Raw genomic sequence first — 72,089 nt, forward strand, 5'->3', positions numbered from 1 at the left:
ATCTAATGTTTTGCTTTCGCTGTAAAGCCTTTTTGAAATCGGACAACGTGGTTGGATTCAGGAGAGGATTATCTTCAAATGGTGTAAAATAGTCGTATATCTGAGAAAATTGAATTGTGGTATTTTGGTATTTTTTGTATTTCGCGCCATGCGATCCCATTGGCTGTTGGCTAGGGGTTCTGCTGGCAGAACCTTTGATGATCTTCAACAGATGGCACTCCCAGGACTTCATGTTACACAATACATGTATGTTTTGCTCGATAAAGTTCATATTTATATTGAAAAACCCCATTTTACATTGGCGCGTAATGTTCAGAAATGTTTTGCCTCCCAAAACCTCCGGTGACTGAGCACATCAATTTACAGAAATACTCATCATAAACGTTGATAAAATATTAAACTGTAATTTAAAGAATTATAGATACACTTCTCCTTAATGCAACCGCTATGTCAGATTTCAAAAAACTTTACAGCGAAAGCACACTTTGCAATAATCTGAGTACAGCGTTCAGACACGAAACCAAACCCGCCATTTTGTGGAGTCAATAGAACTCTGAAATAATATTAAAAATATTCACTTACCTTTCATGATCTTCATCAGAATGCACTCCCAGGAATCCCAGGTTCACAATAAATGTTTGTTTTGTTCGATAAAGTATTTTATGTCCAAATACCTCCTTTTTGTTCGCGCGTTCAGTCCACTACTCCAAATGCAGGAAGCGCGCCAAAATGTCACAAAGAAAAGTAAAAAAAAGTTATATTTACATTCGTAGAAATATGTCAAACGATGTATAGCATCAATCTTTAGGATGTTTTTATCATCTAGAGGACCCCTTCCCGCTCTGATCCCGCTAACGGGATTTATTGACAAGATACCATGGCGGGAAATTCAAAACTGCAAGGATCTAATAATTTCAAGTTCTCAAACAATCAACTATTTTTCATCATTTGAAAGATAAACATCTCCTAAATCCAACCACATTGTCTGATTTCAACGGCGAAAGCATAAAGTTAGGTTATGTTAGGAGAGTACATTGAAAATAGCTGTGAGTAATGTTTTGTCAGTTCAAAGACAGGTGTCACCAAATGCAGAAACCCAGCTAAAATTATGCACTAACCTTTGATGATCTTCATCAGATGACAACCCTAGGACATTATGTTATACAATACATGCATTTTTTGTTCCATCAAGTTCATATTTATATCCAAAAACAGCATTTTACAGTGGCGGTGAAATTCACAATTTCTTTTCCCTCAAATGTTTCCGGTGAATCAGCGTTACAATTTACAAAATTACTATGCGAAAACATTGGTAAGTTATAATATTGTCATTCAAAGAATTATAGATTAACATTTCGTAAATGCTACCGCATTGCCAGATTTCAAAATAACTTTACTGGGAAATCACACTTTACAATAAACGGGGTGCTATGCTAAGAACAATAGGCTAGGATATACAGGTTAGCACCATCTTGTAACCCTCTAATATCAATAATACTATTGTAAATAATCCCTTACCTTTGATTATCTTCATCAGAAGGCACTTCTAGGAATCCCAGGTCCACAACAAATGTGGTTTCTTTCGACAAAGTTCCCAATTTATGTCCAAATAACTCCAAGTTGTTCCATGATGTTAGCGCGTTCAGTAGGCTCTTCAAAATGTAGGGCGGGGAGGGGGAGTCACGACGAAAAGTTTAAAAAAAATCGATTTATGTTCGTTCAAACATGTCAAACGTTGTTTAGCATCAATCTTTAGGGCCATTTTTAACGTGAAACATCAGTAATATTTCAACCCGACCTCTCCTGTGTCTTGAAGAATGTTTTGAAAAATGTCTCGCCTCACATGACCACGCAGGTGCGCGCAATAATGAAGTGACGACATCCCAGGGACGTCAACTTATCTTCCTTCTCATTCGTTCTCTGTTCATCATAGACGCTTCAAACAACTTTATAAAGATCGTTGACATCTAGTGGAAGCCGTAGGAAGTGCGAAATGAATCCTTTGTCATTGTGTGATCTATTAGCAATGACTCGAAAATAGTACAGCCACAAAATTCTCATTTCCTGCTTGTATTTTTCTCAGGTTTTTGCCTGCTATATGAGTTTTGTTATACTTACAGACACCATTCAAACAGTTTTAGAAAATTCAAAGTGTTTTCTATCCAAATCTGTTAATAATATGCATATCCTAGCTTCTGAGTTGGTGTAGGAGGCAGTTAAAAATGGAAACATATTTTTTTCAAAATTCTCAATACTGCCCCCTAGCCCCAACAGGCTAGGGGGCAGTATTATTCCAACCGGACAATTCCAATGTCTTCAGAAAAGAAAAGGAACACAGCTCACACTCACGTGAGGGCGTGCCTCTGAGCTCATGTCATTTCCTCACTTATCTGACTCCAGGCCCTCTTGTTCGCTTCAAATTCACAGTAGAAGAATGAAACAATGTTCTAAAGACTGTTGACATCTAGTGGAAGCCTTATGAAGTGCAAAATGAACCCTAAGACACTGTAGTTTGAATAGGGAATCAATTGAAAAAACTACTAGCCTCAGATTTTCAACTTCCTGGTTGGATTTTCTCAGGGTTTTGCCTGCCATATGAGTTCTGTTATGCTCACAGACATCATTCAAACAGTTTTAGAAACTTTAGAGTGTTTTCTATCCAAATCTACTAATTATATGCATATTCTCGTTTCTGGGCAAGAGTAGTAACCAGTTTAAATTGGGTTTTGTTTTTTATCCGGCCGTGCAAATACTGCCCTCTAGCCCCAACAGGTTAAGCCTGCAAGACGTGATGGTCATATTCATTGTCTGTTCGTTTTGTTTGTAGTGTTCTGAGGTAAATAAATACAAGGATGAACACTTACCACGCTGCACCTTGGTCTACTCCTTTTGACGATCGTGACAAACAACTTCTTATCATAATCCTTGGAGGCAAACTGACCACAAATGGTGGCTTGTTTTTCAAATTCATTGTTTTGTAAAGTATGTAATGGTACACGGGACATCTTATTGACCCCTAAACCTGCCCCTCCTTATGATCAACATACTATATTTGTGTCTACTTTTCCCCCTCTCTCTTGCTGTTAAATCTTCCACTAAAAAGCATGAGCATGTTCTGTCTACGTACGCCTCTGTGGGCGGGGCTTTTTCTTATAAGTGTCCGGGTTAGAGTCCCGCTCCTTGAATGCGGCAGCTCTACCCTTTAGCTCAGTGTGGATGTTGCCTGTAATCCATGGCTTCTGGTTGGGGAATGTACATATGGTCAGTGTAGGGATGATGTCATCAATGCACTTATTGATGAAGCCAGTGACTGATGTGGTGGACTCCTCAATGCCATCGGAAGAATCCCGGAACATATTCCAGTCTGTGCTAACAAAACAGTCCTGTAGCTTAGCATCTGCATCATCTGACCACTTCTTTATTGAACAAGTCACTGGCGCTTCCTGCTTTAGTCTTTGCTTGTAAGCAGGAATCAGGAGGATACAATTATGGTCAAATGGAGGGTGAGGGAGAGCTTTGTACGCGTCTCTGTGTGTGGAGTAAAGGTGGTCTAGTTTTCTTTCCTCTGGTTGCACATTTAACCTCTTGGGGCTAGGTGGGACGCTAGCGTGCCACCCGTGGTGCACTCCATCAACAGCAGGTGCATTTCAAGAGCGGCAAATTTGAATCCAAATAAATGTCAAAATTCAAATTTTGCAAAAATACAACTATGTTACACCATTTGAAAGATAAACATCTCCTTAATCTAACCACGTTTTACGATTTCAAAAAGGTTTTACGGCGAAAGCATAAATTTAGAGTATGTTAGGACAGTACATTTACAAGAGTTGTGTGTAATGTTTTGTCAAGTCAAAGACAGGGTCACCAAAACCATAAAACCAGCTAAAATGATGCACTAACCTTTTACAATCTCCATCAGATGACACTCCTAGGACATTATGTTAGACAATGCATGCATTTTTAGTTCTATCAAGTTCATATTTATATCCAAAAACAGCGTTTTACTATGGCATTGATGTTGAGGAAATCGTTTCCCTCCAATAACCGGCAGTCAAGTCAGCGTAACAAATTAAATAATTAAAATTAGAAAACATTGGTTAAATATTATATTGTCATTTAAAGAATTATAGATTTACATCTCTTGAACGCAATCAACTTGCCAGATTTAAAAATAACCTTACTGGGAAATCACACTTTGCAATAATCTGAGCACTGCGCCCAGAAAAATACGCGTTGCGATACAGACTAGACGTCATGTTGGGGAGATCTAAAATCGAAAATACTATGTAAATAATCCATTACCTTTGATTCTCTTCATCAGATGTCACTTCCAGGTATCACAGGTCCATAACGAATGTAGTTTTGTTCAAAAAAGCTCATCATTTATGTCCAAAAATCTCCGTCTCGTTAGCACATGATGTAAGCCAGCCGGACTTCTCGTCATGAACGAGGGGAAAAAATATATTTCCGTTCGTTCAAACATGTCAAACGTTGTATAGCATAAATCATTAGGGCCTTTTTTAACCAGAACATGAATAATATTCAAGGTGGACGAATGCATACTCTTTTATAACGTATTGGAACGAGGGTACCCAACATGAACTCGCACGCCAGGTGTCTAATGGGACATCATCGTTCCATGGCTCTTGTTCGGTCAGATCTCCCTCCAGAAGACTCAAAACACTTTGTAAAGGCTGGTGACATCTAGTGGAAGCAATAGGAAGTGCCAAAATATTCCTAAACCCCTGTGTTTTTCAATGGGATAGGTTTAAAGTCAATACAACACATCAGGTATCCACTTCCTGTCAGAAAATGTCTCAGGGTTTTGCCTGCCAAATGAGTTCTGTTATACTCACAGACACCATTCAAACAGTTTTGGAAACTTTAGAGTGTTTTCTATCCATATATAATAAGTATATGCATATTCTAGTTACTGGGTAGGATTAGTAACCAGATTAAATCGGGTACAGTCCGAACCTGTGAGGGTGCTGAGATTATGTTGTGCGTTGTTGTGTTCTGGTGCCATTCAGGTTTTGCGGGGTCCAGAGTGCCAGTCAACCTGCATCCCAATCAAAAGGATGTTTGGGGACAGGCGTCCTTGTGGTTGGTGGACCGCGAGGAGCTGGATGGAGGGCTGGGCATCTCAGGTTCTGATGTATGCCACGTACCTTTTTTCTTACATCTGTCATGGACGTATTTCTTATACGTCCATGACAGAGAGTCGGATACCTGATGTTTGTGCATTGATTTATTTTGCATAGGTCATGGCCAAACAGTAACCTTTGGGAGTTCAGGTTAATAAAACGTTCAATTCAAGAACTCAATCTTCTGTGAAGGACATTCTTTTATTTATGATCTAGTGAGGTCATTACAGCATGCTATTGGCCAGAATAGATATCTCCACTTATACACCAGGGTCGCCACACAATGTACTGTATGTGTGATTATGTTTTACATCTGTTTGAACGCAGGATAAAAGAAGACTTTTATGGCCATTTTAAATCGGAATCAGTGTAAAGAATTTCATCTGTGGCAATCAATTGTGGTGATTTTGAAAACATGTGTATGGTGATTACTTCTATCAACTCCTTTCACTTTTTCACATTCGTTGTATTCCGATATTACATGATTGGAGCCAAAATTATATACTTCATTGATGATCACTTTTCACAACTCATAACACTTCTGGCTTTTGTAGGGTAACCAACACTGTAGGCTATATGGCTGACACTGACACCGCTGTTATGATATTCAATATTTCTATTGAAAATCAATTTTAAAAAATGATGGCACTCCTGTTTTTGCAGGAGCTCAGACGCCGGTAGATATCCAAGGTTTGCCATGTTCGTGGTATCCACCAATAGAGAGAGGATGGAGTGGAGCACAAGTGTCTCCATGACAGTCTTTCAGAGGACCAACAGAGGAGGAAGAGTTGGCTGAAAAAAGACTCACCAGCTTACAAGGTTCTGCCATCATGTTGGACAAAGACCTAATGAGAGCATTATTTCATCTCTAACACAAAATTATACTGTACTGCTAATGTTGTGCATTCATAAATCAAAAGGGAAAACATAAGGGGTTCTTATCATACAAGGTTATGTTTGATCCAATTTTTTTGTTTACTAACACACCACCTCTCTGCACTGAGGAGCAAACACAGGAGATCCAGAGCAATCATATTCAACTATATAGTCGTATCTACAGTGCCTTCTACAGAAAGTATACATACCCCTTGACTGATTCCACATGTTGTTGTGTGATGGCCTCAATTCAAAATGAATTAAATCGTTTTTTTCTCACCCAACTACACACAATACCCCATGTCGTGATGTGACTATCATTAATGTGATGACTGCTATTCATCAAATAATGAACTTCTACATGTAATTATTACTTGATTAAAATAACAATGTAACAATTAACTCATCAGGAATTTGGGGAACCACGGGAAAGTTTATTTTTATGAGTTACCGTTTCGCCAATTAACTCAAGAATATATTGATATCATACTAGTCATTAATCAATCATTTATTAATTATTTCCTCATATCAGTCTCATTCTGAACGACATTGACTCCGTAAGTCAGCTCGAACCCTGAACTAAGTGATGAATCAGGGATGCAAAAATTGGCTTAATTATTTATTTACTAACTAAATAATCACACATAAATACATAAACACACACCCAAGGTATATGTTATTGATTACTAACAAAAGGCAATGAGAAGTCCCAAGTGGACTAACAAAAACATGACCATTTGGTTACACAATGGAAAGGGCTGAGGAAAGATAAAGAGCAGGAGAGACAAAGGGAGTGGACTTACCGTACATACGTTTGGAAACTATGCTCACCGTAAACATGAATATTTAGCACCCTAACAATCACTCATTTGGATTTAGAACTACTTTACACATAGAAGTCTTTCTCTGTCGTCTCTCTGTTGAAACCACTCATCCGTCTATGGCTGTCCACCAAGTCTCTGGTTGTCCACCAGAGGTTACAATGTCCTTTTTAGTTGTAGGCATCTTTTGATCTGGAGTGTTCTTAAAATGGATACATCAGAGGTGTACCACACTGTGGTGAGAGGGAAATGTTCTTCACGTTCGTCTTGGTCAATTGTCCTAGACTACTATACAATACCCAGCTGAAGACTGTGAATGTTTGGTCTAATCTTCACCTTCTTCACTTGTCAAGAGTTTCAGAGGGTCTTACCATTTTCTGGTCTTGTAGTTTTAACTATTTCATCAGCCGTGTAGGAATATTTTGGCACTTCCAATTGCTTCCACTAGATGTCACCAGCCTTTACAAAGTGTTTTGAGTCTTCTGGAGGGAGATCTGACCGAACAAGAGCCATGGAACGATGATGTCCCATTAGACACCTGGCGCGCTAGTTCATGTTGGGTACCCTCGTTCCAATACGTTATAAAAGAGTATGCATTCGTCCACCTTGAATATTATTCATGTTCTGGTTAAAAAAGGCCCTAATGATTTATGCTATACAACGTTTGACATGTTTGAACGAACGGAAATATATTTTTTCCCCTCGTTCATGACGAGAAGTCCGGCTGGCTTACATCATGTGCTAACGAGACGGAGATTTTTGGACATAAATGATGAGCTTTTTTGAACAAAACTACATTCGTTATGGACCTGTGATACCTGGAAGTGACATCTGATGAAGAGAATCAAAGGTAATGGATTATTTACATAGTATTTTCGATTTTAGATCTCCCCAACATGACGTCTAGTCTGTATCGCAACGCGTATTTTTCTGGGCGCAGTGCTCAGATTATTGCAAAGTGTGATTTCCCAGTAAGGTTATTTTTAAATCTGGCAAGTTGATTGCGTTCAAGAGATGTAAATCTATAATTCTTTAAATGACAATATAATATTTTACCAATGTTTTCTAATTTTAATTATTTAATTTGTTACGCTGACTTGACTGCCGGTTATTGGAGGGAAACGATTTCCTCAACATCAATGCCATAGTAAAACGCTGTTTTTGGATATAAATATGAACTTGATAGAACTAAAAATGCATGCATTGTCTAACATAATGTCCTAGGAGTGTCATCTGATGGAGATTGTAAAAGGTTAGTGCATCATTTTAGCTGGTTTTATGGTTTTGGTGACCCTGTCTTTGACTTGACAAAACATTACACACAACTCTTGTAAATGTACTGTCCTAACATACTCTAAATTTATGCTTTCGCCGTAAAACCTTTTTGAAATCGTAAAACGTGGTTAGATTAAGGAGATGTTTATCTTTCAAATGGTGTAAAATAGTTGTATTTTTGAAAAATTTGAATTTTGACATTTATTTGGATTCAAATTTGCCGCTCTTGAAATGCACCTGCTGTTGATGGAGTGCACCACGGGTGGCACGCTAGCGTCCCACCTAGCCCCAAGAGGTTAAGCATTAGCCCCTTTTTTTCAAATTTCGCCAAAAATGACATACCCAAATCGAACTGCCTGTAGCAAGGATATACATATTCATGATATCATTTGAAAGGAAACAGTTTGAAGTTTGTGGAAATGTGTAAGGAATGTAGTAAAATGCAAATCAATTCATAACATTTTTGACATGCGTTTTTCTGGATTTTTTTGTTGTTATTCTGTCTCTCACTGTTCAAATAAACCTACCATTAAAATTATAGACTGATCATTTCTTTGTCAGTGGGCAAACGTACAAAATCAGCAGGGGATGAAATACTTTTTTCCCTCACTGTATCCCAGTCTGTGTGATCAAAACAATCTTGAAGCATGGATTCCGATTGGTCAGACCAGCGTTGACTAGACTTTAGCACGGACACTTGCTGTTTAAATTCTTTCATATAGGAAGAGACGAGCAGAATGAAGTTGTGATCTGATATTCCGAAGGGAGGGCTGGTGAGGGCCTTATAGCCATCCTGGAAGGGAGAGTAACAATGTTCAAGAGTTTTTAAGCGCTAGTACTAAAGGCAATGTGTTGATAGAACTTTGGTAGCGTTTTCCTCAGATTTGCTTTGTTAAAGTCCCCAGCTACAATAAATTCAACATCAAGATATGCGGTTTCCAGTTTGCACAAAGTCCAGTGTGGTTCCTTGAGAGCTGTCGTAGCATTGGCTTGAGGGGGAATTTACACGAATGTAACGATAACCAAAGAGAATTATCTTGGGAAGTAATGCGGTCGGCATTTGATTGGGATGTATTCTAGATCGAGTGAACAAAAGGACTTGAGTTTATGTACGTTACCACAATCACACCATGCTTAGTTAATCATGAAAAGTACACCCTTGCCTTTCTTCCTTCCAGAGAGGTCTTTGTTTCTATCTGCACAATGTACTGAGAACCCAGCTGGCTATATGGACAGTGACAGTATGTCCGGAGAGAGCCATGATTCCATGAAACAGAGTATGTTACAGTCCCTGATGGCTCTCTGGAAGGAGATCCTCACCCTGAGCTTGTCTACTTTTTTGTCCAGGGACTGAACATTAGCGAGTAATATACTCAGAAGCAGTGGATGGTGTGCACGCCTCTTGAGTCAGACTAAATGCCCACTCCGAATACCTTTTCTCCACCGCCGGCGTCTTGAAGCAGCCTCTGTGATAAGTTAAATCGCCTTGGAGGGTACGAACAAAGGATCCACTTCAGGTAAGTAGTGTTTCTGGTTGCAATGCTGTTGAGTTACTGCCGCTCTGAAATCCTAAAATTCATTCCGTCCGTATGTAATAACGCAAAAAACGTTCTGGGCTAATAATGTGAGAAATACCAAAAATATTTACTTAGGCAGCTTAGGAGCTATAAACAGAGCTACCTTGTTAATCGGCTGTCTTCTACTCACCTGTCCATGTCTCTAGTAGTTCCTCTCTCTCTCTTTTGTTTTCTCTCTTTCTTTCTCACAGGAACAGAGGCACAATGAGGTGAGAGAGATGGAGAGAGAAAATGCACAGAGGTGTAACAGAGATACTGGGTAAGAGAGGGCAAAGAAATGGAGAGAAAGACAATGACCTTTCTGATTGATAATCAATGGCCTCTTGCTCCCATGTCTCGTGTTTCTGTTCTAGGGTTATGTTTTAATGTCACTCCCTGCTTTACTGTCGTCATTAAAAGATCGTGTTTCTCTCAAACAGCTTTTTAATTTAGCCTAATGATTTTTGCATAATATATCAGATACGTAGTAAGCTCCTGGGAACAGGCCATCCCTTCAAGGTGCCTTTATAGTGAATAGAGCGGAGGTTTGGGTGATTATTGTTTTTGTGTTGTTTTGTGTGTTTTCTTGAGAATTAGGTATTTTCCTTTTTTTAAAGATTTTTTTAAGAAAGCCCCCCCCACACACACACACACACACACACACATCCTTCAATCTCAATTTGACATAAATGTCTTGAGAGATGTGTTCTGTTGGTGGTGAGTAAAATGCAGCCTATTGCTTTTACCCACACGCAAACAAAAAACTCAGTTTTATTGAACTGTCTTGAAATGGGTCCATATGTTCTATCTGAGCTGAGTGAAGTGTAATATGCACCCATAAACTCAGGCAGTATCAAAGCACATGAACACACACAAACAAACACACAGGCACACATGCATGCACGCACACACAAATACACACAACCCTCCAGTGAGAGTGAGTGCAACAGACAGGTCCTATTCCCTGATCAACAGTCATCCAGTCGTCCTCATCCCAACATGATCTCTGCCTGTCATTAGTGTGTTACCAAGTTAATTATTTAACCGTGCACATGTAAGGAGTCGACTAACCACAACAGACTCCACGCCAGGCAAAGCACTTTAATGTGCCGAGCAACGCACTGACACAGACAGAAATGGTGAAACGGACTCTTGGAATGAATGAATAAGTAAATTGATCAGATAAATAAATAAACAATACAAACAAAAAACAAGCGGGTGGGAATGACAACGTCATTTAGTGCTCTGCTTCAATCCCAATCATATTAAAAGAGAATCTTAATGTGTGTGTCTACCACAGCATTGATGTGTTCTTGTTCTCTCTCTGATAGGACTGTGACATGGTGGAGGCAATGTCTGACAATCTCTGTATTCCCAGTCTAGCCTAGCTGCCACTCAAACTGAGCCTAGTTTCCACTGGATCTATTAGAGAAGCTCTTTGTGGGAACTGATAGCTTTGTATGGAGAAGATTGTATCAGGGCTTTGTGTGTGCGTGCGTGTGTGTGTTTGCCTGTGTGTGCTCGCGTGCATGAACATGCATGCATGCATGTGTGCTCGCGTGCGTGCGTGCATGTGTGTGTGCATGTGTGCATGTATGTGTGTGTGCATGTGTGTACTGTATGCATGTCAGAACTCAAAAGCCTTGCAATCACCAGTGAGTGAATGCTCAACAAGGCTATTCCCCACCACTGAGCATTGTGAAGCTGCGGCAGCTGCTACTTAAGACAACATCACACACAAAGTGGGTAAACACAGTTTGACATGTTTTCAATATGATTACATTAGAACAAGTGGCGTTTGATAGAAAAGCTCAAATTTAAGCCATGCAAATCATCAATCACGGGGAAAGGGCCTATTAATTATTCAATAAAACAGTCTAATTCAAGAATCAATGTTGGGGAGCGGGCGAAGCGAGGGATGAGGGGGCTTCCAGCAGAGAACAAGTGCGGGTAATATAAAGGAATAAGGAATTACCCCTTCTCACTGAGCTGTGGCTGGCCTCGTCCCGAGCTGTCAAAAACAACTGCTGCTCCATCGTTTCATCTTGCCAAGTTTAAAAGATGATTTTGGGAACAGTTCATTTTCCTTCGCCAAACTCATTAGCTCTTTGTTGCTCATTAGTTCATGGGTTCATCTATTTCTCGGTGTCTCTCTCCTCCCGTTTGTCCCCATCTTCCTTCTTTCTTGTTCTTCGAAGTTGTCGTTATGGTGCTTACAGCCGCCTCGCTCTTATGCCAGTTTCAAGTTTGGAATTGTGGCTTCTGATCTTCAGCAATTACCAACTGGGCCAAATCTCTTTCTTGGGAATTCATTATTTACGTTCAATTAAACAAATTCATCAATGGATGCCTAGTACAGCAGCCTAGTACAGCATGTTGTTTCTCTCTCTGCCGTAGCAAAGCCGGAGAGCAGAGACAAAACATTGTCTCTCTCAATCAGACCTAATACAAAGACTCCAACTGTTCTCTTGTACCAGCCAGCACACCTCAAAGCTGCTCCTTACTAGTCTCCATTATACTTAGGGAACTTTACAGGTCCGAAACCAGCTTCGAAGCTCATTAATATCCATGATTAATGTCTTTAATGGGGTGTAGGTCAGTGTTCAAAGTTTATAGTCCTGTGTAACTTCATTTGGAACTAAGTGACAGGGAGCTCATTGTGTCTTCAGTCAATCCTGGCACTGGCCCATAGTGTGAAAGTGATAGACTTAAGACAGTGGGTTAAAGCTCTTCCTGCCAGTGCTTTACGATGTGTTTCCATTGATTAATGCCAGTATGGCCTGGTCTTTAAGGCCTGTTTCCTGGACACAGATTAAGCCAAGTCTAAAAAGCATTCTCAATGGAGACTCTTTTGTAGCTTTTTAGTCCAGGACTAGGCTTAATCTGTGTCTGGCAAACTGTCCCTAAGTGTTTAAACCTCCTCAACCCCAGGGACCACAGTTATCTGATATCAAGTTTATGCAACCACACTACCGTAGCAGTGGTTAACCTGAAGAGAGATGGAAGTCTGTGGTTTCACTTCCTCAAAGCTGTTTATTTTCATTTTTAAGGAGCTTTCGATAATGTTTACAATGTACACTCTTCCTGTCATAAAAGCAGGTGATGTCTTTTTCTAGGTTGTGTGTGTGACATCTTACAAAGCCCCATGCAGCCACACACTGTGCCTGGCCATAATGTCAACATAGACTTTGTAAGGACATACGACAGGTCAGACAGGTGAAAGATAAATTACCAAAGAGAGGACCTTGAAAGAGACACGAGGTATAGAAAAACAGAAGCAAAAGAGCTGCCTTGTTCGTTAACCGCCAGGGTCAGAGAAAAAGAGAGAGAGAGATGGAGAGAGAATGCCCATAACTTGTCTACTGTCACACATACACACATGCACATGTACAACACATGCATGCATGCACAAACACGCGCACATACACACACAAACACCCGGCACGCAGGCACATGCAGAAGATATTGTAGCACAACACAAAGGGCCTTCTCTGTGCATGTTAAACAATACTCTGACTGTCAACAATCAGGCATAAATTAACAGCCGCGGCCTCCTCTGTATTTATTCTTATAATGACCTCCCAGGAGGGCTCCACACACAGCATGGAATGCCACACACTCAGCACACAGGCCCCGTCGCCTCGTAGTGTGTGTGTGTTTGTGCGTTCACACGTGTGTAAGTGTGTAAGTGCGTGTGGCTCAGTTGGTAGAGCATGGTGTTTGCAATGCCAGGGTTGTGGGTTCGATTCCCACGGGGGACCAATACGGGGGGAAAAAAATAAAAAATGTATGAAATGTATGCATTTACTACTGTAAATCGCTCTGGATAAGGACGTCTGCTAAATGACTAAAATGTAAAGGTAAAATGAATTACTAGTTAATTAAACAATTATTTAGAGAATGGTGGGATTATGAGAGGACAGTAAATAAAATGATATAGATAGATATCTAGATAGATAGATAGATACCACCACAGACAGACAGATTAGAGTGACATCTTGGCACTGAACTTGACCCTGGCACACCACCAATACTGAAATTACATACAGTGTGGTGTATATCACTGACAAATAATTCACTGATTCTCACTATGTTTCGAGCTACAGTACAATACTCCATTCCAGTACAATACACTCAGGTGAGAGCGAGAGAGGGGGGGAATAGAGAGAGAAATAGAGGGAGGGATGAGATACAGTGCCGAATTTGTGCCAGATCCTGCCGGAACAGGATACGGCACCTCTCTTTTTTGGACCTGTTTCGTTCCAGGACCTATTTGGCTGAATCCGGTACGTCTCGTGGCATGAGCGCATCGGCCATCACCAGCGAGTGAGCTGCGCGTCATTGGGTGAGTCAGTGAAGCTGCAAAAATGTTTAGGACTATAATTTCCTTCTCATATTGTAGCCTACAATATGTGTCTGCACACACCTAGGCCTAGGCTATTGATGGATTCAAGACAAGGTTGTTTTTATTGATCTCAGATTCTCAGTTTGTCAGTGTCAAAGTAGCCTGTAATTTCGATCATTTGTGTGGTAATATGGTGCTTTCATGACAACTGGGAACTCTGACAAAAACGAAGTTGAATCTTAACATCAGTGATCTTCAGGTGGGAAAGTCGGAGCTCTAGAAAGAGGCCTGAGTTCCTGACTTGGAATTCCGAGTTGGATGACCTTCCAAAACGAATTGTCCCAGTCAGAGTTAGTTTCTTACTGAGTTCCCAGGTTTCTTGAATGCACTGAAGACGGAAGTCAGAGATTTCCCAGTTCTGAGTTCCCATTTTTTAACCCGGCATTAAAAAATATTATGCCAAAGTCTGCAGTCATGTAAAATGATGGAGATTTGCATGAAATGCATTTATAAAAAGTCAAATTTTTCTCAGACCCAGGCCACAAAATCATCGCCACGCGTGTATCTTCAGTAAGTGCCTTTACTTTACTGCTCTATGCCACTACGCAAATGCAATGATATGCATGCTATGCTTTACTATAAAGGTGATTTATTTTCTTCTCATGCGTTCCGGTACCTCACCAACAAACTATCATGGTCCAAACACACCAAGACAGTTATGAAGAGGGCATGACAACGCCAGTTCTGAAAAGATGGGTAGAGAGGGTAGTGCGTACGGCCCATTACATCACTGGGGCCAAGCTTCCTGTCATCCAGGACCTCTATACCAGGCGGTGTCAGAGGAAGGCCCAAAAAATTGCCAAATACTCTAGCCACCCTAGTCATAGACTGTTCTCTCTGCTACCGTACAGCAAGTGGTACCTGAGTGCCAAGTCTAGGTCCAAAAGTCTTCTTCACAGCTTCTATCCCCAAGCCATAACAGCCTGAACAGCTAATCAAATGGCTACCCGGACTATTGGCATTGGCCCCACCCAAACCCCAATTTTTATGCTGCTGCTACTCTCTGTTTATTATCCATGCGCAGTCACTTTACCTCTACCTACATTGAGGTACATATTACCTCAATTACCTCGACTAACCAGTGCCTCCGCACATTGACTCTGTACCGGTACCCCCTGTATATAGCTTTGCTACTGTTATTTTAGTTGTTGCTCCTTAATTATTATTATTTTTCTATTTTTTTTATTTATTTTTTACTTCAGTTTATTGTAGTAAAAACTTTCTTAACACTTTTTCTTAAAACTGAGGGGGAGTGAAGACAGGGAGAGGAGGGACAGAAAGAGGGAGGAGACAAAAAACGGAGAGACAGATAAAAGAGAGACAGGGACACGCAGGCAATGACAGCCACGTGAAATCTCATCTCTGTTTTGGGGGAAATATCTGAAGAGCGAAGAACAGAGGGAGGAATTTAACTGCTTTCATCTTGTCATAATTACCTCCAAGAAGAGACATGACAGGAACAATCTCTGTTTTTTATTTATAAATTAGAGAACAAGGACATTTTCGGTGACAACTTTGATGGCATTCTTTGTCTGTGCATCACAGAAGAGTTCTGGACTAGTGATCTCATCTTTTCTTTTAGACCTGGTACTGCCTTAATAAGGAAAATAGCTAAAAAATAACACCAAATAAAATGTAAAAAATGAACGAGGAGCAGAAATGTCACTTTGATTTACGAAACATGATCTGAAGCTACAATTAGGCTCATTGTGGAGTCTAATTTAATTCCAAGCCCTGTGCATCTCCATCCAACAACTACAATTTAAACTCTCATCCAGCCGTGTAATCAAATGGAAGTCTACCAATTGATCCAGCATTTTTGCTTTTGTGACTCCTCAGATCCAAAAAGGAATTTTTCATGATCAATGCAATCTTGACTTCTAACAAATAGAAAATAAAAACAAAGCCAGCATTGATCAATATTTTCCCTCTGAAAAGGACCAGAACAGTCTCTGTATTCATCAATCTTGAGGATTTCGACAGGAAATTAACCACAGGAAGTGAGCCACAGTGTCACATGCGTCGAAAGGATTGGACCAAGACGCAGCGTGTTGAGTGCTCATCTTCCTTTTATTATGAGAGAACACTTAAACAAAATAAACAAACGCCAAACAACAGGTCCGTAAGGACAACGACTATACGAAAAACAACCACCCACAAAACCCAAAGGAAAACAGGCTGCCTATGTATGGCTTCCAATCAGAGACAACGAAAGACACCTGCCTCTGATTGGAAACCAAACTCGGCCAAACCTGGAAAACGAAACATAGAAAATGAAAACTAGAACACATTCCCCAGGAAAAAAACAAACCCCAAAACACACAAAACAACCCCCCTGCCACGCCCTGACCATTCTACTATGGCAAATGACCCTTTTCACTGGTCAGGACGTGACACACAGACTCAAAGTAATGTCTTACCATTTCCTCTACAGCAAGGCCCATGCAGCCCAGTCTAGCCTGTCTGTGGTAGGCTGTTCAAGTGAAGCCTCTGGCACACAGTGTGGATGAGGTGTGGTAATGGGCAGGAGTTGTTGGGAATGATTACAGCTAATAGTCTTATACTATAACTTTGAGTTAACCTCTATGGGCTAGGTGGGACGCTTGCGTCCCACCTACGTAACAGCCACTGGCAGCCTGTGGCGCGATTTTCAAAACCTTAAAAATCCTATTACTTCAATTTCTCAAACATATGACTATTTTACAGCTATTTAAAGACAAGACTCTCGTTAATCTAACCACACTGTCCGATTTCAAAAAGGCTTTACAACGAAAGCAAAACATTAGATTATGTCAGCAGAGTACCCAGCCAGAAATAATCAGACACCCATTTTTCAAGCGAGCATATAATGTCACATAAACCCAAACCACAGCTAAATGTAGCACTAACCTTTGATGATCTTCATCAGATGACAACCCTAGGACATTATGTTATACAATACATGCATGTTTTGTTCAATCAAATTCATATTTATATCAAAAAACAGCTTTTTACATTAGCATGTGACTAGCATGTGACTAGCATTCCCACCGAACACTGCCGGTGAATTTACTAAATTACTCACGATAAACGTTCACAAAAAGCATAAGAATTATTTTAAAACCTCTTTCATCTAGACGTTCCGCTAGCGGAACACCTGCTCCAATATCCAATGATAGGCGTGGCGCGAATTACAAATTCCTCAAAAATACAAAAACTTCAATTTTTCAAACATATGACTATTTCACAGCATTTTAAAGACAAGACTCTCCTTTATCTAACCACACTGTCCAATTTCAAAAAGGCTTTACAGCGAAAGCAAAACATTAGATTATGTCAGCAGAGTACCAAGCCAGAAATAATCAGACACCCATTTTTCAAGCTAGCATATAATGTCACAAAAACCCAGAAGACAGCTAAATGCAGCACTAACCTTTGATGATCTTCATCAGTTGACACACCTAGGACATTATGTTATACAATACATGCATGTTTTGTTCAATCAAGTTCATATTTATATCAAAAACAGCTTTTTACATTAGCATGTGACGTTCAGAACTAGCATACCCCCCGCAAACTTCCGGAGGAATTTGCTAATAATTTACTAAATTACTCACGATAAACGTTCACAAAAAGCATAACAATTATTTTACGAATTATAGATACAGAACTCCTCTATGCACTCGATATGTCCGATTTTAAAATAGCTTTTTGGTGCAAGCACATTTTGCAATATTCTAAGTACATAGCCCAGGCATCACGGGCTAGCTATTTAGACACCCGGCAGGTTTAGCCTTCACCAAAATCAGATTTACTATTATAAAAGTTTGATTACCTTTTGTTGTCTTCGTCAGAATGCACTCCCAGGACTGCTACTTCAATAACAAATGTTGGTTTGGTCCAAAATAATCCATCGTTATATCCAAATTGCGGCGTTTTGTTCGTGCGTTCCAGACACTATCTGAAAGGGCAAATAAGGGTCGTGCGCATGGCGCAATTCGTGACAAAAAAAATCGAAATATTCCATTACCGTACTTCGAAGCATGTCAACCGCTGTTTAAAATCCATTTTTATGCCATTTTTCTTGTAAAAAAGCGATAATATTCCGACCAGGAATGTCCATTTAGCTAAACAGAGGAAAGTAAACAAAGCTTTCGGTCGACGCGGGCACGAGCCTGAGTCTCACAGTACTGTAACCAGCCACTACCCAAACGCGCTACTTTTTTTCAGCCAGAGCCTGCAAAGCCACGATTCAGCTTTTTACCGCCTTCTGAGACCCTATGGCAGCCGTAGGAAGTGTCACGGGACAGCTAAGATCCTCACTCTTCAATAAACAGAGACAAGAAGAACGACACCTTGTCAGACAGGCCACTTCCTGCATGAAACCTTCTCAGGTTTTTGCCTGCCAAATGAGTTCTGTTATACTCACAGACACCATTCAAACAGTTTTAGAAACTTTAGGGTGTTTTCTATCCATATGTAATAAGTATATGCATATTCTAGTTACTGGGTAGGAGTGGTAACCAGATTAAATCGGGTACGTTTTTTATCCAGCCGTGAAAATACTGCCCCCTAGCCATAACAGGTTAAAATGGTGTAAAATAGTCATATGTTTGAAAAATGGAAGTTTTGGGTTTTTTGAGGAATTTGTAATTTGCGCCATGACTATCATTGGATATTGGAGCAGGTGTTCCGCTAGTGGAACGTCTAGATGTAAGAGGTTAATTACAGTTACATGATTAATCAGTTTAATCGCGTAATTATAATTACAGATAGTTATCTGATAGATAGGTCTTGAGTTTTAATGATGCCAAAGACACGACACTGACCACAGGAATGTCCACCAGAGCTGTTTCCAGATAATGTAATGTTATTTTCTCTACCATAAGCCGCCTCCAACGTTGTTTCAGAGAATTTGGCAGTACGTCCAACCGACCTCACAACCGCAGACCACGTGTAAACACACCTGCCCAGGATCTCCACACCAGGAGCTCCACATCCGGTTTCTTCACCTGCGGGATTGGCTGAGACCAGCCACCCGGACAGCTGACTGTAGTAAAGCCCTTTCGGATTGGCTGGGCCTGGCTCCCAAGCGGGTGGGGCCCACCCATGGCTGCACACCTGCCCAGTTATGTGAAATCCATAGATTAGGGACTAATGAATTTAATACAACTGACTGATTTACTAATACATATATTATATTGTTGCATGTTGCATTTATATTTTTGTTGAGTATATATACACTATATAAACTCAGCAAAAAAAGAAACATCCTCTCACTATCAACTGCGTTTATTTACAGCAAACTTAACATGTGTAAAAAGGTGTATGAACATAACAAGATTCAACAACTGAGACATAAACTGAACAAGTTCCACAGACGTGATTAACAGAAATGGAATAATGTGTCCCTGAACAAATGGGGGGTCAAAATCAAAAGTAACAGTCAGTATCTGGACAAAAAAATATGCACAAACGCTTGTCTCTACATTAACTAACATATTCCTCTCAATTGTAAATTTGACGTTATGACGTTATACCAACTTACATCTGGTTCCACCAAAATGTTTTGTCAGCTGCCAGCTGAATTAAGTACTGCAGTGCATCTCTTCCTCATGGACTGCACCAGATTTGCCCGTTCTTGCTGTGAGATGTTACCCTACTCTTCCACCAAGGCACTTGCAAGTTCCTGGACATTTCTGGGGGGAATGGCCCTAGCCCTCACCCTCCGATCCAACAGGTCCCAGAGATGCTCAATGGGATTGAGATCTGGGCTCTTCGCTGGCTATGGCAGAACACTGACATTCCTGTCTTGCAGGAAATCACGCACAGAACAAGCAGTATGGCTGGTGGCATTGTCATGCTGGCGGGTCATGTTAGGATGAGCTTGCAGGAAGGGTACCACATGAAGGAGGAGGATGTCTACCCTGTAATGCACAGCGTTGAGATTGCCTGCAATGGCAACAAGCTCAGTCCAATGATGCTGTGACACAGTGCCCCAGACCATGACGGACACTCTACCTCTAAATTGATCCCGCTCCAGAGTACAGGCCTCGGTGTAACGTTCATTCCTTCGACGATAAACGCGAATCCGACCTTCACCCCTGGTGAGACAAAACAGTGACTTATCAGTAAAGAGCACTTTTTGCCAGCCCTGTCTGGTCCAGTGACGGTGGGTTTGTGCCCATAGGTGACGTTGTTGCCGGTGATGTCTGGTGAGGACCTGCCTTACAACAGGCCTACAACCCCTCAGTCCAGCCTCTCTCAGCCTATAGTGGACAGTCTGAGCACTGATGGAGGGTTGTGCATTCCTGGTGTAACTCGGGCAGTTGTTGTTGCCATCCTGTACCTGTCCCGCAGGTGTGATGTTCGGATGTACCGATCCTGTGCAGGTGTTGTTACACATGGTCTGCCACTGCAAGGACAATCAGCTGTCCGCCCTGTCTCCCTGTAGCGCTGTCTTAGGCGTCTCACAGTACAGACATTGTAATTTATTGCCCTGGCCAGATCTGCAGTCCTCATGCCTCCTTGCAGCATGCCTAAGGCACATTCACACAGATGAGCAGGGACCCTGGGCATCTTTCTTTTGGTGTTTTTCAGAGTCAGTAGAAAGGCCTCTTTAGTGTCCTAAGTTTTCATAATTGTGACCTTAACTGCCTACCGTCTGTAAGCTGTTATTGTCTTATGGACCGTTCCACAGGTGCATGTTCATTAATTGTTTATGGTTCATTGAACAAGCAGATGTAGATCTGCGAAGTTATTTGGATTTTTTATGAATTATCTTTGAAAGACAGGGTCCTTATATTATATATACACTATATTTACACAAGTATTTGGACACTCCTTCAAATTAGGGGATTTGGCTATTTCAGCCACACACGTTGCTTACAGGTGTATAAAATCGAGCACACAGCCATGCAATCTTCATAGACAAACATTGCCAGTAGAATGGCCTTACTGACAAGCTCAGTGAGGTCAGTGACCGTCACAGGATGCCACCTTTCCAATAAGTCAGTTTGTCAAATTTCTGCCCTGCTAGAGATGCCTCAGTCAACTCACAGAAAGGGAGCTCACAGAACAGGACCCCCGAGTGCTGAAGCGTGTAGTACGTAAAATCATGTGTCCTCGGTTGCAACACTACCGAGTTCCAAACTGCCTCTGGAAGCAACATCAGTACAATAACTATTCGTCGGGAGCTTCATGAAATGGGTTTCCATGGCTGAGCAGCCGCACACAAGCCTAAGATCACCATGCGCAATGCAAAGCATTGGCTAGAGTTGTGTAAAGCTTGCCGCCATTGGACTCTGGAGTATTGGAAACGCGTTGTCTGGAGTGATGAATCACACTCTACTCTCTGGCAGTCCGATGGACGAATCTGGGTTTGGCGGATGCCAGGAGAACGCTACCTGCCCGAATGCATAGTGCCAACTGTTTTTCATGTTTCGGGCTAGGCCCCTTAGTTCCAGTGAAAGGAATTCTTAACGCTGCAGCATACAATGACATTCTAGACGATTCTGTGCTTCCAACTTTGTAGCAACAGTTTTGGGAAGGCCCTTTCCTGTTTCAGCATAACAATGCCCCCGTGCACAAAACAAGGTCCAATAGGAAATGGTGTGTCGAGATCGGTGTGGCAGAACTTGACTGGCCTGCAAACAGCCCTGACCTCAAACCCATCGAACACCTTTGGGATGAATCGGAACGTCGATTGCGAGCCAGGCCTAATCCCCCAACATCAGTAACTGACCTCACTAATGCTCTTGTGGCTGAATGGAAGCCACAGTCCCCGCAGCAATGTTCCAACATCTAGTGGAAAGCCTTCCCATAAGAGTGGATGCTGTTATAGCAGCAAAGGAGGGGCCATGATTTTGGAAATAGATTTTCGATAAGCAGGTGTCCACATACTTTTGGTCATGAGGGGTATTTGAACCCAGGTCGGATCCATTATGCATTACACACAGCTGGTGCATAGAAATTCTTACTGCCATTTATGTAATAGACAGGGACCCAGTCCAGTCTAGTCTGCCTCTGATGGGCTGTTTCACTGAGTCCCCCCAACAGTGAATAAAACCTGGAGCTTACTGAGGCCTAGTTAATAGGGATATCAAACTGTTTATAAAAACGACCATCTATCATCCTCCAGACACACACATTAATGCACGCAGGGACTCACAAACACACACACACACACACACACACACACACACACACACACACACACACACACACACACACACACACACACACACACACACACACACACACACACACACACACACACACACACACACACACACACACACACACACAAAAACACACACACACACACTGGTTCCTGTATACTAAATTGAATGTGTCCTTTCTCCTGCAGCTGAAGCATTGCGAATGCTGCAATCGTTGGTCCAGGCCCCGGCCTAATGTGGCCAGAGAGGATATGATGCCCAGCCAAAACAGGCACAGAACATTCCAGGCACAATTAATGTCCATTATAAGTTAAAGGAGGAAGAAGGGCCAGGTTGCTTTCTGTTAAAGTATTCCTAGAGCCTGTTTAGGCAGACCAGGTTTCTTTTTTCACAAAGTCATGGACTCCACTTGATTTGTGTGGTATCTCAACAGCAGCAGCAGTCGCAACTGATCTGCGTAGCATGGGACTGTTTTTGATTTGGTGCTGTCATTTTCATTTTAAGCCTGTCAAGTAAGAATAGTAGCTGTCTTATTTTCATAATCAGATAACGGCATTGGAGAATGATGCTTTGGACTTACCCTAGGCAAACCATATTTCTATTTGTGATGAAAACATTGAGGTCTTGAGTACGTTTTTCGATTCATTACACACACGCACACGCACATACACACACTTACCCAGCCTAAGAGAAACAGCAGGAGAAACATTAAAGAGTATAACCTATAGTAAATCCAAAGGCAACATGTGGTACCCTGCATGAAACTGGCATTGGCTTTGGTGAGGAGTGTGTAACAGTAAGAGAGGTCTGGTGTTAGTGAGACCACATGACAGCTAATCAGACCAAAACCATATGTTCTACACAAAGTCATTAGGCTGCCAGACCACCTCTCAAAAGAGAGGTGGGAGAATGAGGTCGAGGGCGAGAGAGAGAAAGACAGACAGAGAGAAATATAAAGAGAGAGGAGAGAGAGAAGGAGGGAGATGAAGGAAGATGGGAAGAATGAAGGAGAAGAGATATAAAGAGGGAGAAAGAGAGACACATGGGTTACAAATCATATTGGCAACATACAGACAACAACCAGACATCCTTACCAATTCCCTTCATTAAAAGTATTATCAACAGTCTGTCCCTCTGTCCTGTTTGTCCTCTCTGACAATCTGTGGCCAGGTGGCCCTTTTGACCATTGACCTTTCACAGGGATCAACTAACAAAGGTCATTCTTCTCAGGTTTGGGTAGTCTATCAGAAAAGCAAACATATTTTGTGAAGTACGCACGAATGCACACAACACACACACACACAATAACTACCTTTTCTGTAAAAAGATGGGTAAATAACACTGATAAGAGATTAGCTGTAAGAATTGAGGGATGTTATGTGCGTTTTCAAATAGAAGTAACGTGACAGAAGTGATACAAGTCCACTCCACTCTTCAGTCCACTCTTCAGACAGCATTTTCAATAGTTCAGTGGAGATCCAGTTTGAGATATGATACCTGTCATGATACTGATGATGATCATGTCCTGGTGTTCAGGTAGGATTATTTTATGTATTTGTGCATGTAGGGCTCCTATACTGCTATTTATACCTGTGTAAGTACAGGCAAGACTGTCTGCCTTATACCATACATTGCATATTTGAGGCTTTTTCATATTGATGTACTGTATAAAAGGGTCATTCCATAAATGATGGTCCCAGTGAGGATGTCCTGTAGTGGAAAATGTGTTAAAGCTGTTAGTCATTGATTTACCAATTTTAAGTTACACAATAAACTTTAATTTATTGTAGTTGAAATGGTCAACAATTCCACATGTTTAGAGCAGAGTTTGTTAGTTTTAACATAGAAAGCATCAAGTTAGTGAGTGAATGTGTTCATAATTTGTTGATGCATCTACGCATGAATAAACAACATATGTCAAATGAAACAATTAGCTTTTAAGAGTGGCTTGGGTCTGTGTCATCTCTAAAATGAATGTACAATTTAGCTACAAAGTGTAATGAACACCATGGGAGACAGAGAGCTGGTTTCAAGCGCAGGGCGCAGCAGGTGTTTATTTGTAAAGGACCACAGGAGGAGGCAGGTAGCTGGGTCCAGGGGCAGGCAGGTCATACACCAGGGGTCCAAAAAGGCAACAGCACAGGCATGGCCTGGACTATATTATTTTTGGTTGGATGCAAGTGATTCTTGTTTACTGAGTAATGTATTTTACCTGTGGTAAGTTTCAGGTGCCTACAGAGTAAAAATAGCCATTAACATTCTGATCCATTGCAACTCCATTGTAAAGTGCAAGGGTTCCAACATATTTGACCGCAACTGTACCTTAATTACGTAACACACACTGAAAAGGAAATGTGTGTTTAAATAGATTCAATTACACAATTATTTTCCTGTTTAACGCCTGAGACAGATTACGCAAACAAAGCACTGAATCCTAACACGCATGCCCCACAACTGAGGTGTAGTGGACACTCCAGCAGCTCCCAGCAATTTAGGCCTTCCACCAAAAATCTTACCAATAGTATGTTAAGTGTTTGGAAAAGGACCTAGTATTTAGTATTAGTATTTATTATAGATCCCCATTAGCTACTCTTCTTGGGTTCCAGCAAAATTAAGGCAGTTATACATTTTTTAAACATTACAAAACATTCACAACAGATTTCACAACATATTAAGTGTGTGCCCTCAGGCCCCTACTCTACTATCACATATCTACAACACTAAATCCATGTGTTCGTGTGTGTATAGTGTGTATGTTATCATGTGTTTGCATGCATGTGTCTGTGCCTATGTTTGTGTTGCTTCACAGTCCCCCCTGTTTTCCTAAGTCTGTATTTGTGACACCTGGCCGCACGACTGAACAGTAGTCCAGGTGCAACAAAACTAGGGCCTGTATGACCTACCTTGTTGATAGTGCTGTTACAGCACTTTATTATGGACACATTTCTCCCATCCTAGCCACTGTTGTATCAATATGTTTTGACTATGACAGTTTACAATCCAGTGTTACTCCAATCAGTTTAGTCTCCTCAACTTGCTCAATTAAAACATTATTCATTACAAGATTTAGTTGAGGTTTTGGGTTTAGAGAATGATTTGTCCCAAATACAATGCGTTTAGTTTTTGAAATATTTAGGACTAACTTATTCCTTGCCACCCATTCTGAAACTAACTGCAGCTCTTTATTACAGTGGCATGTGAAAGTATTCACCCCCTTGGCATTTTACCTATTTTGTTGCCTTACAACCTGGAATTAAAATGGATTTGTATCATTTGATTTACACAACATGCTTACCACTTTGAAGATGCAAAATATGTTTTCTTGTGAAACAAACAAGAAATAAGACAAAAAAACTGGAAACTTGATCGTGCATAACTATTCACCCCCACAAAGTCAATACTTTGTAGAGCCACCTTATGCAGCAATTACAGCTGCAAGTCTCTTGGGTTATGTCTCTATAAGCATGGCACATCTAGCCACTGGGATTTTTGCCCATTCTTCAAGGCAAAACTGCTCCAGCTGCTTCAAGTTGGATGGGTTCCGCTGATGTACAGCAGTATTCAATTCATACCACAGATTCTCAGTTGGATTGAGGTCTGGGCTTTGACTAGGCCATTCCAAGATATTTAAATGTTTCCCCTTAATAATTTCTCTATATTTAGCACCATCCATCATTCCTTCAATATTGACCAGTTTCCCAGTCCCTGCCGATTAAAAACATCCCCACAGCATGATGCTGCCACCACCATGCTGGTGTTCTCGGGGTGATGAGAGAGGTGTTGCGCCAGACATAGCGTTTTCCTTGATGACCAAAAAGCTCAATTTTAGTCTCTTCTGACCAGAGTACCTTCTTCCATATGTTTGGGGAGTCTCCCAAATGCCTTTTGGCGAACACCAAATGTGTTTGCTTATTTTTTTCTTTAAGCAATGGCTTTTTCCAGCCACTCTTCTGTAAAACCCAGCTGTGTGGAATGTACGGCTTAAAACGATCCTATGGACAGATACTCCAATCTCCGCTGTGAAGCTTTACAGCTCCTTCATGGTTATCTTTGGTCTCTTTGTTGCCTCTCTGATTAATGGCCTCCTTGCCTGGTCTTTGAGTTTTGGTGAGCGATCCTCTCTTGGCAGGTTTGTTGTGGTGCCATATTCTTTACATTTTTTAATAACGGAGTTAATGGTGCTCTGTGGGATGTTCAAAGTTTCTGATCTTTTTTATAACCCAACCCTGATCTGTACTTCTCCACAACTTTGTCCCTGACCTGTTTGGAGAGCTCCTTGGTCTTCATATTGTCGCTTGCTTGGTGGTGCCCCTTTCTTAGTGGTGTTGCAGACTCTGGGGTCTTTCAGAACAGGTTTATATTTACTGATATCATGTGACACCTAGATTGCACACAGGTGGACTTTATTTAACTAATTATGTGACTTCTGAAGGTAATTATTTGCACCAGATCTTATTTAGGGGCTTCATAGCAAAGGGGGTGAATACATATGCACGCACCAGGTTTTTGTTATTATTATTATTTTTTTATTTTTTCAACAAGTTATTATTATTTTTCACTTCACCAATTTGGACTATTTTGTGTATGTCAATTACATGAAATCTAAATAAAAATCCATTTAAATTACAGATTGTAATGCAACAAAATAGGAAAAACGCCAAGGGGAAGGAATACTTTTGCTAGGCACTGTAAGTGTTGCAGTCATTCCAGTCACTATGGCAGCTGATGTGTATAGTGTTGAGTCATCCGTATACATAAACACTGTGGCAAGTCGTTAGTGAAGATTGAAAAAAGTAAGGGGCCTTGACAGCTGTCATGGGTAATTCCTGATTCTACCTGGATTTTGTTGGAAAGACTTCCATTAAAAAACTCCCTGATAGACAGGTAACTTTTTATCAACAATATAGCAGGGGGTGTAAAACCATAACACATACGTTTTTCCAGCAACAGACTATGATCGATAATGTCAAAAGCCACACTGAAGTCTTACAAAACAGCCCCCACTATATTTTAATCATACATTTTTCTCAGACAATCATCATTTGTGTAAGTACTGTGCTTGTTGAATGTCCTTCCCTGTATCAGCCGTGTTCTGTCTTGAGAGAGAGATAGAGAGAGTAATTGACTCTTCTGACCAGAGTACCTTCTTCCATATGTTTGGGGAGTCTCCCAAATGCCTTTTGGCGAACACCAAATGTGTTTGCTTATTTTTTTTTCCGGAATAGAAAATACATTGACACTGACATTGCAGCATTTGTTTCAAAGGATCTTCTACCTAAGCAAGTGAGTCCAACATAAATTCTGTGTGTGCAAGTGTGCTCTTTTCTGGACAATGTGTCACAGTCCAGGAGAAGGGACTCATCACCTTTACACTGGAACTCTTTAGCCCAGATTAGACGCTCACCTTCTCCATTTAGGAGCCCAACAGCCAAGCTCTCGACAGACTACCTCTGCATCCTGCCAGTCAGTCAGCTTCACACACTGAGGCCCAGGACTGATTGGACTTCACCTCCACTCTCCCAAAGCAGAGAGGAGCACCATCCACAAGCCTCACAAAGGCTGAAGAAAGATTTATGGTGGAACATTACATCACTTTTGTTGATGGTAAATCATTTTGAATTAAACAAAAGATAATGACTACCTTGTTAAGTACAATATTTACAATGTTGTACCTGAACAGACAACAGAAGCATCATAGCAGTGGTAGAAACCATCTCCGTACCCATTGAGTAGACACTCGTTAAGGGTATACTCGTTTCCAGAACATTTCATGTTGCTGATACTCTTTCCTCCATGTTCCTGTCCAGGTCTGTATAGCGTTGCCGCAGCCTAGCTGTCTACACACCAACTTGGCATCTTTCATGTCCCAGTTGATGTCACACACTCGCTTCCACTCTGATTTGGTGAAGACCTCCACTCTCCCAGAGCAGGGGCTTGTCCCATTCACCAGTCTGACTACAGGATTGGCTGCACACACAAGAGAGAAGAAGACAACAGTAGCAATAGACATATGAACAAAGATTTAGGTTAAAAATTATTGTTATCTATCATCAATGATAAGCCACCGGGGTCTGACAATTTGGATGGAAAATTATTGACGACAATAGCAGATGATATTGCCACTCCTATTTGCCATCTCAATCTCAATTTAAGCCTACTAGAAAGTGTGCGCCCTCAAGCCTGGAGGGAAGCAAAAGTTATTCCCCTACCAAAGGATAGTAAAGCCCCATTTACTGGCTCAAATAGCCAACCAATCAGCCTGTTATCAGCCTGTTACCAACCCTTTGTAAACTTTTGGAAAAAATTGTGTTTGACCAGATACAATGCTATTTACAGTGAACAAATTGACAACAGACTTTCAGCACGCGTACAGGGAAGAGGTAGGAGGCCGATGTGCAGGGGCGGTGCAGCTGTATCTGTTTGGTGAATGGGTGACATTGATGGACACTGAATGGGACATAACACAGGCAGCAGTGGTCTGTAGACAGCTTGGCTGTGGCTCGGCTAGTTCAGCACCAGGTGGCTTTCTCTTTGGAAATGGTACTGGACAAGTGGTCCTTGGTTCCATTCCATGTAACGGATCGGAATGGTCACTATTTGAATGCCAACCAATATTTACATCTCCAACCTGCTCCTGTTGCAATAATGCTGGGGTGATATGTTCAGGTAGGACCTGTGGGTAAAAATTATGCAGTTTGTTGTGTTATTATTGAAAAGCTGTTTGTGAGAGGGATTTCTCTCCTCTTTTTACAGATCTCCTACAAAAGCCTGATATCTCCCTGGCTGATTCAATGGGAGGGGTCTCCAAGGGCCACCAAGGGCCAGAGGTGTTCAGGGACCACAGCTTCACCATCACCTACTCCATTCAGCCACATTACCCAGAAGGCTCCTTCCTCCTTACATTCATTGGCTCCAACAGAACCCAGACCCAGCCAGCTGTCAAGCACTCTTCTGCCTTTCTTTTCCCTGCTGGTGACGACTCCAATCAAGGGAACTACAGCTGTGTTTGATATTTACATTTTCTCTTATCATTTCTCCTCTGAGAGTGAGCTCCTATCCCTCACTGTCACAGGTAACTGAGAATGAATCACACTTACAAGTTGGCGTTCACATCTTTCCACCGATTGATCTGTTAACTATCTGTCAATTTCCTCATACATTTTTTTCTGTTGCAGTCTCTCTTCTGACAACAGCTTCCAGCATCAGAGTCATGGTGCTGCTGGCAATTATGACCATCACCACAGCCATCATTATATACTCACTAATTTGCATATATTTCACAAAGTAATTTCTGAGATAGGCGTCCCGCTAGTGGGACACCTGTCGACAACTTTCGGTGAAATTGGAGGGCACGCAATTCAAATAAATAATCATAAAAATTATGGATAATAAACATTTTGGTACATACAAGTACCTTACATCGGTTAAAAGCTTAAATTGCTGTTAACCTCTTACATCTAGACCAGTGGTTCTTAACCTTGTTGGAGGTACTGACCCCCACCAGTTTCATATGCGCATTCACCGAACCCTTCTTAATTGGAAAAATAAAATTCAAAACATAGGTATATATTTTACTGGTGCACAAAATGAACCGTGCATCAACATCAGTGTTCAAAGAACAAAACCATTAAAACATGATTTTCACACAAAAACAAAAACATAATAATGAATATTTACTGCAAATCAGTGTGACTTCTGCTGTTGCCTTTCAGAGACCAGTTCAGAAATGCGCGGCTTCACCTTGGCAAGTGCCACTCTCATGTCATTTTCGCAACAAAGTCTGTTCCTTTTCTTCGTTTTTATGTCGAGCATCCTCGAAAAGGATTGCTCGCAAAGATATGTTGTAACAAACGGTATGAAAATCTCCAGAGCTTTCTTAGCAATAACAGGGTACGTTACCATTTGTTGACACCAAAACGTTGAGAGCGTTGTTGTTCTGAAGAGTTGCTGTTGAACCTGGCTCTGCTGAATTTCAATGATTTCATCGAGGTATTCATCATTGACATCTGTTGTCTCAACACTAAACGTGAACGGCTGTCTCACCCATACTGGATATGACTCTCTTGTAGGGAAGTATCCGTCGAGAGACTTTGCAAGCTCATCTAAGTGCGTGGCAATTGCTTGCTTCAGTTCCGCGGGTACAGAAATGTCTCCGATTCCAGATACATCTTCGATCTTACTTACACAGTCATCCAGCAGGGGAAAGTTTGCGAAGTTATCGTTCTCTGTTCGTCGTTTCCATAACGGTAGCTTTATTTGATGGCCAGGCGGGGCGTGTCATCATGAATCATATGAGTCGGGTGTGTGTCTTGACCTCCGCCGAACCCCTGAGACTGACTCACCGAACCCCTGGGGTTCGATCGAACCCAGGTTAAGAACCACTGATCTAGACGTTCCGCTAGCGGAACACCGCTCCAATATCCAATGATAGGGCGTGGCGCGAAATACAAACTCCTCGAAAATCCGAAAACTTCCATTTTTCAAACACATGACTATTTTACAGCATTTTAAAGACAAGACTCTCCTTTATCTAACCACACAGTCCGATTTCAAAAAGGCTTTACGACGAAAGCAAAACATTAGATTATGTCAGGAGAGTACCCAGCCAGAAATAATCAGACACCCATTTTTCAAGCTAGCATATAATGTCACAAAAAACAAAACCACAGCTAAATTCAGCACTAACCTTTGATGATCTTCATCAGATGACACTCCTAGGACATTATGTTATACAATACATGCATGTTTTGTTCAATCAAGTTCATATTTATATCAAAAAACTGCTTTTTACATTAGCATGTGATGTTCAGAACTAGCATTCCCACCGAACACTTCCGGTGAATTTACTAAATTACTCACGATAAACGTTCACAAAAAACATAACAATTATTTAAAGAATTATAGATACAGAACTCCTTTATGCAATCGCGGTGTCCGATATTGAAATAGCTTTTCGGTGAAAGCACATTTTGCAATATTCTGAGTAGATAGCTCGCCATCACGGGCTAGCTATTTTGACACCCACCAAGTTTGGTACTCACCAAACTCAGATTTACTATAAGAAAAATTGGATTACCTTTGCTGTTCTTCATCAGAATGCACTCCCAGGACCTCTACTTCAATAACAAATGTTGGTTTGGTTCCAAATAATCCATAGTTATATCCAAATAGCGGCGTTTTGTTCGTGCGTTCAAGACACTATCCGAAGGGTAACGAAGGGTGACGCGCGGACGCGTATCGTGACAAAAAAAATCTAAATATTCCATTACCGTACTTCGAAGCATGTCAAACACTGTTTAACCTGTTATGGCTAGGGGGCAGTATTTTCACGGCTGGATAAAAAACGTACCCGATTTAATCTGGTTACTACTCCTGCCCAGTAACTAGAATATGCATATAATTATTGGCTTTGGATAGAAAACACCCTAAAGTTTCTAAAACTGTTTGAATGGTGTCTGTGAGTGTAACAGAACTCATATGGCAGGCCAAAATCTGAGAAGGTTTCATTCAGGAAGTGGCCTGTCTGACAAGGTGTCGTTCTTCTTGTCTCTGTTTATTGAAGAGTGAGGATCTTAGCTGTCCCGTGACACTTCCTACGGCTGGCATAGGTTCTCAGAAGGCGGCAAAAAGCGGAATCGTGGCTTTGCAGGCTCTGGCTGAAACAAAGTAGCGCGTTTGGGTAGTGGCTGGTTACAGTACTGTGAGACTCAGGCTCGTGCCCGCGTCGACCGAAAGGTTTGTTTTCATTCCTCTGTTTAGCTAAATGGACATTCCCGGTCGGAATATTATCGCTTTTTTATGAGAAAAATGGCATAAAAATGGATTTTAAACAGCGGTTGACATGCTTCGTAGTACGGTAATGGAATATTTAGATAATTTTTGTCACGAATTGCGCCATTCGCGTGACCCTTCTTTACCATTCGGATAGTGTCTGGGACGCACAAACAAAACGCTGCTATTCGGATATAACGATGGATTATTTTGGACCAAACCAACATTTGTTATTGAAGTAGCAGTCCTGGGAGTGCATTCTGACGAAGACAACAAAAGGTAATCAAACTTTTATAATAGTAAATCTGATATTGGTGAGTGCTAAACTTGCCGGGTGTCTAAATAGCTAGCCCGTGATGCCTGGGCTATGTACTTAGAATATTGCAAAATGTGCTTTCACCAAAAAGCTATTTTAAAATCGGACATATCGAGTGAATAGAGGAGTTATGTATCTATAATTCTTAAAATAATTGTTATGCTTTTTGTGAACGTTTATCGTGAGTAATTTAGTAAATTGTTAGCAAATTCGGGGGGTATGCTAGTTCTGAACGTCACATGCTAATGTAAAAAGCTGTTTTTTGATATAAATATGAACTTGATTGAACAAAACATGCATGTATTGTATAACATAATGTCCTAGGTGTGTCATCTGATGAAGATCATCAAAGGTTAGTGCTGCATTTAGCTGTCTTCTGGGTTTTTGTGACATTATATGCTAGCTTGAAAAATGGGTGTCTGATTATTTCTGGCTTGGTACTCTGCTGACATAATCTAATATTTTGCTTTCGCTGTAAAGCCTTTTTGAAATCGGACAATGTGGTTAGATAAAGGAGAGTCTTATCTTTAAAATGCTGTGAAATAGTCATATGTTTGAAAAATTGAAGTTTTTGTATTTTTGAGGAATTTGTAATTCGCGCCACGCCTATCATTGGATATTGGAGCAGGTGTTCCGCTAGCGGAACGTCTAGATGTAAGAGGTTAAAATCAATTTTTATGCGATTTTTCTCGTAAAATAGCGATAATATTCCGACCCGGGAGTCGTTGTTTTCGTTCAAAGACTGATAATCTAAAATGGACTCTTCACGTGCATGCGCGCGCACCCTTCTCATTGTTCTCAGGTCGACCACTTACCAAATGCGCTACTGTTTTTCAGCCATGGGCTGCAAAGTCATCATTCAACGTTCTGCCGCCTTCTGAGAGCCTATGGGAGCCTTAGGAAGTGTCACGTTACAGCAGAGATCCTTTGTTTTGGATAGCGATGACAAAGAAGGCCAAGAAATGGTCAGACAGGGTACTTCCTGTACAGAATCTTCTCAGGTTTTGGCCTGCCATTTGAGTTCTGTTATACTCACAGACACCATTCAAACAGTTTTAGAAACTTTGGAGTGTTTTCTATCCAAAGCTACTAATTATATGCATACTCTAGTTTCTGGGCAGGAGTAATAACCAGATTAAATCGGGTACGTTTTTTATCCAGCCGTGAAAATACTGCCCCCTATCCATAACAAGTTAATCTAACTACATTGTCCAATTTACAATAGGCTTTACAGCAAAAGCATGCCATCGGATTGTTTGAGGATGGCACCCCACATCAAAATATTTTTCAACCAGAACAGGCTTCATAAAATCACTTACTTTTTGAAAATCTTCCTCTGATTTGCATTCGAAAGGGTCCCAGCTACAACATGCATGGTCATTTTGTTAGATAAAATCCTTCTTTATATCCAAAAAGTCTGTTTAGTTGGTGTTATCGATTTGAGTAATCCACTCGTTCAACATGCAGAGTACGGAATCCAAAAAGCTACCGCTAAACTTTGTTAACCTGTTAGGGCTAGGGGGCAGTATTGACACGGCCGGATAAAAAACGTACCCGATTTAATCTGGTTACTACTCCTGCCCAGTAACTAGAATATGCATATAATTATTGGCTTTGGATATAAAACACCCTAAAGTTTCTAAAACTGTTTGAATGGTGTCTGTGAGTATAACAGAACTCAAATGGCAGGCCAAAACCTGAGAAGATTCCATGCAGGAAGTGGCCTGTCTGACAAGTTGTGTTTCATCTTGGCTCTTTTTATTGAAGACTGAGGATCTTTGCTCTAATGTGACACTTCCTACGGCTCCCATAGGCTCTCAGAGCCCGGGAAAAAGCTGAACGATATCGAGGCAGCCTCTGGCTGAAACACATTATCGCTTTTGGCAAGTGGCCGATCAGAGTACTATGGGCTTAGGCGCGTGCACTAGTCGACCCCGTGCTTTATTTTCTTTCGTCTGTTTACCTAAACGCAGTTTCCCGGTCGGAATATTATCGCTTTTTTATGAGAAAAATGGCATAAAAATTGATTTTAAACAGCGGTTGACATGCTTCGAAGTACGGTAATGGAATATTTAGAATTTTTTTGTCACGAATTGCGCCATGCTCGTCACCCTTATTTACCCTTTCGGATAGTGTCTTGAACGCACGAACAAAACGCCGCTGTTTGGATATAACTATGGATTATTTTGAACCAAACCAACATTTCTTATTGAAGTAGAAGTCCTGGGAGTGCATTCTGACGAAGACAGCAAAGGTAATAACATTTTTCTTATAGTAAATCTGACTTTGGTGAGTGCTAAACTTGCTGGGTGTCTAAATAGCTAGCCCTAAATAGCTAGAGGTTGTCCATCTGGGGTGATAAACGGGACAGTTGGCACAACTCAATCGGATGCAATTACTACGGTGGGTTTTACCCCCGTCACTGTCTGTGCGGGGCCAAGAGACCAGTGTTTCGAATAATAGACAAGTTCTTTCACAGGGGAGCAGGCTTCTAAGTTTAAAGTGCCGACCCTGATCCCAATGCATCTGTGGGGAAGCGGGAGAACCAAAACCGCTGTGTTTTTTGTTAGTTAATTCATTAGGAGACATTGACACCCGTGATTATCAGTAAACTGTGTGCTAGTTCCCTTTAAAGACGTCCTCCAGCTATTTGTGAACTTTTACTGTTGAAAAGTGATATCCCAAGTATAAATACAGTAAAGTAAACAAACTAAAGGTAAAAAAATGTATTTGATGAAACAGTGTTTCTTAGACAACTGCAAACTTCAATGAGTAGGGCATTCAAGGAGTTTGTCTGATGGGAATTTGTGATGTTATCGGCCTCCCCTTTGCTTGAGGAACAATAGAGAACAAAATAGGAAAGCCCCCCCCCCCCCCCCCCCCCTCCCCCCTGCGCTATGTCATGACTTACCTGGACCACCTATTGAGATGTACCTTTTGTTAAGTAAATCAGGTGTTGAAAAGGTGAAAAGGAGACTGGAGTGCCATTGGAGTAAACCTTTGTACTCTATGCTTGTTCAGGAAAGACTTTACAACTTGTTGGAAAATTTCTTATTGTTAGCTGTAATAATACTGCCCTACAAAAGGAATAACACAGTAACTACAATTTTGGTCAAAAATCTTTAATCCATTGTAATGACCAGATATATTGTCTGATTAATGTGGTATTTTGTTTCCTGACAGAGGAACAGGCCAGTTGATCAGAATATATAATGGCGTATTCTTGAGGATACCGTAGGATAGGGGGCGCCACAGCGCATTTTGAAAAAAAATCGTTCCCATTTTCAACGGCCTACTAATCAAACTCAGAAGATAGGGCATGCATATACTTATTATATATGGATAGAAAACACTCTAAAGTTTCTAAAACTGTTTGAATGGTGTCTGTGAGTATAACAGAACTCAAATGGCAGTCAAAACCCCGAGACCGATTGAAACAGGAAGTGGAATTCTGAATTGTGGACTTGACTTCTCATCTTTCCTTATTAATCACACCGTTAACCATGGTTCAGTGAGCACTTCCTATTGCTTCCACTAGATGTCGCCAGTCCTTTCACAGTGGTTTGAGCCTTATAGAGTCAAAACTCAGTGAATGACACGAGTTTGAAATTGGTCACAGGGGATGGGCCATCACCATTATGACGCCGGCGGCCATGTCTGCCCCCACCTTTGGATACGGTTTTAAAGGCCATGACATCATCCCCCTCGAATCTTATTGGCTCTCTTGGTGTTAGAGGCCCTGAAGATTTATTTTATACAACGTTTGACATGTTTGAACGAACCTACATGCGCGAGCATTGCATTTATTATGAACTTCAGAGCTGCGCTTGGAGAGAGCCATAGGACGCGCTACCAACATCAGGCTAATGGAACGTGAAGTATGGACTTTTTGACCGAAAATACATCTGTTGTGGACCTGGGATGCTTTCTGATGAAGACAACTAAAGGTAGGCGATTATTGACAATATTATAGAAGATAAGACGTGACATGAGATTCTTTCCAAGATGGCGCCGAGCTCTGTATATTAGCTAATTTTCTGAGTATCGCATCTCCTTTTATCGCAAAGTGTGATTACCCAGTAAAGTTAATTTAAAATCTGGTATGACGGGTGTTCTCAAGAGATATTCATCTATAAATGTTAGATTGACAATATACATTTAAAAAATCGTTATAGTATAGTAATTTAGGGAAATGCAGCATTGTTTACCGGGACGCTTTTGAGGGGAAATAATGAAGTCAACGTCAGACAGAGATGTAAAATGCTGTTTTTATATATAAATATGACCTTTATTGAACAAAAGAATGCATGCATTGTATAACATGATGTCCTAGGGGTGCCATCTGATGAAGTTTGTAAAAGGTTAGTGCTGCATTTAGCTGTTTTTTGATTATATGTGATGCAAGTGGTTGGTCGGAAAATGGCTATGAAGCTGCTTTTTACGATGGACTCATCTAATATAATCTAATGATTTGCTTTTCCTGTAAAACCTTTTTGAAATCGGACGACGTGGGTCGATTCAGGAGAGGTGTATCTATAAAAAAAAAATATATATATATATTTTTTTTTTAAATTATTATATTTTTTTAATGCTAATTGGCGATATGATTTTTCGCTGGATTTTGATCCCGCTAACGGGATCAGACGCTGAAGAGGTTTTTAACATAATTCAGCGTTTTGTGGATGCCGTGGCTGGACGGCTAACTGAATAGCATGGTGCTCAGTACTCAGAATATTGAACAATGTGCTTTCTACGTAAAATTATTTTTAAATCTGACACAGCGGGTGCATAAAAGAGTACTGTATCTATAATTCTTAAAATAATTGTTATGTATTTTGTCAATGTTTATGATGAGTATTTTTGTAAATTCACCTGACATTTTGGTGTGAATACATTTTCTGAACGTCACGCGCCAATATAAAATGTGTTTTTTGGATATAAATATGAACTTGATGTAACAAAAATGCATGTATTGTCTAACATGATGTCCTAAAAGTGTCATCTGATGAAGATCGTCAAAGGTTAGTGCATAATTTTAGCTGGTTTTGTGCTTTTGGATGGCTAACCTTGCTTTGAAAATGGCTGTCCTTGCTAAGAAAATGGCTGTGTTGTTGTTTTTTGCTGTGGTTGTATCCTAACATAATCTAATGTTTTGCTTTCGCTGTAAAGCCTTTTTGAAATCAGACAATGTGGTTAGATTAACCTCCCTGGGCAAGGTGGGACGTTTGCGTCAACAGCCAGTGGAATCGTGTGGCGTGAAATACAAATACCTCATAAATGCTATAACTTCAATTTCTCAAACATATGACTATTTTACACCATTTTAAAGACAAGACTCTCCTTAACCTGTTGGGTTTAGGGGGCAGTATTTACACGGCCGGATAAAAAACGTACCAGATTTAATCTGGTTATTACTACTGCCCAGAAACTAGAATATGCATATAATTATTGGCTTTGGATAGAAAACACCCTAAAGTTTCTAAAACTGTTTGAATGGTGTCTGTGAGTATAACAGAACTCATATGGCAGGCAAAAACCTGAGAAGATTCCTTACAGGAAGTGCCCTCTCTGACTATTCCTTGAGAATCTTGTCTCTGTTTATTGAAGACTGAGGATCGTTGCTGTAACGTGACACTTCCTACGGCTCCCATACGCTCTCAGAGCCTGGGAAAAAGCTGAATGATATCGAGGCAGCCCCAGGCTGAAACACATTTGCGCTTTTGGCAAGTGGCCGATCAGAGGACAATGGGCTTAGTTTGGCGCGTGCACGAGTCGACCCCATGCTTTATTTTCTTTTGTCTTTTTACCTAAACGCAGATTCCCGGTCGGAATATTATCGCTTTTTTTACGAGAAAAATGGCCTAAAAATTGATTTTAAACAGCGGTTGACATGCTTCGAAGTACGGTAATTGGAATATTTAGAATTCTTTTGTCACGAAATGCGTCGTGCTCGTGACCTTTCTTTACCATTCGGATAGTGTCTTGAACGCACGAACAAAACGACGCTATTTGGACATAAATATGGATTATTTTGAACCAAACCAACAATTGTTATTGAAGTAGAAGTCCTGGGAGTGCATTCTGACGAAGAACACCAAAGGTAATAACATTTTTCTTATAGTAAATCGAACTTTGGTGAGTGCTAAACTTGCTGGGTGTCTGAATAGCTAGCCCTGTGATGCCGGGCTATCTACTGAGAATATTGCAAAATGTGCTTTCACCGAAAAGCTATTTTAAAATCGGACATATCGAGTGCATAGAGGAGTTCTGTATCTATAATTCTTAAAATAATTGTTATGCTTTTTGTGAAAGTTTATCGTGAGTAATTTAGTACATTTTTAGTAAATTCTCCGGAAGTTTGCTAGTATGCTTGTTCTGAACGTCACATGCTAATGTAAAAAGCTAGTTTTTGATATAAATATGAACTTGATTGAACAAAACATGCATGTATTGTATAACATAATGTCCTAGGGTTGTCATCTGATGAAGATCATCAAAGGTTAGTGCTGCATTTAAGTGTGTTCTGGGTTTTTGTGACATTATATGCTAGCTTGAAAAATGGGTGTCTGATTATTTCTGGCTGGGTACTCTGCTGACATAATCTAATGTTTTGCTTTCGTGGTAAAGCCTTTTTGAAATCGGACAGTGTGGTTAGATTAACGAGAGTCTTGTCTTTAAAATGGTGTAAAATAGTCATATGTTTGAGAAATTGAAGTAATAGCATTTCTAAGTTATTTGAATAACGCGCCACAGGATTCCACTGGCTGTTACGTAGGTGGGACGATTTCATCCCGCCGACCCTAGAGAGGTTAACCTGTTATGGCTAGGGGGCAGTATTTTCACATCTGGATAAAAAACGTACCCGATTTAATCTGGTTACCACTCCTACCCAGTAACTAGAATATGCATATACTTATTACATATGGATAGAAAACACCCTAAAGTTTCTAAAACTGTTTGAATGGTGTCTGTGAGTATAACAGAACTCATTTGGCAGGCAAAAACCTGACATGGTTTCAGGCAGGAAGTGGCCTGTCTGACAAAGTGTCGTTCTTCTTGTCTCTGTTTATTGAAGAGTGAGAATCTTAGCTGTCCCGTGACACTTCCTACGGCTGCCATAGGGTCTCAGAAGGCGGTAAAAAGCTGAATCGTGGCTTTGCAGGCTCTGGCTGAAAAAAAGTAGCGCGTTTTGGTAGTGGCTGGTTACAGTACTGTGAGACTCAGGCTCGTGCCCGCGTCGACCGAAAGCTTTGTTTGCTTTCCTCTGTTTAGCTAAAAGGAGATTCCCGGTCGGAATATTATCGCTTTTTTACGAGAAAAATGGCATAAAAATGGATTTTAAACAGCGGTTGACATGCTTCGAAGTACGGTAATGGAATATTTAGATTTTTTTTGTCACGAATTGCGCCATGCGCGCGACCCTGATTTACCATTTCAGATAGTGTCTGGGACGCACGAACAAAACGCCGCTATTCGGATATAACGATGGATTATTTTGGACCAAACCAACATTTGTTATTGAAGTAGCAGTCCTGGGAGTGCATTCTGACGAAGACAACAAAAGGTAATCAACCTTTTATAATAGTAAACCTGATATTGGTGAGTGCTAAACTTGCCGGGTGTCTAAATATCTAGCCCGTGATGCCTGGGCTATGTACTTAGAATATTGCAAAATGTGCTTTCACCAAAAAGCTATTTTAAAATCGGACATATCGAGTGCATAGAGGAGTTCTGTATCTATAATTCTTAAAATAATTGTTATGCTTTTTGTGAACGTTTATCGTGAGTAATTTAGTAAATTCTTAGTGAATTCGCCGGAAGTTTGCGGGGGGTATGCTAGTTCTGAACGTCACATGCTAATGTAAAAAGCTGGTTTTTTATATAAATATGAACTTGATTGAACAAAACATGCATGTATTGTTTAACATAATGTCCTAGGGTTGTCATCTGATGAAGATCATCAAAGGTTAGTGCTGCATTTAGGTGTCTTCTGGGTTTTTGTGACATTATATGCTAGCTTGAAAAATGGGTGTCTGATTATTTCTGGCTTGGTACTCTGCTGACATAATCTAATGTTTTGCTTTCGTTGTAAAGCCTTTTTGAAATCAGACAGTGTGGTTAGATAAAGGAGAGTCTTATCTTTAAAATGCTGTGAAATAGTCATATGTTTGAAAAATTGAAGTTTTTGTATTTTTGAGGAATTTGTAATTCGCGCCACGCCTATCATTGGATATTGGAGCAGGTGTTCCGCTAGCGGAATGTCTAGATGTAAGAGGTTAATCTAACCACACTGTCCGATTTCAAAAAGGCTTTACAGCGAAAGCAAAACATTAGATTATGTCAGGAGAGTTCCCTGCCAAAAATAATCACACAGCCATTTTTCAAGCTAGCATATAATGTCACAAAAACCAAAACCACAGCTAAATGCAGCACTAACCTTTGATGATCTTCATCAGATGACACTCCTAGGACATTATGTTATACAATACATGCATCTTTTGTTCAATGAAGTTCATATTTATATCAAAAAACAGCTTTTTACATTAGCATGTTTTGTTCAGAACTAGTATACCCACCAAAAACTTCCGGTGAATTTACTAAATTACTCACGATAAACGTTCACAAAAAACACAATTTAAAAAAAAAGAATTATAGATATAGAACTCCTTTATGCAATCGCGGTGTCCGATTTTAAAATAGCTTTTCGGTGAAAGCACATTTTGCAATATTCTGAGTAGATAGCCCAGCCATCATGGCTAGCTAATTTGACACCCACCAAGTTTGGCCCTCACCAAACTCAGATTTACTATTAGAAAAATTGGATTACCTTTGCTGTTCTTTGTCAGAATGCACTCCCAGGACTTCTACTTCAACAACAAATGTTGTTTTGGTTCCAAATAATCCATAGTTATATTGAAATAGCTCCGTTTTGTTCGTGCGTTGAGGTCAGTATCCGAAGGGTGACGCGCGGGCGCATTTCGTGACAAAAAAATTCAAAATATTCCATTACTGTACTTCGAAGCATGTCAAACGCTGTTTAAAATCAATTTTTATGCGATTTTTCTCATAAAATAGCGATAATATTCCAACCGGGTGACGTTGTATTCATTCAAACAGTGAAAGAGAAAAATGGAGTCGTCTCGTGCACGCGTGTGCCAGTGTCATTGTCCTCAGAAGGACCACTCACAAAAACCCCTGCTGTTTTTCGCCCGGAGACTGCAGAGCTATCATTCCACTTTCTGGCGCCTTCCTAGAGCCAATGGAAGCCTTAGAAAATGTCACGTTACAGCAGAGATGCTGTATTTTTGATAGAGATGCCCTAGAAGGAAAATAAATGGTCAGACAGGGCACTTCCTGTATAGAATCTTCTCAGGTTTTTGCCTGCCATATGAGTTCTGTTATACTCACAGACACCATTCAAACAGTTTTAGAAACTTTAGCGTGTTTTCTATCCAACTCTACTAATTATTTGCATATTCTGGTTTCTGGGCAGGAGTAGTAACCAGATTAAATCGTGTATGGTTTTTATCCGGCCGTGAAAATACTGCCCCCTATCCCTTAACTTCTCTAGGGTAGGTTGCTAACATCCGGTGAAATTGCAGAGCGCTAAAATTCTAAATACAGCATTCGTAATATTAAACATTCTTGTAAATACATGTGTCTTACATCTTTTAAAAGCTTAACTTCTTGTTAATCCAGCCACTGTGTCAAATTTCAAAAAGGCTTTACGGTGAAACCATACCGTGCGATTATCTGAGGACAGCGCTCAGCACACACAAGTATTACTAGCATTTTCCAACCAAGCATTAGCGCCACGAAAGTCAGAAATAACAATAAAATACATTGCTTACCTTTGAAGATCTTCCTCTGGTGGCAATGCCAAGTGTCCTAGCTACACAGTGAATGTTCGTTTTGTTTGATAAAATCAATTTTTATAGCCTAACACGAAACATTTGTAAACCGTTTGCGTCATGATTTCCGTCTCATTCGACTTTGGACGAAACATTCGTGGTAATTACACACACTAAACAAACTTTTATCAAGTCATGGTTGGTTTCATTGCATTCCTCTGGGTGTTAGTAACACAACCAAACTTCATGGTTCTTTTTCCGGGACATATTGACCGAAACAAACAGATTTGAAGACACCAATCAATGACCTCATTGCGCACCAATGGTTGGACCGGTCTATCGTTGATTGACTGTTTTTTGGCCCAATGACCACTCATCATCTTGAAATCTAGCTTTGAAGATAGCCAATGAGCTGAGGTAAACGGCAATATGTAATGGTTATACGTTCGAAGACCAGCCTTTGTCGTAAACTCTGGCGTAAAAGAGGTTCATTCGCCATTGCAAATCCTTCTTGACGGAGCCACGAGTGTTACGCATAGCAATACATAGTCAAGAGCATTTTCAGCAATTGTATATATTTAAATTATGGCGAATAAATCAGGAAAAGCTAAAACAAAGACTAGGTATACAGATTTAACACAAATTATAGAGGAAATTGATAAAGCGAGACCGAGTTGCTTCAGGAAGATTAATCTTTCAGTGAGACTAGTTTTGACTCACAGGCGGAAGACATGTTTCTCCACGGAGAGGATGCTATTTTGGACTGGTAAGAGCTATTCTCATGCTAATGTCGTTGTTTGAAATGAATAATATCAAATATTATTCATTTGAGATTTTCTTTTAGATTTTTTTATTTTATTTGCCATATAGAAAAATATCATCAGTAAAGAAATGTGTAAAGTACACATTGGCTATATATTGTGGATGTGTGTGTGTGTGTGTGTGTGATATATTTTTTACATTTATTTTATATAAACATAAAATGTAACAGCACTTCACCATAGTGATTATGTTCCCTGTACTCTATATATAATACATATCTGTTTATTTTACATGTTGATACAGGGCTCATACGTGAAAGTATTCTTACAGATTTTTTTCTTTCTTTCACAGTGTCAGTGACTCAGATTATGAGCCCCCAATGTCTAGGTGTCCATCCCCGTCTGAAGCTGGTTCATCCAGCCGGACACCTGCTGTCTTCGGTTCCAGCCGGACCCCTGCTGTCTCCAGCTCCACACCTACCCGGCCATCTAGAGGTGTGAAGACAGTGACCAAGAAGTGGAGGTGGGGAAGAGAGAAACCTGCAGACAGAGGGGCAGAGGGTCGTTGGCACTCTGTGCTAGAATATGATGTGGAACCAATTCCACCAGTATTTAGACCAAAAAGGCAGCCAGGACCTCAACTAGACATGACTGCAAAGTACAGCCCCCTTCAACTTTTTCAACAGTTTTTCACCTCGTCTGTTATTGATTCCCTGGTGTCTAACACGAATAAGTATGGTGCTAAGAAGCAGGCAGGAAAGAAAGAGGTATGGAAGACCATTTCCATGTCAGACCTTTCCTGCTACCTTCACTGGTCATTTACATGGGGCTGGTAAAGTTGAAAACTCTGAGGGACTACTGGAAAACGTCAGCTCTCTATCAACTGCCTTTCCCCATCACTGTCATGTCTTGTAAAATATTTCTGGCTATTTCACGGGTGCTTCACATCAGTGACCCAGAAGTTGATGGGGAGAATGACAAGAAGAGAGGCACACCAAGGTTTGATAGGCTCTGCAAAATCAAACCTCTCTACACCAACATCGTTGAGGCCTGCAAGACCGATTTTCAGCCCGCCCAGAACCTGTCCATAGATGAGAGGATGGTAGCCTCAAAGGCCAGAATTATTAAACAATTAAACAATACATGCGTAACAAACCAACAAAATGGGGTTACAAACTGTTTGTTTTGGCTGATTCTGTGTGTGCCTTTTTTTGTTTATGAGGGGAAAAACAGTTTTGCTACCGGTAATGGACTTTGTTATGATTCTGTTATGGAGTTCTTGGATTTTTGCTGGGGAAGGGCTACAAACTGTTTGTGGACAACTTCTACACAAGCCCTACCCTGTTCACAGACCTGAGGAAGCGGGATGTGTGGGCTTGTGGCACCATTCAGACCAACAGAGTGGGCTTTCCAAAAACAAAGGTGAACGACATGCCTAAGTGAGCTGAGCGGGGTACCATGCGATGGATTCGTGAAGATGGCCTGCTCTTTGTAAAGTGGATGGATAACAGAGAGGTGGTCATGTGCACAACTATCCACAAGTCCTTCAGTGGTGATCACGTCGTCAGGCGTGTGAAGGATGGTACCGGGGCATGGACCACAAAAAAATGTCCCCATTCCAGCTGCTGTAAAGGACTACAACAAGGGCATGGGAGGTGTGGACCTGTCAGACACACTGATAGGATACTACAATGTTCTCCACAATACACTTTTCTATCATCTCATCGACATTGCTGTGGTGAATTCCTTCATCCTCCAGAAGAAAATGGCTAAGAGCTGTGGACAGCCCCACATCTCACAGCTAGCCTTCAGGGAGCTGCTCATCCAGGAGCTTGCTAGCTACAGCAAGTCCACTGCATCACCTTCTGTCCCCTCTACCTCTGTCCCTTCTGCTCCTTCAACCAGTGGTGTTCACCTGCCCAAATTCATCTCTGCAGGCATGAATGTGCCTCAGGGCAAAAAGGGCACAGTAGGGACGCGTCGTTGTGCGCTTTGTCACAGGAAATGCACCACTTGTTCAGGAACCCTCTGCTTTACAGCAGAAAGAGACTGCTATGGGCCGTGGCATCACCAGCACAATTTTGTGTAGAGGACTGAGGGTCTTCACAATATTGTAAATAGAAAGTGTGTAAATAGTTACCCTTGTTATTTTTATTTAAAAAAATATATTTTGTATTTTTTTATATATATATTTTTTTTTGGGGGGGGGGGTATGTTAGAATAGCATTTCTGTATTTTGTATATAGTTATTTGCTTCAAAATGTATCACTGTAGAAATTCGGCCACTTGGGTACATTTGGGTACATTTGTGTAGGACACCTGGGTGACTTCATGCTTAATGTCATGTAGCTCGCTCATTCTTGAAGTTATCTGTCTGAAACTTTGCTCAACTATTGTTGCCCTCTTATGTTCTTCATTAAAACTATCCCCAGCATCCTATCTGAATGTTTGTCTGTTCTTGTTCATTTGAAATATGATGCAACAACAATCAAAAACAGAAAACTTATGTTTTTTCCTTGTATTATCTTTTACCAGATCTATTGTGTTATATTCTCCTACATTCAATTCGCATTTCCACAAAATTCAGAGTGTTTCCTTTCAAACGATACCAATAATATGCATATCCTTGCTTCTGGGCCTGAGCTGCAGGCAGTTAGATTAGGGTATGTCTTCAGGTGTAAATTGAGAAGAAGGGGGCCTACCCCAAAGAAGTTAAGCAATGGCTTTATTCTGCCCACTCTTCCGTAAAGCCCAGCTCTGTGGAGTGTATGGCTTAGTGGTCCTATGGACAGATACTCCAATCTCCGCTGTGGAGCTTTGCAGCTCCTTCAGTGTTATCTTTGGTCTCTTTGTTGCCTCGCTGATTAATGCCCTCCTTGCCTGGTCAGTGAGTTTTGGTGGGCGGTCCTCTCTTGGCAGGTTTGTTGTGGTGCCATATTTATTCAATTTTTTAATAACATATTTAATGGTGCTCCGTGGGATGTTCAAAGTTTCTGATATTTTCTGAGAACCCAACCCTGATCTGTACTTCTCCACAACTTTGTCCCTGACTTATTTGGAGAGCTCCTTGGTCTTCATGGTGCCGCTTGCTTGGTGGTGCCACTTGCTTAGTAGTGTTGCAGACTCTGGGTCCTTTCAGAACAGGTGCATATATACTGAGATCATGTGACACTTTGATTGCACACAGGTGGACTTTATTTAAATAATTATGTGACTTCTGAAGGTAATTGGTTGCACCAGATCTTATTTAGGGGCTTCATAACAAAGGTGGTGAAAACATATGCACGCACCACTTTTCCTTTTTTATTTTTTAGAACTTTTTGAAACAAGTAATTTTTTTCTTTTCACTTCACCAATTCGGACTATTTTGTGTATGTCCATTACATGAAATCCAAATAAAAATCAATTTAAAGTACAGGTTGTAATGCAACAAAATAGGAAAAATGACAAGGGGATGAATACTTTTGCAAGGCACTGAAAACCAGAAAAATTATTAATTAAATGAACTAATCAATTTGAGCTTTTTAGGTAATAACGTTAACAAGCTAATGTCATAATTTTGACGAGCCCATGAACCCTGCAGCATAGTCTGATATTTTGGCCACAAAATTTGACATTTGACTGCAACCTGCAAAAGCGATGTATTTGGACATAATGCTTTTGAAAGTTGTATGGGGCATCACACACAGGGCTTAGTTAACTTATGACATGGTTAGCTAAGTTGATAGACAACATATGTCCCCAGAACCAGAAAAACAGCCCAAATCTGGCTAAAATTATAACATAAAATAAATCCTACTTCTTGAAGAAATATTTTTGCTATTTAATTAATGATAATGCAATGCCATTTTAAAACATCATTGCTACCAGGTAAAAAACCCCCGAATACAATACAATTGCTCAGATTAAGAGATTTTGTGTCTCCCTTTCCTGCAGTCAAATGACCTAGTGGCCTCATGGGTGGAATGTTAATAATATTTTTCATAATTGCTAATCATATTTATTTATTTTTACGTAGAAAATCCAGTGTTTCTGTGTCAAACGGTTTTGTTATAGTTCATTTGACTGTGATGTATAAAATGTGTAATATTAGGATGCAAACAAAAATATCTATATCTGACATGGTACAGGTGTCATCTTTTTTAAGCCCACAACCATGTGTGTGAGATGTATACTTTTGTTTCAAAGCAGATTTGTTTAAGATAATAAAAGGTTAACAAGTAATGCTTTTTTTCTCAAAAAGGTAGTCAGAATTATAGACACCCCTGTGTTCAATACCTCACCTTGCGATAATAATGGCACTGAGAGTTTTTCAAAAAGGTTTTAAGAGTTGGAGAACACATTGGGAGGGATCTTAGACCATTCCTACATACAGAATCCTTTCAGATCCTTGATATCCTTATGGGGCTATTTTACTTCCACTGGTTAAGGTCAACAGCATCATTAACTTTACCCAGTACCAGGACATTGTAGCCAAAAACCTGTTTGCCAAGAGGGTGAAACTTGGCTGCAAGCGCATCTTCCAACAAGACACTAACCCCAAGCATACATCAAAATCCACAAAGAAATGGTTAATTGGCCACCTTAGTCTCCGGACACATTGAAAACCTGTGGTTTGAATGGAAAAGGGCAGTCCATAAGAGCAGACCTGGGATATGAAGGATCTGGAAGGATTCTGTATGGAGAAATGGTCTAAGATCCTCCCAATGTGTTCGCCAACTCATACATATTTTTTTTTAAGTCGCAGTGTCATGAGGTATTGAAAGTACTGAAAACGGGTGTCAATCATTTTGACCACTTCCATTTTTGAGAATTATTTTTCTTACTTTTTAAACAAACTCTTTTTCTGAAAAATTGTATCAGTATAACATTTCCAAATGTTTTCAGTATGCAATATAGCTCAGTATTTGAATTATGGATTTTATATTTTTGCTCATCTCTATCAAGGGTGTCAATCATTTCTGACCCCACTGTATATATTCAAGCTGTGTCTGAAATCTGTCTTGTCTACTACTTACTAAAACTATATACTGTGTACTAACCATACTATATACTATATAGAACACACGGTTTGATAAAAAACGAATGCAGTAAGCAACAAATATCAACACACTAGGCTCATCCATACTGAGAATGCGTCATCTAATGCGCAATTGCGTTGATTCCCACCATTCATTCATTTTGGTACAGCACATCACCTTATGTAATTATTAGCTGTTTTCAAACACACATGGATCACTGGAAGGAAAGGACTGTTCGTCATCAGATACATCATCAGAGCGCGCAACAGAACATTATACTGTCTACACTCGGGTTTGTTGTTAATATTAAAACATTTTCATTAAATCGATTTTAATTAGAACTAAAGTTTTGATGCTAAGGATTCCATGACGCGGTTAGCCTTTACGGCTGGGACTGCAAGTTTGTGTTCCTTTTTTTTTGAGTGGATTCCGCGAGTGCTTGCTGGCTGTACTACAGACACCTGTCATCGTCATGGGAAAGACCCATTGTTATCTTTTCGTAAAACAACTGGTTGCAGTAAAGAACCAACCTGGATATTAATAAGGAGATCCTGTGGGAAATTGACGAGTACCAACAGCTTTACGCTACAACATACTCCATCATGGAAAGATCCGACCACCTCACAAAATAACTTTAACCTGACAAAAAAAGAAAAACAGATTAATCTACAGACACATATGATTTACTTACCGTTGAAGTAGAGGCTAGTGCTCTGGCTGGAATCCATGCAACACTGGAAAAGTTGTGTGAGGAGGTAGCAGGTCTGAGGGGGAGTTTGGAGTTCAGCCAGAGTGAAATTCTCACGCTCCAAAGTGAAAACAAGACACTCACACCCAAGTTAAAAGTCCACGATTCCAACATGGATTGTCTACTCAGGGAATACAGGGTGATGAAGGAGACGCTACTAGACATACAAAGTCTTCGCATGAGTGAAAATCAAATTTTTTCTGTGATTCCTGAGAACGCATCCAATAATCCAGAGGGCGCGATCAGAGAATTCATGCAATCCGCCTTGAAACTTCCTATAGAGACTGTAAAAAAGTTGGCTTTCCACCGAGTACACAGACTTGGAGCTCGGAGCGACAAGACCAAGGGTCCCTGACCGATCATCGCAAAATTGAACACTACCAACAAAATGAGCTGATCAAAAGCAGGGGAAGAGAGCTTAAAGGGACCAAATTTGGTCTCTATGACCAATTTCACAGGGAGATAAACGAACATCGTAAGAGTCTTTATCCTGTGCAAAGACAACAAAGGGAGAGGGGTAAGCGTGCCTTTATCATTATGGACAAACTCTTTATAGATAGACAGCTATTCCAAGAGAGCTCCTAAACACCATGGCTGTACTAAATTCTACAGGGACTTCAGGTTCCGAAAAGAAAGAAGGTATGGGAACTGTAAAAAATATCTGAACATTATGAAGTGGATAGGAACACACACGTACTCAATTGCATGCTTGCTTACACATACGGACTTATACATACACACACACCTGTTCTCGCTCTCTTCTCTCACTCTCTTTCTCTCTTTTCTCTTATTTTCTCTCCCTCTCTATTGTCGAGAACTGCTTTATAATTTAATATGTTTATTGTTTGTCTACCTTTTTTATGTATTTGTCTACAAGTTTAAATATGTTTACAACAAGCAAGGGGAAGATATCAGAATAGGGGCATTGGGGAATAATAACATATTGTATGGAATACATTTGTACTGTAGCAAAGCCGTCTCTTTCATGATCATGTGAAACGTCAATTGCTATGGAAATGCTGCGATGTGTTTTTCAATTATGTTAAATGTAATTGTGATGCAATAATGATGGTGATATGATATGGATTACAATTATCATCATGAATATTAAGGCTATACGCACTACATGTTACACACATAGACTCTAAACCATGCAAATCAACCATGCAAATATTATTTATTTGGACATCACACATTATAGTCTAACTCTTATACAGACATCATACACACTCTCACTAAATGACATCCAATATTATACACATTCCCCTACTCAGATTTACTACACACATAATATCTTGTCTCAATTTTCTAACATCTGTGGCATTAGCTAACAGGCAAACAGGCAAGGGAATAAAACAAATATTGCTAGAACCTATTTCTTGAATTCTAAATATCAGACATTTGAAAGCTCTAGTTTTGACCGTCATAATTCCTCTGATGGCAATAACTTTACAAGCACTAATTATGGTCAATTTAGACTGAGAATAGTATATAGTAATGGTAAGGGGTGAAATAAGTATAGCCAGTTATAATTGTAACGGTTTAGCAGATTATAAAAAAAGATCAGTCTTTACATTGCTAAACGAAAAGGAATATAACATATACTGTTTACAGGAAACTCACTCTACATCCTTAGATGAAGTTGTGTGGAAAAAGGAACGGGGTGGTGAAATAATTTTCTGTCATGGACAAAGGAACTCAAAGGGTGTGATGATATTAATTAACAACAATTTCGATCTGAATGTGCAAATAATCAGGAATGATTCACAAGGAAGGTGGATCCTTTTGAATATGAAAGTGAACGAAAAAGAGATTTGGCTCATTAGTCTATATTGTCCAAATCAGTGTGCATCTGTTGTAGAAAGAGGCGATGATTCGCAGAACATATGTACTCTACAAATGTTTTATTTTCTTTTGGATGCAGAGAGTGAATTCTGCTTAATTAAAACTACCTGATCTCCAAAGTCCACGTCTATAGTCTCAATCAACCACACACAATGCAGTGTTACAGCGGTGCAGTACAGCACCGGTTACACAAGCAGAAAGATGGAGAGATGGTCTGTGCGATCTACCTGCTTAGGATTCACACAGAGTGAAAGAAACACACACCCTGTGAATACCCTTTCCTTGTAAAGTACAATTAAGGCAAAAATCAAAAGGTTAGGAAAGAAGGAGAGAGAGTAACATAAGAGTGTGACCTACCACAGCACAGAGACGGACCTTGAGCTTTTTTGTCTTGTCGCTGTCTGGCTGTTTGTTTGTCTAACTTTTGCGTAGTGTTTTGCTGTGTTTTTGTTAAAGCTACAATATGTCACTTTTTGGGCAACCTGACCAAATGCACATATAAATGTGAGATATAGATCTTTCATTCATGTTGAAAGCAAGTCTAATAAGCGGTAGATCTGTTCTATGTGTGCTATTTCTATGCTTCCAGTGCTGAAGTATTGTTTTTGTGCGTTATACACCAGCTTCATCCATCTGAATATACAATATTTTTAGTTATGGTAAATATATTTCACAGTGGTTTAGATGCTACAATGATTCTCTACACAATATATGCTTGCATTGTCACATAAACTGAAATTAAGTGAAATATTACAATTTTAGCAACCAGGAAATGGCTTTGATGCCATGATAGAAACTACAGGACATAACAGCCGTTTGCACTGAAGTTATAGTGTGGACATTATATACTGTTAATAATTACTATTGAGTATAGTAGTAATCAGTGTTAGGATTACTTGAAACCAATCTCAAAACCTCAATTGGAACAGGGAATATTGTTTCAGAGGGTCTACTGTTAGAAGTTCCCTCGTGGTGGGAAAGTTAGGCTAATGAAAAATAAAGGTAGGACTAGATTATTATATAAATAGAAAACATCCTTTATCCTATACTTACAGTTGAAGTTGGAAGTTTACATACACCTATGTTGGAGTCATTAAAACACGTTTTTCAACCACTCCACACATTTCTTGTTAACAAACTATAGTTTTGGCAAGTCAGTTAGGACATCTACTTTGTGCCTGACACAAGTAATTTTTCCAACAATTGCTTACAGACAGATTATTTCACTTATAATTCACTGTATCACAATTCCAGCGGGTCAGAAGTTTACAAATACTAAGTTAACTGTGCCTTTAAACAGCTTGGAAAATTCCAGAAAATGATGTCATGGCTTTAGAAGCTTCTGACAGGCTAATTGACATAATTTGAGTCAATTGGAGGTGTACCTTAGGATGTATTTCAAGGCATACGTTCAAACTCAGTGCTTCCTTGCTTGACATCGTGGGAAAATCAAAAGAAATCAGCCAAGACCTCACATAAAAAATGTTAGACCTCCACAAGTCTGGTTAATCTTTGGGAGAAATTTCCAAATGCCTGAAGGTACCACGTTCATCTGTACAAACAATAGTATGCAAGAATAAACACCATGGGACCACACAGCCGTCATACCACTCAGGAAGGAGACGCGTTCTGTCTCCTAGACATGAACGGACTTTGGTGCAAAAAGTGCAAATCAATCCCAGAACAACAGCAAAGGACCTTGTGAAGATGCTGGAGGAAACAGGTACAAAAGTATCTATATCCACAGTAAAACAGGTCCTATATCGACATAACCTGAAAGGTCGCTCAGCAAGGAAGAAGCAACTGCTCCAAAACCGCCATAAAAACTGCACATTGGGACAAAGATTGTACATTTTGGAGAAATGTCCTCTGGTCTGATGAAACAAAAATAGAACTGTTTGGCCATAATGACCATCGTTATGTTTGGAGGAAAAAGGGGGAGGCTTGCAAGCTGAAGAACACCATCCCAACGTGATGCATGGGGGTGGCAGCATCATGTTGTGGGGGTGCTTTGCTGCAGGAGGGACTGGTGCACTTCACAAAATAGATGGCATCATGAGCAAGGAAAATGATATGGATATATTGAAGCAACATCTCAAGACATCAGTCAGGAAGTTAAAGCTTGTTCGCAAATGGGTCTTCCATGACCCCAAGCATACTTGCTAGGGCCATTCCCCACAGAAATGTCCAGGAACTTGCAGGTGCCTTGGTGGAAGAGTGGGGTAACATCTCACAGCAAGAACTGGCAAATCTGGTGAGGAGGAGATGCACTGCAGTACTTAATTCAGCTGGGTGCCACACCAGATACAGAGTGTTACTTTTGATTTTGATCCCCCCTTTGTTCAGGGACATATTATTCAATTTCTGTTCATCACATGTCTTTGGAACTTGTTCAGTTTATGTCTCAGTTGTTGAATCTTGTTATGTTCATACAAATATTTACACATGTTAAGTTTGCTGTAAATAATTGCAGTTGACAGTGAGAGGACGTTTCTTTTTTTGCTGAGTTTACATTGACCACGATAATTATGCCGAGCTTACAATTTACTTACTTCACCTCTCCTCCTCCCCTGCAATTCTCCCAATGTGAGTCGTCGCTTTAATAAGTCCTAAAACTGGGCCAACTCCCCCAGGAGATGGGGGTCTGGCTATCTTCAAACCTTTGCCTAGCCGATGGGTCCTTTTGATCCTCACCAAGTAGAGAGAGTCATGACACCTATAATGACAAAGTGAAAACATGTTTTGCAAATATATTGAAAATGAAATACAGAAATATCTAAATTATGTAAGCATTCACACTCCTGAGTCTAGAATCACCTTTGAAAATGATTACACCCTTAGTCTTTCTGGGTAAATCTCTAAGAGCTTTGCACATTATTATTTTTAAATTCTCTGTCAAGTTGGTTGTTGATCATTGCTAGACTGTCATTTTCAAGTCTTGTCGTAGATTTTCAAGACAATTTCATTTAAAACTGTAACTAGGCCACTCAGGAACATTCAATATCATCTTGATAAGCCACTCCCGTGTATATTTGGCCTGTGTTTTAGGTTATTGTCCTGCTGAAATGTGAATTTGTCTCCCAGTGTCAGTTGGAAAGCAGAATGATCCAGGATTTTGTCTGTGCTTAGTTCTATTCTGTTTTTTTTGTTAGACAAGAAAACTCTGTATTCCTTGCCGATGACAAGCATAACATAGCAGGATGCAACCACCACCATGCTTGAAAATACGAAGTGGTACTCAATGATGTCTTGTTTGGGATTTGCCCCAAACATAACGCTTTTTATTCAGTATGTAAATTTAATTTATTTGCCAAATTTGTTGCAGTTTTACTTTAGTGCCTTATTGCAAACAGGATGCATGTTTTTGATGATTCTTATTCTGTACAGGCTTACTTATTTTCACTCTGTCATTTAGGTTAGTGTTGTGGAGTAACTACGATGATCTTGATCCATTAAACACTGTTTTAAAGTCACTATCGGCCTCATGTTGAAATCCCTGAGCGGTTTCCTTCCTCTCCAGCAATTGAGTTAGGAAGGACGCCTGTATTTTTGTAGTGACAGGGTGTATGGATACACCATACAAAGTGTAATTCATAATTTCCCCATGCTCAAAGGGATATTCAATGTCTGCTTTTTTCCATCTACCAATAGGTGCCCTTCTTTGTGAGGCATTGGAAAGCCTTTCTGGTCTTTGTGTTTGAAATTCACTGCTCGACTGAGGGACCTTACAGCCAATTTTATGTGTTGGGTACAGAGATGAGTTATTCATAAAAAAATCATGTAAAACACTGTTATGGCACACAGTGAGTCCATGCAACTTATTATGTGACTTGTGACTTATTAAGGCTTGCCATAACAAACGGGTTGAATACTTATTGTAAGACATTCAGCTTTAAATTTTGAATTAATTTGTAAAAATGTCTCAAAACATAATTCCACTTCTACATTATGGGGTTATTGTGTGTAGGCCAGTGACACAAAATCTCAATTTAATACATTTTAAATTCAGACTGTAACACAGCAGAATGTGGAAAAAGACAAGGGGTGTGAATACATTCTAAAGGTACTGTATATGGTAATACAAACCGGTTCAGACCATCTGGACCTATGGTCTTCATAACGTTTCCATCATCCCTGTTTTTAACACCTCGGGAAGTATTTGACAATGCGATGGTGAAGTACACTCCAAAACACATACATTTCAAGTACGAATTCATGAGAGCTGCCGGCTCACTGTTATAGACCATAACAAAAATGTCAAATGTGAACAGGCAAAAACCCAAAGTAATGTTTTTCAATTTAGCACAACACAACACATCAGGTACCATTTTTATTTAAGTATGAACAAGTACATTTTTTGGACCATATAGTTCATTACTTCAGCTGTGTTTTTGCTGCCTATTTGTGTTCATCATTGTAAACACACAATAGAACTCTGAATATCTGTAAGAATCCCCCTCCTAATCTCAGAGACACACCATCCACACACTATATTGTTCTCCATTCAACCAATCTCCCACCTTCCCAAAAACACATTCTGTCTCACTAGGAGAGCTTCATTGAAAATAAAGGGTATGTGAATTACCATCCATCTAAAAATAAAATGTCGTTCATTAGTCATTATCCTAATTGGTAGTGTCTTTATCTAATATGGGTATAGCCAAATGAGACATCAGAGGTCCAAATAAAACTATTTTGACTTAAGTCCAAAACATGTTTTGATACAATTTATGACCAATGTTTTTCAGGCATTCCAAGGTACAAGGCTGTATTCCCTAAACAGTCAAAAAGTTGGGTGGCCAGAAAGATTTACATACCGACCAGATAGACTTTCAAATATCAGCTGATTGATCGTATTCTGAAGAGCAGAATCGACAAGACAGTGAAATATGGATGCACCTCATCACACCTGACACTCACCACTCTCCACCATTCCTAAACCAAACGAAAAAGATATTGTGGCTCAGCATTTCTCCAGCTTTGAAAGAATATGTTGATGTCACCACCCTCAACCCCTGGAGTCTAAAGACATACATTTGAATTGTTTTTTGGGACTACTAACTGCAGGACTTGTTCACTATTCACTATTACAAAAGTGTAGTAGTGTAGAACATGTTAATTTGTACATTTACTTAATCAACGGTGAATTTTTCTATTAGCTGTATGTATGTGTGCTTTTATAACATTTATTACAAAATTATTGTCTACAACACATACTTGCACAGTGTTTTCTTTATTTGGGAATACGTTTGTCATAAAAACAGTAAGCTACACAAATAAATAAAGAGAGTCGCACAATCTATATACAGTTGAAGTACATACACCTTAGCCAAATACATTTAAACTCAGTTTTTCATAATTCCTGACATTTAACCCCACTAAAAATTCCCTGTCTTAGGTCAGTTAGGTTCACCACTTTTTTTAAGAATGTGAAATGTCAGAATAATAGCAGAGAGAATGATTTAATTTCAGCTTTTATTTCTTTCATCAAATTCCCAGTGGGTCAGAAGTTTACATGCACTCAATTAGTATTTGGTAGCATTGCCTTTAAATTGTTTAACTTGGGTCAAACGTTTCGGGTGGCCTTCCACAAGCTTCCCACAATAAGTTGGGTGAATTTTGGCCCATTCCTCCTGACAGAGCTGGTGTAACTGAGTCGGGTTTGTAGACCCCTTGCTCGCACACGCTTTTTCAGTTCTGCCCACAAATGTTCTATAGGATTGAGGTCAGGGCTTTGTGATGGCCACTCCAATACCTTGACTTTGTTGTCCTTTGGAAGTATGCTTGAGGTCATTGTCCATTTGGAAGACCCATTTGCGACAAAGCTTTAACTTCCTGACTGATGTCTTGAGATGTTGCTTCAATTTTCCTCCAAACATAACGATGGACATTATGGCCAAACAGTTCTATTTTTGTTTCATCAGAACAGAGGACATTTCTCAAAAAACTGCGATCTTTGTCCCCATGTGCAGTTGCAACCTTCTAGTCTGGCTTTTTTGTGGCGGTTTTGGAGCAGTGGCTTCTTCCTTGCTGAGCGGCCTTTCAGGTTATGTCGATTGTTTTACTGTGGATATAGATACTTTACTACCTGTTTCCTCCAGCATCTTCACAAGGTCCTTTGCTGTTGTTCTGGGATTGATTTGCACTTTTCGCACCAAAGTACATTCATCTCTAGGAGACAGAACGCGTCTCCTTCCTGAGCAGTATGATGGCTGCTTGGTCCCATGGTGTTTATACTTGCGTACTATTGTTTGTACAGATGAACATGGTACTGTCAGGCGTTTGGAAATTTCTCCCAAGGATGAACCAGACTTGTGGAGGTCTACAATTTTTTTTCTGAGGACTTGGCTGATTTCTTTTGATTTTCCCATGATGTCAAGCAGAGACGCATTGAGTTTGAAGGTAGGCTTTTAAATACATCCACAGGTACACCTCCAATTGACTCAAATGAATTCAATTAGCCTATCAGAAGCTTCTAAAACCATGACATCATTTTCTGGAATTTTCCAAGCTGTTTAAAGGCACAGTCAACTTAGCTACTATAAATTTCTTACCCACTGGAATTGTGATACAGTCAAATCAAATCAAATGAAATGTATTTATATAGCCCTTCTTACATCAGCTGATATCTCAAAGTGCTGTACAGAAACCCAGCCTAAAACCCCAAACAGCAAGCAATGCAGGTGTAGAAGCACGGTGGCTAGGAAAAACTCACTAGAAAGGCCAAAACCAAGGAAAAAACCTAGAGAGGAACCAGGCTATGAGGGGTGGCCAGTCCTCTTCCGGCTGTGCTGGCTGGAGATTATAACAGCACAAGGCCAAGATGTTCAAATGTTCATAAATGATCAGCATGGTCAAATAATAATAATCATAGTAGTTGTCGTGGGTGCAACAAGTCAGTAACACAAGAGCAAGTGTCAGTTGGCTTTTTCATAGCCGATCTTTGAGAGTATCTCTACCGCTCCTGCTGTCTCTAGAGAGTTGAAAACTGCAGGTATGGGACAGGTAGCACGTCCGGTGAACAGGTCAGGGTTCCAGCAGGTCTGGGACAGCAGGTCTGGGACAGGTAGCACGTCCGGTGAACAGGTAAGGGTTCCATAGCTGCAGGCAGAACAGTTGGAACTGGAGCAGCAGCACGGCCAGGTGAACTGGGGACAGCAAGGAGTCATCAAGCCAGGTAGTCCTGAGGCATGGTCCTAGGGCTCAGGTCTTCCAAGAGAGAGAAAGAAAGAAAGAGAGAAAGAGAGAAATAGAGAGAGCATATTTAAATTCACACAGGACACCGGAAAAGACAAGAGAAATACTCCAGATGTGACAGACTGACCCTAGCCCCCCGACACATAAACTACTGCAGCATAAATACTGGAGACAGAGACAGGAGGGGTCAGGAGACACTGTGGCCCCATCCGGTGAAACCCCCGGACAGGGCCAAACAGGTAGGATATAACCCCACCCACTCTGCCAAAGCACAGCCTCCACACCACTGGAGGGATATCTCCAACCACCAACATACCATCCCGGGACAAGGCCAAGTATAGCCCACAAAGATCTCCGCCACGGCACAACCCAAGGGGGGGCGCCAACCCAGACAGGACGACCACATCAGTGACTCAACTCACTCAAGTGACGCACCCCTCCCAGGGATGGCATGGAAGAACACCAGTAAGCCAGTGACTCAGCCCCCGTAATAGGGGTAGAGGCAGAGAATCCCAGTGGAAAGAGGGGAAACCGGCCAGGCAGAGACAGCAAGGGCGGTTCGTTGCTCCAGCCTTTCCGTTCACCTTCACACCCCTGGGCCAGACTACACTTAATCATAGGACCTACTGAAGAGTTGAGCCTTCAGTAAATACTTTTTTGGTTCTAGTCAGGGTTCTAGCAGCCGTATTTAGCACTAACTTAAGTTTATTTAGTGCTTTATCCGGGTAGCCGGAAAGTAGAGCATTGCAGTAGTCCAACCTAGAAGTAACAAAGGCATGGATTAATTTTTCTGCGTCATTTTTGGACAGAAAGTTTCAGATTTTTGCAATGTTACGTAGATGGAAAAAAGCTGTCCTTGAAACAGTCTTGATATGTTCTTCAAAAGAGAGATCAGGGTCCAGAGTAACGCCGAGGTCCTTCACAGTTTTATTTGAGACGACTGTACAACCATCCAGATTAACCTGTTATGGCTAGGGGGCAGTATTTTCACGGCTGGATAAAAAACGTACCCGATTTAATCTGGTTACTACTCCTGCCCAGTAACTAGAATACGCATATAATTATTGTCTTTGGATAGAAAACACTCCAAAGTTTCTAAAACTGTTTGAATGGTGTCTGTGAGTATAACAGAACTCAAATGGCAGGTCAAAACCTGAGAGATTCCTTCACAGGAAGTGGCCTGTCTGACCATTTCTTGAACTTCTTTGCCATCTCTATCTTTTACAAAGGATCTCTGCTCTAACGTGACACTTCCTACGTCTTCCATGGGCGCTCAGAGCCCGGGAAAAACCTGAATGTCGTCATCCCAGCCCCAGGCTGAAACACATTATCGCCTTTCTCAAGTGGCCGATCAAGGGACTGTGGGCTTAGGCGCGTGCCCTGGCCGCCCCCGTCTTTGTGATTTTTCCTCTGTTTGCCGAAAAGGAGATTCCCGGTCGGAATATTATCGCTTTTTTACGAGATAAATTGCATAAAAATTGATTTTAAACAGCGGTTGACATACTTCGAAGTACGGTAATGGAATATTTAGAAATTTTTTGTCACGAATTGCGCCATGCGCACGACCCTGATTTACCATTTCGGATAGTTTCTGGAACGCACGAACAAAACGCCGCTATTCGGATATAACGATGGATTATTTGGGACCAAACCAACATTTGTTATTGAAGTAGCAGTCCTGGGAGTGCATTCTGACGAAGACAACAAAGGTAATAACATTTTTGTTATAGTAAATCTGATTTTGGTGAAGGCTAAACTTGCCGCGTGTCTAAATAGCTAGCCCGTGATGGCTGGGCTATGTACTTAGAATATTGCAAAATGTGCTTTCACCAAAAAGCTATTTTAAAATCAGACATATCGAGTGCATAGAGGAGTTCTGTATCTATAATTCTTAAAATAATTGTTATGCTTTTTGTGAATGTTTATCGTGAGTAATTTAGTAAATTGTTAGTAAATTCCCCGGAAGTATGCTAGTTCTGAACGTCACATGCTAATGTAAAAAGCTGTTTTTTGATATAAATATGAACTTCATTGAACAAAACATGCATGTATTGTATAACATAATGTCCTAGGTGTGTCATCTGATGAAGATCATCAAAGGTTAGTGCTGCATTTAGCTGTCTTCTGGGTTTTTGTGACATTATATGCTAGCTTGAAAAATGGGTGTCTGATTATTTCTGGCTGGGTACTCTGCTGACATAATCTAATGTTTTGCTTTCGCTGTAAAGCCTTTTTGAAATCGGACAGTGTGGTTAGATAAAGGAGAGTCTTGTCTTTAACCTGTTTGGGCTAGGGGGCAGTATTGAGAATTTTGGAAAAAATATGTGCCCATTTTTAACTGCCTCCTACACCAACTCAGAAGCTAGAATATGCATATTATTGTTCAGGTTTGGATAGAAAACACCCTAAAGTTTCTAAAACTGTTTGAATGGTGTCTGTGAGTATAACAGAACTCCTATGGCAGGCAAAAACCTGACAAGGTTTCATGCAGGAAGTGGCCTGTCTGACAAGGAGTCGTGCGTCTTGCATCTGTTTATTGAAGAGTAAGGATCTTAGCTGTAACGTGACAATTCCCAGGGCTCCAATAGGCTCTCAGGACCCGGGAAAATCCTGAAGGATGACGAGGCAGCCTCAGTTTGAAACAGATTATCGCCTTATCCAAGTGTCCCATTAGGTGACAATGGAATGAGGCGCGTGCGCGATTAGCCCCCGTGGAGTATTTTCATTAGGCTGTTTACCTTATTGCAGATTCCCGGTCGGAATATTATCGCTTTTCTACGAGATAAATTGCATAAAAATTGATTTTAAACAGCGGTTGACATGCTTCGAAGTACGGTAATGGAATATTTAGAATTTTTTTGTCACGTTCTGCGCCATGCGCACGACCGTGGTTTACCATTCTGATAGTGTCTAGAACGCACGAACAAAACGACGCTATTTGGATATAAAGATGGATTATTTGGGACCAAACCTACATTTGTTATTGAAGTAGAAATCCTGGGAGTGCATTCTGACGAAGACAACAAAACGTAATCAAACTTTTATAATAGTAAATCTGATATTGGTGAGTGCTAAACTTGCCGGGTGTCTAAATAGCTAGCCCTTGATGGCTGGGCTATGTACTTAGAATATTGCAAAATGTGCTTCATCCGAAAAGCTATTTTAAAATCGGACATATCGAGTGCATAGAGGAGTAATGTATCTATAATTCTTTAAATAATTGTTATGCTTTTTGTGAACGTTTATCGTGAGTAATTTAGCAAACTGTTAGTAAATTCCCCGGAAGTTTGCGGGGGGTATGCTTTTTCTGAACGTCACATGCTAATGTAAAAAGCTGTTTTTTGATATAAATATGAACTTGATTGAACAGACATGCATGTATTGTATAACATAATGTCCTAGGTGTGTCATCTGATGAAGATCATAAAAGGTTAGTGCTGCATTTAGCTGTCTTCTGGGTTTATGTGACATTTTATGCTAGCTTGAAAAATGGGTGTCTGATTATTTCTGGCTGGGCACTCTCCTGACATAATCTAATGTTTTGCTTTCGTTGTAAAGCCTTTTTGAAATCGGACAGTGTGGTTAGATAAACGAGAGTCTTGTCTTTAAATAGCTGTGAAATAGTCATATGTTTGAGAAATTGAAGTAATAGTATTTCAAACGATTCAAAAATCGCGCCACTGGATACAAGTGGCTGTTACGTAGGTGGGACGAATTCGTCCCACCTGCGCCAGAGAGGTTAAAATGCTGTGAAATAGTCATATGTTTGAAAAAGTGACGTTTTTGTATTTTTGAGGAATTTGTCATTCGCGCCACGCCTATCATTGGATATTGGAGCAGGTGTTCCGCTAGCGGAACGTCTAGATGTAAGAGGTTAATTGTCAGATTCAACAGAAGATCTCTTTGTTTCTTGGGACCTAGAACAAGCATCTCTGTTTTGTCCGAGTTTAAAAGTAGAAAGTTTGCAGCCATCCACTTCCTTATGTCTGAGACACAGGCTTCTAGCGAGGGCAATTTTGGGGCTTCACCATGTTTCATTGAAATGTAGAGCTGTGTGTCATCCGCATAGCAGTGAAATTTAACATTATGTTTTCGAATGAATTCCCCAAGAGGTAAAATATATAGTGAAAACAATAGTGGTCCTAAAATGGAACCTTGAGGAACACCGAAATTTACAGTTGATTTGTCAGAGGACAAACTATTCACAGAGACAAACTGATATCTTTCCGACAGATAAGACCTAAACCAGGCCAGAACTTGTCCATGTAGACCAATTTGGGTTTCCAATCTCTCCAAAATAATGTGGTGATCAATGGTATCAAAAGCAGCACTAAGATCTAGGAGCACGAGGACAGACGCAGAGCCTCGGTCTGACGTCATTAAAAGGTAATTTACCACCTTCACAAGTGCAGTCTCAGTGCTATGATGGGGTCTACAGTGAATTATAAGTGAAATAATCCATCTGTAAACAATTGTTGGAAAAGTTATTTGTGTCACGCACAAAGTAGATGTCCTAACCGACTTGCCAAAACTATAGTTTGTTAACAAGAAATTTGTGGAGTGGTTGAAAAAAACGTTTTAATGACTCCAACCTAAGTCTATGTAAACTTCCAACTTCAACTGTATATAAAGTCCCAGTAATTTTTGGGGTAAAACACCAACGATTCTTCAGTGTAATATTATGAATGCTTGAGCCAAGTTATGTAGACTCAGTGCAATTAGTGCAACCAATGGTAATAGTGAGGGGTGTGTCATAATTATTAGTTGATTAGAATGAAGTGAGTGAAACTGTTAAAAGACAAGTTTACAGCATATTGAATACATTAGGCTATTGTTATCATTAGCATTAGCATAACATTAGCATCAACATACATTATTGTTTAATTTAATTTCACATATTTATTTAATTGTTTCCAATTTCATTACATTGTTGTTACATTTAATATTTTGGTTCAACCATAATGCATAATATGCATCATCAACGGCGGAACATATTGGGTGTACACTGATTAGCTGTAGAAATAATATTTTAATTTCTAAGACTTGTTCATAAAAAATTATTGTTCATAAGAAGGGCCTGAGAGCAAAGTCAATATTCAGACCACTAGGGGTCAATGTTTACAAATAGGATATCCAGTAGGCCTCCTTCTGTTGTAGTAGGATCTCGATGTTACCTCCTCTCCTTGTTAAAGCAACATGCTCAATGCCTGTGTATTTGAGGGATGGGATGGTTAGTTTCAACAAAGTGAGCTGCTACTGGATAGTCAGTGTTCTTACACCTGATTGAGCTGCAGTGTTCAGATATGCATCCTTTAGTTTGTCCTACGTAAGCTTTCCCACATGAACAGGTGCTGAGATAGATGACTCTCTTTTTTTTCTTGTATGAGATGATACCCCTAACAGGGATTTTTCTACCTGAATGTGGGTGTCTGAAGAATGATGTTTTTGTAGCGCTATTGCACTGTACACATGAGCCACATTTGCACTTCCCATTTGGAATGTGTGTGAGTGTCTGAGTGGGCTCAGGGGGCAGGTCAGATCTCATTAAGCTATCCCCAATATTGAGACCACACTTATAGACCACCAGTGGGGGTTACTTAAAGAGTTGTGCCATTTTTTTGTCTGATTGCAGAATATGTCAGTGCTTTTTCAGGATTGCTTTAATTTTCTCACATTTTTTTTTCTTTCATTTTTTAAACATTTTTTTCTCCAAACACTTGGTGTACTTAGTGCCAAAGACTCTTGAGTTGTTTTTCTTCTTTGCTTTTTACTTATGAGCATTTTCTCTCTTGGTTTTTGAGATATTTTTATCATTGCTGCATCAAGAGTTTTGTCCCTGTAGCCTCTCATTTGGAATATATCTGTAATTTTCTTAGCGTTGCTGTCAAAATCTGACAGGTGGCCACAGATTCGTTTAACCCTCCATAACTGGCTATATGGTAGACCATTCTTGAGGGGAAGGGGATGCATAATATCTGCATATAGCAGGGTTTTGCGTTCTGTGGGCTTTGTGTATAAGTCTGTATGTAATGCATCATTCTCTTTGATGATTCATAAGTCCAGGTACTTTATTTTTCTCTCATCAGTCTCCATGGTGAATTTGAGATATTCAGAGTTCTCGTTTAGCAAGAGTTTGGAATTCATTTAGTTCCTGCTGACTTCCTTCCCAGAGCACAAAGACATCATCTATGTATCTCTTCCATTGGAGGATTTTTAGAAAGTATGGGGTGTGTCTCTGTTTTGTAATTGTCCCACATACTGGTTTGCATAGTTTGGGGCAACTCTCTTTATTTATTTTTTATAGCTTACAGTTTTATTTGCCGTTAATCAGCACCTCCACACAAAATCATTTCCTCTGGGTGTGCTCCAGCTCATGCTTTTTATTATGTGTCATAATAACAAACATTCTTTATTTGGGAACATGTTGAAAAACCAATAACTTTATGTTGTTGACATACTCATAGCTAGTTATACACCTTGAATTTACATGGTTATAGCCATAGACATGTTGTGTAATAAAACTTGTTGTCATTATGTGTTCAGTCTTTATACATTCTTGAGAATCAAGTGATTCAAAGAAGCAGGTGTGCGTCCTTAGACTCCTTGAATCCATACTCCTGAAGCTGAAGGATACTTTATATGGATGGCCTCAACGACGCAGGATGGGGGAACGATCAATAACGGATCATTATAGAAAACAGATAATAGATTCAAATTGATATGTATAAATGATTGATATCTTCAATTTCAAATGTTTACTTACTCTATGGACAGCAGTTTTGTCCTGCTGGACGTGGTCGCTTTTTCCAGGTGATCTTAGGGACATGGGAAAAAAATTCGATGAGCACAGTTACATGCACACAATAATAGGAATATTGTGGGTAATCAGATTAATATAATATTTTGTTTAAAACGTTTACATCCTTTGCAAGAAGAACGATTTCTATTATATTCCTGTTTACATGGACACGTGAAATCAGGCTGCTTCATGGGACTTTTGATAAATGCAGAAAATCGGCAATCAAGATAAACATTTCTACCACAGTGACCATGTTATTTTTGCAAAGACTATTTGCTTCTGAGTTCGGACATATAACGTTTGAATGTGAAAACTATTAAAAAAAGACTCAATTATTATGCTTACAATTATTCCGAACTCTCTTCACTCGTGCATAAGAGGGAGGCTTGCGTTACCGGTGCTGGCACACTGGTGGAACACCTATTAAGCTGTTTGCATGTTCTAATAATTCAAAGGATTACTCAGAAAACCAGCTGTTTTAATTCTTAGGGCTAGGTGTTCCGTCAGCGGGACACCTGTCAACAACATCCGGTGAAATTGGAGGGTGTGCAGTTCAAAATAATATTCGTAATATTAAACATTCATGAACATACAAGTGTCTTATATCATTTAAAAGTGTAACTTCTTGTTAATCTAACTACTGTCAGATTTCAAAAAGGCTTTACAGCGAAAGAATACCATGCGATTGTCTGAGGACAGCGCCACACATCAACATATCAACAAAATCACAAATATTGATTAAATAAATCACTTACCTTTGAAGATCTTCCTCTGTTTGCAATCCCGAGGGTCCCAGCTACAACATGGTCGTTTTGTTCGATAAAATCCTTCTTTATATCCCATAAAGTCAGTTTAGTTGGCGCCATTGATTTCAGTAATCCACTCGTTCAACATGCAGACAAATGAGTCCAAAAAGCTACCAGTAAACTTCGTCCAAACAAGTCAAACAACGTTTTTATTTAATCCTCAGGTACTTTAAACTGTAAATAAACAATAATATTTCACACGAAAAGTAGTATGTTCAATAGGAAAGGAAAATTCATAAGCGCGCGCCTTCTCCCTCGCGCGACATAAGACTGATTTGCTTTTTGTTATGGGACCACCCCATAACAAAAACTCCAAATACTTGTTCATTTTTCAGAAAAGAAGCCTGAAACTTGAATAAAGACTGTTGACATCTAGTGGAAGCCATAGTAATTGCAATCTGGGTGACGGAGATACATAGAAACAATATGTTTCCATAAGAGCCTGGGAGCTGAACAAAAAAGATTCTGGTCGGATGATATTCAGCTTTTTGCCTGCCATATCAATTCTGTCATAGCCTCAGACATTATGTTAACAGTTTAAAAACCTTTCGAGTGTTTTCTATCCAATGCTACCAATTATATGCATATCCTGGCTTCTGGGCCTGAGTAACAGGCAGTTTACTTTGGGCACGTAAGTCAGGCGGAAATTCAGGAAACTAGACCCTATCCCTAAGATTAATCAGTGTATGCTTACGTCGATTATGACCTTACGCCGATTACTTCTTAAAAGTCGAAGCTGTTGGGGGAGAAACAATTTGTTTTTTTGACTTTTTTTAGGTAGGCTTAAAACTACCTTCAAACTTCCATATTTTATTTTTTTACTGTACCTGTTTACCTTCAGACGAGTCCCGTGACACTTGTGGGGGACCATAGAGTGGTCATAATAGTTTGTAGGTCAATCCGTTCAGACGCTACAGAGGTTTTCATGAGAAGACCGACTTTCGGGATGTCTCATGGTCTGACAAACACCGCTCTTGCTCTGCCACCTCTCAACGCAGATGCAGAAGAGGGACATCAGCGTGTTTTTATGGGGATTTTAAGAAATGTATTATGTTACTTAGATTGACACACTGGTGTGTCAATCGACTCTAGGGGGTTACGATAAGCAGAGCAAGGTGTTTACATGACTAATGCCATACTATAATCAGTTTAATATCGAATTATTAGTGTGCCTGTAAACTAACTCAATTACACCTGGGTTGATAAGGGCTGGGAAACCTGCATGATTTGTCACACAGACTACTGTACTATGACTGACATCATCAGTGTCTTCGGCAGACAGATGTAGTTCTTCAAGTGTTGGCATTATCAAGTCTCATTCGGAACAGCCCTTTACTCCGTACTTTGTTCGAGCACCTTTGGCAGCAATTACAGCATCGAGTCTTCTTGGGTATGACGCTACAAGCTTGGCACACCTGTATTTGGAGAGTTTCTCCCATTCTTCTCTGCAGATCCTCTCGAGCTCTGTCAGGTTGGATGGGGAGCATTGCTGCACAGCTATTTTTAGGTCTCTCCAGAGATGTTCGATCGGGTTTGAGTAAGGGCTCTGGCTAGGCCACTCAAAGACATTTCAGAGAGTTGTCCCAAAGCCACTCCTGCGTCGTCTTGGCTGTGTGCTTAGGGTCGTTGTCCTGTTGGAAAGTGAGCCTTCGCCCCAGCCCTATGGGACTCCCAATCACAGCCAGATGTAATACAGCCTTGATTCGAACCAGGTACTATAGTGACATCTCTAGCACTGAGATGTAGTGCCTTAGACTGCTGCGCCACTTGGGAGCCCATGCTACTGTGGGACCTTACATAGACAGGTGTGTGCCTTTCCAAATCATGTCCAATCAATTGAATTTACCACAGGTGGTATCCAATCAAGTTGTAGAAACATCTCAAGGATGATCAATGGAAACACGATGCACCTGAGCTCAATTTTGAGTCTCATAGCAAAGGGTCTGAATACTACTTATTTTTAATGCATTTAAAAACAATTCTTAACCTGTTTTCACTTTGTCATTATGGGGTATTGGGTGTAGATTGCTGTGTATTTTGTAATATTTTTAAATACATTTTAGAATAATGCTGTTATAAATAACAAACTGTGGAAAAAGTAAATGGGTCTGAATAATTTCCAAAGGCACTGTATGAATTAATTTGTCCCAATACCCTAAAATATATTTTCGAAACGGTTCACCCGATATGGATGGAAATGCCCTCAAATTAAAGCTGACAGTCTGCACTTCAACCTTATGGTCATTGCATTGTTTAAAATCCAAAGTGCTGGAGTACAAGAACCAAAAATTGCATGGTCCCAAAACCTTTAAACCCTGTTTCCATTGGACTTTGAAGTCTGGCCTTGATCTGTCTGGAATTGAGTTTCCACTGCCTTCAGAAATGAGAAATACTGTCATGTTGCTAGGTAGTCAATAATTGACTGTGCACCTGGGTTCGCTAATGTTGCTAGCGAGCTATAATTAAATTTAATCATTAAATTCACCCTCACCGTGCTGTAACTAACATTACCCCATACTCTTGCCAGTGCCAGCCAGACTCGGAGCCATTTATTTAGCTTGATAAAGTTAGCTAGGTAACTAAACGGTTAGCATTGTAGCTAGCTTAATTCCTACCAAGCTTGCCATGGTTTGCTATTAGCTAGCTAGCTAACGAAGCAAACCAGATGACAGGTTTGATATGGTCTAACTAGCTAGATTTCAATATGACCTGGCCAAATAAAATTCCTGCTAGCTCACGTTAGCTAGCTAGCTTGTTTCAACTGTGATTTGCTAGCTAATGTTAGGTAGTTAGAATTCGAGGGCTGACTGTTCTCATAAAAGTTTACTGTGTAGTGCAAAAAGTTATGAAGACTCCAGCTATGGTGGTAATTCCTGTCATGTCTGACTACTGCAGTACTGTTTGTCCATGTGCTAGCTAACAGCAACAAGCTCAGATGAGCTAGCTACATTTTGTCAGCAGTGATCAGCTGGTGGTTGAATAGTAACAGTGTCACAAGGCCGAATTCTAATCAAGCTGGCCCTAGTTGTGAAACTGGGCTGCTGTGGGTTTCCCTTGACCCAGCTCGAATTTGAGAATTCCATTTGAGCCAACTCGAACTTGGCTCGAATTTTACAGTGGACATGGGGCTTTAGAACTCACTATGTTCTGAAAAACACCAGCAAAACATACTCAACCAACACAACACAACATATGTTACACACTGGCATCATTGTTTTTGTTTGTTTAACCTCTCTGGGCTAGGTGGGACGAAACCTACGCAACTGCCAGTGTAATCCCGTGGCGCGATATTCAAATACCTTAGAAATGCTATTACTTCAATTTCTCACAAAAAACATAACAATTATTTTAAGAATTATAGATACAGAACTCCTTTATGCACTCGCTATGTCCGATTTTAAAATAGCTTTTCGGTGAAAGCACATTTTGCAATATTCTAAGTAGATAGCCCGGCATCACAGGGCTAGCTATTTAGACACCCAGCAAGTTTAGCCCTCACCAAAGTCAGATTTACTATAAGAAAAATGTTATTACCTTTGGTGTTCTTCGTCAGAATGCACTCCCAGGACTTCTACTTCAATAACAAATGTTGGTTTGGTTCAAAATAATCCATAGTTATATCCAAATAGTGGCGTTTTGTTCGTGCGTTCAAGACACTATCCGAAAGGGTAAAGAAGGGTGACGCGCCCGACGCGTTTCGTGACAAAACATTTCTAAATATTCCATTACCGTACTTCGAAGCATGTCAACCGCTGTTTAAAATGAATTTTTATGCAATTTTTCTCGTAAAAAAGCGATAATATTCTGACCGGGAAATCGTGTTTTAGTACAAAGAGAGAGAAAATAAAAACATGGGGTCGCCCCGTGCACGCGCCTCAGTCTGATGGTCCTCTGATAGACCACTTACCAAAGGCGCTAATGTGTTTCAGCCAGGGGCTGGAATGACATCATTCAGCTTTTTCCCGGGTTCTGAGAGCCTATGGGAGCCGTAGGAAGTGTCACCTTACAGCAAAGATCCTAAGTTTTCAATAAACAGAGCCAAGAAGCCCAAGGAATGGTCAGAGAGGGCACTTCCTGTACAGAATCTTCTCAGGTTTTTGCCTGCCATCTGAGTTCTGTTATACTCACAGACACCATTCAAACAGTTTTAGAAACTTTAGGGTGTTTTCTATCCAAAGCCAATAATTAGATGCATATTCTAGTTTCTGGGCAGTAGTAATAACCAGATTAATTCGGTACGTTTTTTATCCGGCCGTGTAAATACTGCCCCCTAGCCCTAACAGGTTAACACTTTTCAGGTTACTAAATGATTCCATATGTGTTATTTCATAATTTTGATGTCTTCACTATTATTCTACAATAATAAATAAATAAAAACCCTTAAATGTTTGACGGGTAGTGTATATGGGTAAGGTAGTCTAGCAGGCAACATTTTCAGATGTTACACGTTTCTAATTTTGTCAGAAATGGTTTATTTAAAGTTAAAGTGTACTGTTAGCTAGCTAGCTAACAATAGCTGATGATGATCTGTGTAGTAATGATCTGTGTATGATCTATGATCTGTGTAGTAATATTATTTGTATCTCGGGGCCATTTGCATTGCTAGTTATATCCTAATGTTAGCAAGCTAGCTTTCATTGAACCTGGTTGGTTAGCTACTGCAAATTCATGCAGCGTAGTAACGTTATGAGTTGGGATTATGTTTTTTTGTTTAGCTAGCTACATGTCTTAACACAAGACTCCACTATGCAAGTAACCATTTCAATAGAATGTTCATGATGTCACTGCGACAACTGTCGATAGACATAGCTAGTAAATTTGCTCTGGGTATCTACTCCGATTTCAGAGCATACTCATCTGAGTGTGCGAGAGCGCAGAATAACTGACAAATTTACAAACGCTCAACACCCGTTGAATATGGCCGGTGTCAGTAAACGTTAGCAAAAAAGCAATTGTTGTCATTTGCACAGTTGCAGTCACCAAAGCTTTGGATAACCAGCCTACCAGCTCTGCTAGGATGAGTAAAATGGTCAGAGTGAGCTGTTCTCTCAGTTGTGTCTGGAAGTAGCTAGCAAGCTAGCCAACGTTAGCCAGTTAGCTTGGGTGCTTGACTACTGTTAGGTCAGAACGCTTGGATCAACCCTACTCATCGGCCAGGAGCGTCCAGTGTGTGTGCTCTGAATGCTCCGAGAGCAAAACGCTCTCTGGAACTCCAGATTTGAATTTACAAACACACCCGTAGTATAAACCAGCCTTTAGTCTTAATCTTTGGTTGTTTAGTACATTGTCTCACATGTGAATCCTTAAGGAGATGGGTGGGGCTAGGGCTTAAGAGGGTGTGAAAGATGCTGAATGGGTGTAGAGAAAGATGAGCTCTCCAGTAGGTGTACCAAAACATTCAAGGGCCATTTTGTCAAAAGTGAGTTTACAAGATTATCAACTTTCAATGCAGAATTGTTTTCCCATTGTTCCTCAACTGCAGTGTATGATATACAATTTTGTAGCTCTGAGTTTCTACTTTTATCCAATGTAAAAAACACAATTTCAAATTCTTCTACTTAAGACCGAATTGAGCCGGAAGTGTGTAAAATACTTACAGGATGGACTGATTTGAGCTAATGCTAAGCTATTTGCGAGCAATGTTTGTTGACATCATACAATGCGTTCTGGTTGTCAATTAATTGTCTGTCAGACCAAAGATGTTATAACAAAACGAGGTGATGGGATGGTTCGCTTGACTGACTTACGGCGCTTTCAAGACAACTGGGAACTCAGAAAAATATGTAGTCAAATAATGACGTCAGTGGTCTTAAGTGAAGGTCAGAGTTCTAGAAAGAACGTTCCCGAGAAAGTTCCCGAGTTGGAATTCCGTGTTGGATGACCGTTCAAAACTATTTTTCCCAGTCTGAGGTTTTTTCCCCGAGTTCCCAGTTCCCAGTTCAGATTTCCAAGTTGTTTTGAACGCTGCATCAGATTGTAAATATGGTACCGCAAGGTTACCAACTCAGACCCCCCTTTCCAGGGGGCATATTTTTATTTAAATGATTAACTTCTCCTGTGCTTGACCCCCATTTTTTTTCTAAATCCCCTATACTAGTAATATTTCCTGCATCATATTCCCCACGATACCTTCCCCCATTTCTATCCCTTATGGACTTGAAACAGCACAACCTGTTATTTAGACTGGTTTATGGAATGAGTTTAGCTGTGGATATGTTCAGTGATATGCTTGGATGATAAAGTTCACATTTATCTTTTACAGTAAAAGGTGAAATTGAGGAATAAACGTGTGAAGACCTTTTCTTTCCCATCAGTACAAAACATTGTTTAGATGCTTTTCGGACAACAATGCTTTTTAAACGTGTTTGTTGCATCATACATTATGTTGCTATTGTTCCAATCACATATTTGCGATGGAACGCAGCAGGGACAACTCAACAATGATCACAAATATGTGATCGGACGCATCAAAGGTTTATTTAAAACAGTTTATTAGAAAACAACATTGAGTTATTTTTTTCGGAAATGACTTCTAAAACATGCTTCTATACATGAATAAAATAAATGTATTCTGCCCTACAAAGGCAAAATGCAGTTACTGCTAAATCTGATTTAAAAATATTATCTTACCTTTGCTGATCTTCAGCTGAATGCACTTGGAAGGTCTCCCACTTCTACAAGCAATGTTCATTTGTTCGATAAAGTCCATCATTTATTTCAAAATAAATCTTTTTTGAT

This window comes from Salmo salar, chromosome 25, assembly GCF_965601325.2.
Source record: "Salmo salar chromosome 25, fSalSal1, whole genome shotgun sequence".
Lineage (NCBI taxonomy): Eukaryota > Metazoa > Chordata > Actinopteri > Salmoniformes > Salmonidae > Salmo > Salmo salar.